The 72,089-nt window shown below is 45.9% G+C and overlaps 1 protein-coding gene across 1 annotated transcript; it reads right to left on the reverse strand.

Annotated features, from left to right (window-relative positions):
- Positions 1-21,051: 21,051 nt before the first annotated feature.
- On the reverse strand, positions 21,052-47,964 carry LOC130035040 (C-C motif chemokine 4 homolog). Its single transcript, XM_056126526.1, has 3 exons — positions 47,886-47,964; positions 44,951-45,059; positions 21,052-21,175 (listed from the first exon to the last, which is right to left on the reverse strand). The coding sequence occupies exons 1-3, from the start codon at positions 47,962-47,964 to the stop codon at positions 21,052-21,054; spliced, it is 312 nt and encodes a 103-aa protein (XP_055982501.1).
- Positions 47,965-72,089: the final 24,125 nt, after the last annotated feature.

Consider the following 72,089-nt stretch of genomic DNA (forward strand, 5'->3'; position numbering starts at 1 on the left):
TTCCTGCCTAATCGCTATTGCAAGTACTTCCAGTACTATATTGAACAGCAGTGGAGAGAGTGGGCATCCCTGTCTCGTCCCTGATCTTAGAGGGAAGGCTCTCAGTTTTTCCCCATTGAGGATGATGCTTGCTGTAGGCTTGTGGTAGATGGCTTTAATTATGTTGAGGAAGGTCCCCTCTATACCCATTTTGGCTAGGGTTTTCATCATAAAGGGGTGCTGGATCTTATCAAATGCTTTCTCTGCATCTATTGATATGATCATATGCTTTTTATCTTTTCTTTTGTTGATATGGTGGATTATGTTGATTGATTTCCGAATGTTGAACCATCCTTGCATCCCTGGGATGAATCCTACTTGGTCATGGTGTATAATCTTTTTGATGAGTAGTTGGATTCTATTTGCTAGTAGTTTGTTGAGGATCTTTGCATCTGTGTTCATCAGGGATATCGGCCTGTAATTCTCTTTCTTTGTGGTATCTCTGTCTGCTTTTGGTATCAGTGTGATATTTGCTTCGTGGAAACTGTTTGGAAGTGTTTTTGATATTTCAATTTCGTGGAAAAGCTTAAAGAGAAAGCTTAAAGAAAGCTTAAAGAGAAGCTTAAAGCTTCTCAAGCGTACATGGAACATTCTCCAAGATAGACCACATGCTGAGCCACAAAACATGCCTCCATAAAATTAAGAAGGTAGAGATTGTATCAACAATCTTCTCAGACCATAATGCGCTGAAATTAGAAGTAAATCACACACAAAAACAGAAAACTAAATCAAACACCTGGAAATTAAACAGTGCACTATTGAACAACAAGTGGATTAGACAGGAAATCAAAGAGGAAATCAAAAGATTCCTAGAAACGAATGAAAATGAGAACACGAGTTACCAAAACTTATGGGACACAGCAAAGGCTGTGTTAAGAGGAAAGTTTATAGCTCTACAAGCATTCCTCAGGAAGGAGGAGCGAGCACACATAAGTAACCTAACCTCACAGCTTAAGAGCTTGGAGAAGGACCAAAAAAAGGAGCACAACCCGAACAGGAGAAAGGAAATAATAAAACTCAGAGCAGAGATTAACGAGATGGAAACCCAAAAAACAATCCGAAAGATCAATGAAACCAAGAGCTGGTTCTTCGAGAAAATTAACAAGATCGATAAGCCTCTAGCAAAACTCACAAAGAAAGGGAGAGAGAAAACCCTAATAAACCGAATCAGAAATGAAAAGGGGGTCATTACAACAGAAACCACAGAAATTCAGAGGATCCTCAGGGAGTACTTTGAGAAGCTTTATGCCACGGAACATCAAAACCTCGAGGAAATGGATAAATTCCTAGACTCCTACAGACTCCCAAGGCTGAACCAAGAAGACCTGGAATACCTGAACAGACGTATCACCATCAAGGAAATTGAAATGGTAATAAAAAGTCTCCCCAAGCACAAAAGTCCTGGCCCGGATGGATTCACTAGTGAATTCTTCCAAATCTTTAAAGAGGACTTACTCCCAATACTCCTGTCCCTTCTTAGGTCAGCTTCACTCCTGGGTTCTTCTCTTCCCCAATCTCTCCTCCCTTGGGGCCTCTGGGATCCACCTTAAAGCCTGGAGAGATTCAGGGAATTTCCCTGACACTGTCCATCAGGTCTACTCTCCCAGCCCCCAGAGGACAAGGCCTGTGATTGAACACCTACACGATGTCCCGGTGGGGGCACTCACTGCTGGTTTTATAATAATCTTTCATTCTCGAGCAGATGAAGTTCTAGTGCTGTCTATAGCAGCAGTCGATGTCTCCGCTGAAGGCTGCAGAAGAGAAAAGGCCATTTCAGAAGAGAATCTGTACATAAACGGGTCAGGTCCTTCCCCTCATTCCTGCAAAGTTCTGGGGAGAACCAAGACTGAGGGACTCCAAGGAAATGTTTTCTTTATCTTCCTTCACAAATTGTCTGCATCTCCTTTCTCCCCTCAGCTGGGCTAGAGGCTAAGGTCTGTGTGTGTGTGTGTGTGTGTGTGTGTCTGTGCACGCGTGCACGCCATCTATGTCTGTGTGCATATTGTGTGTGTGCTGTGTGTTTTCTGTCTCTTTTTCTGTGTGTGCTGTGTGTGTATCTCTCTCTCTTTCTGTCTGTGTGTGTGTGTGAGTGTGTGTGTGTGTGTGTGTAGACCCACACAGGGCTAAAGCAGTGCCTGGGTCATCTCTCCCAGGAAAGGAAGGATGTAATCGTGATTAGACATCACCCTGTCCATGGGAACTTACCAGGGACGGCCAGGTGTGGAAGGTCATAGATGACGAGGGACCTGGGGCCCAAGAAGATCTTCCTTTGAGATAGTCACCACCCCCAGGATCCTCTCTTGCACCCACATCCCACCGATAAGATGGGCCACAACCATAGGCAGGTGAGTCTCAGGTTGGCCCCCTCTGCTCTAGACCACACCCCCCCCTTTACCATATATCTCAGTTTCAGCTTCAGGCGGAGACATGGTCCTGGGTGTCCCCCTGACTCACTGCCTTATGTCACTTACCCCAGAAACCTCAGTGATGTGGAGCATGTGAGCATTTTTTTCCTTTTGACAGCTGAGAAGCAGTTCACTGCGTGTCTACATACCACTTCAATACCAAACACACAATCACTTGTCCAAGACTGCTCTGGCTGCTCTCACCTTTTGACTGATGATTTTAATGCTCTTAGAAACATGGTGTGCCAGTGTCTCCTATCTGCTTCCAGTTCTAGGAGTTATAAGTTGGAATTGGAATTACTGGTTCATAGTGAAGATTCTTTTTAAAATTTGAAGAGTCAATATTCCTGTAATCACTAGTATCAAAATGGTGGATAAGGTATGTAGACCTGCATTGCACTAAGTCAATAACAAAACCTCTTTCTCATTTCCAGGTACCTATGGTATAGGTAGAACTTGTACAATTCAAATTTTAATGGTCTTAAAATCCTGTAACAACTTCCCAACTTGGTTATGTGCTAATTCTCCCACTAGATAGCTATGTGAGCTCAAAGAAGAAATCAATAAGACTGAAATGTCTGAATTTCATTGTTTGTAAAATGAGAATATTGAGGTGAACTATTATCTGAGAATAGTCTATCATTCAGGGTTACTAGGATGAACCAATATGTTTATCCAGAGGATGCAAGGAACAGTTTCTGCTTGAAGTAGTAAGTAAGGTATGTGTTTCTGGATGAGTAACTATATCAGGTAGGTGAACTTGGAGAAGTCACTTGCATGGCTGCTTGTATTTCCTTCACAAAAGTATCATTTTTCACTAGATGATGTAATTTCATTCCTATCACTGTGGAGTTCTCTGCTTCATTGCAAAAATTTCAAATAACTCTTGTTATTTTCATTTACCCTAATGGTCTTAGGTCAGCTAGGAGCAGCCATCAAATAATTCGGGTGATGCAAAGGGAGAGATTAACTTCTCTAAGATAAACTAGTCATCTGTGTATATGTTATATTTGGAGAGAGAGCGAGAGAGAGAGAGACAGAGAGAGAGGAGAGGGAGATAGGAAAGAAAGGGAAGGAGGAGAGAGGATATATTATATATATATATATATGCCCCTTCTACTACAGAAATTTTTGTTTATTTATTGTAATTATTTATTTCCCTCTCAGCAGGTACCCAAGACAGTGAGTGGTAGGACAGGATTGCAGAACATTAAAGATCAATCACAGGACCCCTGCTTGCACTGAGCACTTCCTATGCCTTTGAGCCATTTTCTGGGCCCCTTTGTTCCTGGGGATTCCCAAGACCAGAGCTGTCAAGTTTGCCTCAGTGTGTGCTAAAGAAAGAGAAATCTTTGGACTGATTTTCCAATTGTCTGCTGTAGGATCTCCCTGGTAGTTGTTAGGGGAGACCATTTCTCAGCACCCATCTTTCCCTCACACTCTTTTTACCCCTCACTTTAGCCTTGCACTGCTCTACACATTAAAGTAGCTTTTTCGGGATCTAAACTTCACCCAAGACCCGAAGAGCCAGGAAACCTAATGATCTATAAGAGAAAGAATGCCCAGAACAGAGTTATGGGTTAACTTATCTGAAACTTTTTCTTATCCCCTATCTAAAGAAATCAGAGCCCCTGAAATTATGGAGCATCTAGGAGAAACAGACAACGAATAGTGGCTCAGTTAGCATTTCATGAAAGGAAGCAGACTTCTTTACCTATAAAGCCCTAGACAAAAGGCTTCTAACAGCATTTCACTTGAAATACCCCTTTTGTTCTGAAACTTTCTTCCAATAAACACTTGCTACTTTTTTTTAAACCTTTTGTGCATCCAGTAGTATTCTTCCAGAACCAGGATAATTTTGTAAGACCAGAGACCCCACTCTGCTATGTTCCATTGTCACCACCAGACTTTGATTTCCCAATGGTGCTCTAGGCAGGTGAGGGCTGGCAACCACTGAGGCATCCCCCTGGGTCCTGCTGCTGCAAATCACATGTACATATTGAGTAGGGGCTATAACGGACCAGACCAGGAGTGACCACAGGCCTGACCATCCATGAAAAGGTCACTGGACTCACCTTGGGTGTCTGGGACCAGGATGCCAAGGGCAGCCACAGCCAGCAGGAGCATGAGAAGGGCAGCTGCAAAGCGTTTCATTATCTGGCTCCTGGGTAGTTCCCAGGCTCAAGCACGCAGTTCACAGATTCTCTTGGATCCAAGTTCTGCCTTGTTTTTATAAGAAGAGGCGGATCATGGGCAGATTTGGAATGTTGTTCTCTGCCTAGATCATCGACAACACAGTCTTTCAAAAAAGGGTGCAATTCGCCCTCTCCTCTCTGGAAAGAAAGATGGCGGCCACATGGGAGCCTTGTGGACAGCAGGTATGAGCCGGGAGTGTGGGGGCGACTAAAACCTCATGGGAAGGGGGGCGTTTCGCTCCGCCCTTCACGCCCTACCGAGGCCACCAGTTCCCCCCCACGAGCGGCTCTCCAGCACGGCCACGACTCCAGAACACAGAAACCAATTTCTTAACTATCTGATTTTCAGTAGAAATACTTCCAGGGTCAATAGGTAAAATAGCAGAAATTCAAAACCAACATTTAATTCTTGAACCCAGCTGTAGAAAGAAAATCACTTCACAATGCTTTTTCAGCATGTCTGATTTGGGGGGGCGGGGGTAAACTCTAAATAATAGTGGTGAATCTTTTATTGAAACAATGAATCCAATCAAAGCAGATAGAGTGTTAACTAGAATTCATCTGCCTCACAGGGACGGGGAGGGGTGGGGGGTGGGGTTTTATTGGGGTTCTTCATAGTAAAAAATAAGTATTGGTAAAGGGAAATGTGTTTGATATTTGCATGACTGAGACATAAACCTGAAAGCTTTGTAACCTTTCCCACAGTGATGCAATAAATAAATTAAAAAAAAAACAAAAAAGGGTGCAAAAGAGAGAGGGAAAACTCTATGAAGGAAACTTCCTCTAGTAGGTTCATTGAGTTCCCCACATCAGAGCTTTCCCGAGTTGATAACCATTGAGTGCATAAATACCATTTGTACAAGGAAGGAAACTATCAGAGCGGGTTCTTGACTTTGAAAATCCAGTCATCTAATTGCTCATGGAAAATGGAGAGGTCCCAATCTTTAGCTTATATCTCCCTTTGCTGAGTAATCAGTCTCTGCCATTCACTCAATCTCATTATGGTAGGGTAATTAATTTTGTGTAGGCATGTTTGATTCCCAAATCCCATAGGCTCACATCATTAACAGCCCACATCACTTAGTATAAAAAGAATCCCTTGGCCTGTGAATGTTGTGCAAATATCTTATTGTCTGAAGCCCAAATTCCATAAGACCTTAGAGTATAAGTTTGGCAAAGACACCAGTGATTGGGTGAAATGCCCCTATGTAGTGTTGATACTGTTGAGCTTGAAACTTTCCCATGAAATAGAAGCAGGCAGCCAGTATTAGTCTGTATTTTCTCGTGGAAAGCAGTTGCCTTGTTGAAACTTGGTGTCTACTTTGGTTTGACATCAATGGTGACGATGCTTACCATATCACTTTGACCTTGCCATCGCAACCTTGGCTCATTGCCTTAGCCCAAAGGAGACATACTCAGGATAAGTCGTTTTCCCCGTATGCTCATCAAATGCCTCCCTGCTCTGCTCTCCATTGGTTTCCATGCACACTTTTGTTCAGGGTCCAATTCTTGTCCAGTGGTTCTAGATGGCATAGCCTGAAGATTGCTCACGGTTCTGTATTTTGGATTTTTGGCCTAATCAGACTTGGAAGAACTGAATAATAACTCACAAAACTTTAGAAGTAGAATGGACTCATAATGGTGGACCCAGCTGAGCTCATGCTTTTTCAGACTGGGCCCAGAACCAAGGTCATAGCTCAGTGTTACAGAGTGTCTGTTGACGGAAGGGACAGCAGGTGAGAGAGTATAGAGCAGTAATTCTTAAGTATATTACTTGCACAGCAGAGCATCATTTCAAGGTCCTCGAACTCATTTTGCGGTCACAAGATGGGATTATATCAAGGCCATCCAGGGCACATCCAACAGTAGGAACCTGCTTCTGGAAGCCTTTTATGCCTTCAGCTGCTCTGCAAGTCGTGATGGAGACAGGGGGAACTGATGTCTATTCCCTCAATCCTTGGGTGGGGATGGGGGTAGGGATAGGAGTCTTTATTCCTCTGACCGATCAATGAACATCTCAGCAACAGAGAATTCCTTATGTGGAAGGTGCCACCAGTGTGAAGGCCCTGTGAGGGACTGGGACTTTGTGAGCCGGATAGTGTAGAATGTACTCTACCACCTCGCAGCTGCACCCACCATGCCAACCCTGTCCTGACACTGCAGTGGTGTCTAGAGCAAGAAACAGTGAGGCTGATTTGTGGTTTCTGAAAAGGACTGTATGCAGGTTGTTTCCCTAAAGGAGATGGAAGGAGTTGGTGTTTGCTAAATGTTCTGCTACTTCTGCACCCCTGCTTCAGAGAGTCACCATTCTGAGCAGCTGGGTGCTTCCTCGCTCTGTCACCACTTTCTCTTGCTGTGTCACTGACTATCACAGAGAACCTTCAAGACTCAGATGGGATAGATGAGTAGGATAGATGAGTAGTACTGAGAAGTACTGAGTAGTACTGAGTAGGGCCTTAGCACAGGGCAGGCTGTAATCCTCGATGTGGCTGCTCCAGTGTCAGTTTCCCCCAAACCATCCTGACAGCAGCCAGAACATCCTAAGCACTGACCATGCTGTAGGTAAGGAACTTTGGGCAGCGTGAATACTGTTCCCCACGTTGAGATGAGTTGCTTCTGCCCTGAGAGGCTTCTTAGAAGGCTTTCCAATCCGGCCTGGGCCCCTCTCTTACATAAACCCCAGCATCCTGCCCTCTCTGCCATGTGATGCTCTGACCACACCCTATGATACAGGCTGGCTCTGTGTGCTTCTTCTGTGCACGCTGAGCTCCCCCACACTACAGGGGTATGGGGGTTAGGATCAGCCCAGGGATGCTCCCCTGTTCTTCTCGCTACTAGATTCATTCCTGCTTTCTCAGATCTGCTCCTCCTCACTGGATGTTTTCTTCTGGTTCCTCAACTTCCCCTCTTAGCCTTTTCTTTTCCGTTTCTCTCTGTGCCCTGAATTATCAGAAAGTCTGTTTCATGCACTGTGCCTGGGAAGGGAGGGGAATCTTTCCTGCAGAGCAGAGAATGCGGTTCTACTTCACTTGGTGTTTGCTGTTTTGTTTTGACCAACTAGTAAATCTCATATCCCCTTTGTAGCAATTAGAGTTTATGACTCCAGTTAAAATGCTCTTCCACCTCTTTTGCCCATGTTCTATACCAGAGAACACCTTCATCCAAATACTGTGTGAGGGCCAGAGAGATGCCTCAGTCAGCAGAGCACATTCCTTGCTTAGAGGAGGCAAGAATTCTACTCCCAGAACCAGACGATCTCCCAGGTACAGGGTGTTACCCCAAGCTCAAACCTCAGAGAAGCCCCTAAGTGTGACCCACCAATAAACAAACAATAAAATAGAAGCAAAAGAAAATAAAACCAGTGTTGTGACAGTCAAAAGCATGGACTTCCTGAAATGCTTTCTGACAATCAAGGCAAATCCCAAGTTTTATTTCTCACCTGTGCTGCAAATCAGAGCAGGGCCGGGCCAGGGTTCATGGGGAGAAACCTTCTTTGAAGCCGCAAGTCAGGAGATAGCTGGTCTGTCAGAGGAGCTCAGAGAAGGGCCTGTGGTCAGTCCTTGAAGCCAGGCCAGAGAGGCAGGAGACAGGGGAGTGGGGAAAACAGGGTCCCCCTCACACAGGAGCCTGTGGTCCATCAGGAGGTCCCCAGGTGTGTGAGCCCCCTTCCCTCACTGGTATCTGAGTATGGTTCAGATCTAAGGACAGTGGCTGAACCATGGGGTGTGGCCTTGCCTCTGCCCCTGCAGGTTTTCCTTGGAAACAGGCACTACCCCAACATCCTCCCTCTCACCCTATCCCAAAGACAAGCTGGGCAGCAACCAGGGCAGGTTGCCTCAGGTTGGCACCCTCAGCTCTTGGCCACACTCCCCCTTTACCGTATATCTCAGGTTTAGGATCTGGCGTAGGAATCTTGGTGGGTTCTATGTGGGAGACAGACAAGGGGTGAGAGAGATGACAGAGAATGCCCAGTGTCTCCCAGCTCACTGATTTATGCATTTACCCCAACAATCATAGTGCTGTGACATGTGTCTATATGTCACTCTATTTAATTTTATTGTTATTTTGTTTTATTTTGTTTTGGGACACACCAGGTGGTGCTCAGAGCTTACTCTGACCTCTTAAGTGTCAGGTGTCACCCCTGGCAGGTTAGGGAACCATATGGGGGTGCTAGGGATTGAACCCTGGAAGTTGCTTGCTAGGTGAGTGCTCTGCCAGCTCTCTACTTCTGGTTCTCTTCTTTTTCTGGTCCTGTAACTTAATATTTAAGGTTTTATGGTTTTTGGGTCACATCCTGCTATGCTTAGGGGTTCCTCCTGGTACTACCCTCAGGCAATATACCTGGCAGTGCTTTGGACCGTATGTGATGCCAGGCATGGAACCCAAGCTGGCGCTATGTATGGCAAGGGCCCTACCTGCTGTCCTGTCTCTCCAGTCTCCCAGCCCCATTACTTTATTATTTTTTGTTTTTATTTGCTTGTCTTTTTGGGTCACACCTGATGATGCTCAGGGCTTCGTCCTGGCTCTGCACTCAGGAATTACTCCTGGCAGTTCCTGGGGGACCAGAGGGGATGCCGGGGATCAAACCCGGGTTGGCTATGTGCAAGACCTTCCTCTGTGGACTATTGCTCCGATCCAACCCCATTACTTTTTTTTTTTTGGCTTTTGGGGTCACACCTAGCGATGCACAGGCGTTACTCCTGGCTCTGCATTCAGAAAATACTCTTGGCGGTATCGTGCTCCGGGGACCATATGAAATGCTGGGAATCGAATCCTGTCAGCCACGTGTAAGGAAAACGCCCTACTCGCTGTGCTATCGCTCCATCCCCCCCCCCAACCCAACCCCATTACTTTAAAAGCAAACATTCATTCATTCGTTCAGAGGCGCTCAGCTCCAGGTCACAAATTTCGCCTTTACCTAAGTCTTTCATGGGTCGAGCCAAAACCATATACTTGCCCTTGAGTTCTATGTGGGAGACAGACAAAGAGGGGAGAGAGATGAGAGTTGCACAGAGTTTCAGCGTGTCCACCCAGCAACCCACTGGCTCACTGGCTTGTGTCACTTCCCCAACAGCCGCAGTGGTGTGCTGTGTGTTAGCAGTTCCTTCCTTTTTACAAAAAAGCTGGGAAAGTATATGTCCATATCTTCACTTAATTTAATTTACTTAATAATTTATTTTTGTGTTTTGGGCCACAGCCTGTGGTTATGACTGACTGCACTCAGGAATTATACTTGGCGGTGCTTGGGGGACCATATGGGATACTGGGAATTTAACTCAGATTAGCAGGGTGCAAGGCAAGCGCCCTACTCACTTTGCTATCTCTTCAGCACCCGCCCCCATTATTTTAAAAACAAGCATCTATTTGTTTGTACAGGTCAGTTTCTCCTTTACCATCTGTTCGTGGGTCCTAGTTGGGAGACAGACAAGAGGGTGAGAGAGATGACAGAGACACAGAGTCTCAGTGTCTCCACCCAGTGCCCCCTGGCTCACTGGCTTATGTCAGCAACCCTAAGAGCCTCAGTGCTCAGCATTTTGTTTTCTTTATAATTCTGAAACTGTGTATCTATACCTCCATTTTATTTTACTTTAAATTATTTATTATTATTTTAAACATTTATGTATTTTAAAAATTAAACCAACATGAGGTACAGAGTGATAAAACTATTTCTGGTCGGGCTTCAGTCATACAGTGCTCCAACACCTGTCGCTCCACCAGTGGACATTTCCCACAACCAATTACCCCAGTTTCCTTCCCAACACCCTCCCTCCAAGCCTATCTCTATAGCAGACACGTTTCTTCTCTCTCTCTCTCTCTCTCTCTCTCTCTCTCTCTCTCTCTCTCTCTCCCTCCCTCTCTCCATCTCTCCTTTTGGGCAATTTGTTTTGCAATACAGGTAGTGAGATGTTCTCATGTTTGTTGCTTTATCTATTTTCAGCATGCAGTTCTTATCCAGTGATCATTTCCAACTATCCTTGTCAAGGTGGTCCTTCTCTATCCAAACTCCCTTAAAAATGAAATTTTAAATCTTAAAGCTCTCTTATCCATTTCTTCCCTCATTTTTTACGTCCTTTTTTCAATCAGCCTGAGTTCCTTCCTGGAACTGCCCTTAGTTCAGATGAAAAGAGGTGAGAGTTGTCTCACCGATATTAAGATCTCCAAAGGGGGGGGGGGGGGACAAAACAATCAAGAAAACATGATCCTTGCTCATTTGAGAGTCCCTCTCAATGAGATCAAGGCAATTTGAATCTTCAAGGCAATCTCAACGGTTCAATTCAAGACAGTCTTCAATATTCATTCAATTTCAATACTCCAATTTCCAGCGAATACCAGAGAGTGCTCACTTGAAGTACGTGGTAACGGGGACCGAACCCGGGAACAGCCACTTGTAAGGCAAGCGCCTCCCCATCATTCTATCACTCCGGCCGGAAACTCAGCTGCTAGTTCGGTCTTTTGATCTGCATTCTCCACCCTGGGCAGAAGACGGAAGTGGGGGGGGGGGGCATTCATCATAGAAGCCGGTTGGTGACGCGATCCCTGGGAGAACTGACTCAGGGATGATTTTCCCGCCCAGCTGGGCAGCCCGGCATCCCCTGGAAGAATCGAGGCACGAATCTTATTTTATTGACTTTAGGTTTTTGAGCCACAGTCTGTGATGCTCAGGATTGACTCCTGGCTCTGCTCTCAGGGAGCACACCCATTCGTGGACAATATAAGATACTTGGGATCAATCCAGATGGGCTGCTTGCAAGGCAAGCACCCTCCCTAATCTACTATGGCTCTGACCTCACTAAGTTAAAAACCAGGGTTTTGGGTTGGAGCCATACATAGCGCAGCGGGTAGGGCATTTGCCTTGCACGTAGCCTACCCGGATTCAATTCCCAGCAAACTGTATGGTCCCCTGAGCACTACCAGTAGTAATTCCTGAGTGCATGGGCCAGGAGTAACCCCTGTGCATCGCCAGGTGTGACCCAATAAGCAAAAATAAATAAATAAATAAATAATTAAAAATTAAAAACCAGCGTCTATTGTCAGTTCAGAGCTGCTCAGATCCGGGTCACAGTTCCTTGTTGACCATAGATGTCGGTTTCAGTCTCAGGTTGAGTCATGGTTGTGATTCGCAGGTGCGTCAGAGACAAGGAGGGGAGAGAGATGTCAGAGAGGTAGAGTCCCAGTGTCACCACCTAGTGTCCCCGTGGCTCACTGGCTTCTGTCAGTCTCCTGTACACCTTCAAAGCTGCAGCGTGTGTCAGCATTTTATTACTCTTAAAGACTGAGAAATAGTCTTCTGTATCTGTCTACACCCATTTAAAAAACAAGCAGCACTTGTTTTGCTCAGAGGCTCTTTGACTTCTCTCACCTTTCGACTGTGATGACCAATGCTGCCATTACCATGCCTATCAATACCTGTGATCTGCTTTCTGTTCGCTTGGGTAGATATTTGCATGTGGAATCACTGTGTTCTATGGTATTCTCTTTTTAAAACATGAGAAAATCTGCATTCCAAAATGTATAGCTGGCACCAAAATGTTGGGTAAGACATTCAGGACCTGGGTTCTATCAATAAAGCAAATAACTCAACTTTCTATAAATTTCTTATGTAGTTTCATAAAGTATGGGTAGAATTTGCAAAATAAAAAGTTTAAGGACCTGTCTTTCCATAAGAGCACAGTGAAAATTATGGTAGAAAATGTGAAGCTGGGATGGCTGTGAATAATCCATCCAACAGGTTTAGCACAACCCAATGTGTTCATACCCACAGGATGCTTGAAACAGCATCTGCTTGTACCTAAGCTCTGTGAATATATTGTTAAATACATACTTGTTACTATCTATTGCACACACACCTGGAACATGGAGGTGGATTTGGGAGTCACTTTTCTGGCTTTTCCTATTTACCCTACCAAATGATCAATTTTCACTGGCTAGCATATGTTCTTTCTAACATTGTAGAATTCTCTGTCTTTCCCCAAAATTTCAATTTACTTTAATAAACAATTAAGTGACCTATAACTTAGTGATCGTACATCTGTTAAGAACAGCTACGAAATAATTTAGGCCATGAAAAGAAGCCAATAGTTTCCCAAAGTTGGAGGAGAGAGAGAGAGAGAGAGAGAGAGAGAGAGAGAGACAGAGACAGAGACAGAGACAGAGACAGAGACAGAGATAGGTGTATTTTCTTTTATGGCTATTTTTATTCATTCATTATATTAATTTGTCATTTGACCTAGGAACCCACATCGGGGTGTGTGTTTGTGCTGTGTTTGCTGTGTGTGTGTTTGTGGGGGGGGAGGGGTAAATCACCAAGTGACATAAAGGACATCAGGAACAAACTCAAGACCTCTTGCTTGCCCTGGACATTTTCTAAGTCTCTGCATCATCTCCCCAGCCCTCTTCTTCCTGGTCTTCTGACAGTAGAGCTGTTAGGATTATCTGAGTGAGAGCCATTAGGGTTTCAATTCAAACCTTGGCTTGCCAGGAGAGGCCTTGAACGCACTGAACCACCTCTGGGGCCCTGCTGATGCCCTTAGTCAAGTGCCAAATCACATCCACATCTAGAGCAGGGACAGTCGTGGAGAACCAAGGTCTCCTCCCAAGCAGGAGTGACCATAGACATGGCCATCCTTGAGAAGGTCACTGAACTCACCCTGGGTGATTGGGGCCAGGATCCCGAGATCAACCACAGCCAGCAAGAGGACAACGAAGGCGTCTGTAAAGCACTTCATCTTCCTAGCTCCAGTAGGTCCCAGGCTCCGGCACGCTGTTCTCTGATTCTCTTCGACCCCAACTGTCTTGTTTTTATGAGAAGACGAAGGTCAGAAAGTCACAGGCAGATTTAGAGTGTTATTATCTGCTTAGATCACAGACAACACAGGCTTCGAAATAAGTGCTCATAGAGATTGGGAAACCTTCTGTGAAGCAGCAATTCAGGAGACAGCTGGTCTGTGGGAGGAGCTCAGAGAAGGGCCTATGGTCAGTCCCTTAAGCTGGGCCAGAGGGGCAGGAGAGAGGAGTGGGGAAAATAGGGTCCCCCTCACACAGGAACCTGTGGCTCCAGCATGGGGTCCCCAGGTGTGTGAGGCCCTTCCCTCTCTGGTGCCTGAGGATGGTTCAGATCTAAGGATAATGGCTGAACCATGGGGCGCGGCATTGCCTCTGCCCACATGGACCAGGTCTCCTCTGCAAGCAGGAGGGCCAGGAGGGTGCTGGGAACCCCTCAGGGAAATAGGCAATGGGAGGGGTGTGGATGCTTCCAGAACTGCAGTGAATGGGCTCTCCTCAGTTGCTGCCCCACAATGGAATCCTCACTCCCTCAGTTACTGATCTTTAGTGAGTTCCTGGGGATATGCTCTGGATCACGTTACCTTCCAGTTTCTCTCAGTCTTATCTTTCATTAGGGTCTTGCTGTGGGTCCCTGGACTCCCATTATTAGAGCATTTCTTAAAAAAAAAAGACTAAAACCCAAATCCCGTTTTGCCCTTTGACGTATATAGTAATCTTTTCTGGACTCTTATCAGTTTTATGTTTCTTTCATGTCTTTCTCAAGACCACATGAGCCGTTCTTTGGAAATGTAATCTTCAGGGACTGAAATGATTCTACAGGATGTAGGGCATTTACCTTGCACGCAGCTGATTTGGGTCCAATCTTGCAATGCCACACACAGACCCCTGAATCTGCTGGAGTGATCACTGAGCTCAATGCCCTGTGCACAGCTGTCTTTGGCCTAAAAACAACAACAAAAATCTTGAAAGAAGGCAGCTTTTCTGTTTTCTGCCTTGGGACATTTTGGGAAGCTAATCATAATTACTTTTAAAATTTAAATGAATTCATTTTCAAAGTGGACTTCTCATTACTTTGCATCATTATAGACTTCCATGGTCTTAGATGACTCCTCTCTAAGGAGCGTTCTCGAGCCCCATCACAGGTGTTCCAGGGTCCTCGCAGAAATGGGAAAACCCCTCTTCCAGCCTCCCAGGTTCCCCTGTCCCTCTCTAGCCACAATAGTTTTCACCGAATCTGGGACTTAGTTTCCACCCTTCATCCCTCCGTTCCTTCCTCCCTGCCTCCCTCCCTCCCTCCCTCCCTCCCTCCCTCCCTCCCTCCCTCCCTCAGTCCCTCAGTCCCTCCCTTATTTCCTCCTTCCTTCCTTCCTTCCTTCCTTCCTTCCTTCCTTCTTTCCTTCCTTCCTTCCTTCCTTCTTCCAGATTCTTTGCATTAGTTATTCATTATTCATATTCCACACAGGAGTAAAAAGTCTTGAAATGGTTTTTTATTTTCTGATTTATTTTTCCCAGCATCATCACTTCCAGTAGAACCATCTTAGTAGGGCTCTGGTGACCATACGTGGTGCCAAGTTCAAGGCAAGTATCCTACTGGCTGTACTATAGCTTTAACCCGGCTTTAAAAAAATTTTAGGAACTCACTCAGGGTTCTGGAGAGACATCTGGTGCTGGGATTGAAGTTGGGGTCTTTCATCTTTTTAATGACCATGTAATATTCCATGAGTATGTGTGTACATCATAGCTTCTTTATCCAGGCATCCATACATGGAGAGTTAAGTTAATTCCATGTTCCTCCCTACCCTTTAAATTCAGTACCATGATTTATAATACTGTTAACAATAATTTCATGAATAAATTTTTCTAATTCCACACACGCCACCAGAGTTCTCACTTCTTTCCACCAATGTCCCAGAGACTTTTCCTACCTATTTGCTTTCCCCTGCCTCCTGAGGCCACCTCTTGTCCTCAGGTAAACTGAGGACCAACTGTGAACCAACTTTCCAGTTCCTTGTTTTGACTTTTGTGACTAACACTTTTATGAACATAGGAATGCAAATATCTTATGTAATTAGCATATTTCTGTCTTTTGGATAAATTCCTTTTAGAGACATGTAGAATAACATGGTATGACTATTTGTATTTTTACAAGAAGTCCATATTTTTCTCCATGGGATTTGTATGAGCTTACATTCCTGTTAACCAAATACCAGGGTGCTTTTCTCCATATCCTCTCCAATAGTAATTGTTTCTGATCATCCTGACATAGGGATTCTCACCAGCCTGGTATGCATCTCACTGTGGGTTTCAGGTACATTTCTGTAATAATGAGTGATAGCCAGCATTTTCCCTTATGTTTGTAAGTCATCTGTGAGTTTTTCTGGAAGTTTCTTTCCATGTGTTGCCCACTTTTGTTCATTTGTTTTGTTTTGGGGGCTCTACCTGGTAGTACTCAGAACTGGCTTGGTTCTGTTCTCTGGAATAATCTGGGCAGAGCTCAGCTGACTGTCTGTGGTACATAGACTTGAACCTGCGGTGGCCAAGTTCCAAGTAAGCACCCTAGCTGCTATACTATCACTCCAGCTCCAGCTTGAAAAACTTTTATTTTTAATTTAAAAGAGATTATACAGGGGCTAGAGCAATAGCACAGGGGGTAGGGTGCTTGCTTTGAATGCGGCCAACCCGGGTTTCATTCTTAGCATCCAATATGGTCCCCTGAGCACTGCCAGGGGTAATTCCTAGTGCAGAGCCAGGAGCAACCCCTGGGCATCACCAGGTGTGACCCCTAAAAAAGCAAAAAAATAAAGAGAGATTATACATGCCGTTTGTCGATCTGGGATTGAGGTTGGGCATGTACTAGGCCTGAGCTCTTCCACAGATTTCTAGTCCTTGTCCACAATTATTTTTCAAACAACTGTCCACAATTATTTTTCAAACAACTTTTGGTCCTTCAGATTCATGGTTTTATTTTGCATTTTATGAGTCCATGGATCCAGGTTTTGTAATAAAAAATATAGCATATATCTGTCCATCTCTTTCTGACTCGTGTCACTTAGCATGATACTCTCCATGTCTATCCATTTATAAGAAAAGTTCATGACTTCATCTCTCCTGACAGCTGCATAGTATTCCATTATGTAGATGTACCAAAGTTTCTTTAATCTGTCATCTGTTCTAGTGCACTTGGGTTGTTTGCAGATTTTGGCTATTGTAAACAGTGCTGCAAGGAACATATAGGTACAGATGTCATTTCTACTGTGCTTTTTTGCATTCTTGGGATATATTTCCAGAATTGGTATTGTGGGGTCATATGGGAGCTCAATTTCTAGTTTTAGAAGGATGCTCCCTATTGTTTTTCAGAAAGGATGTATTAGTCAACATTTCCACCAACAGTGAAAGAGTGTCTCTTTCCCCCCACGCCAGCACTAGTTGCTTTTATTCTTTTGAATGTGTGCCAGTCTCTGTGGTGTGAAATGATATCTCATTGTTGTTTTGATTTGCATCTCCCTAATGACTAGCAATCTGGAGCAATTTTTCATGTGCCCTTTGGCCATTTGTATTTCTTTTTTTGTGGAAACTTCTGTTCATTTCTTCTCCCTATTTTTTGATGGGGTTGGAGGTTTTTTTCTCGTACAATTCTACTAGTGCCTTGTATATCCTGGATATTAATCCCTTATCAGATGGGTATTGGGTGAATATTCTTTCCCAGACATAGAAGGACTGCACTCATTAGTGGAGTATAAAACAACATAACATGAGGCTGACACCTAAGGACATTAGATACACATGACAGATAGATTGCTCCATAGCTGGAAGCCTGCCTCATGAGCAAAGGGGAGAATGTAGCTGGAATAGAGAAGGGATCACAAAGAAAAAGATGGTTGGAGGAATCAGTCAGGATGGGAGATGTATGCAGAAAGTAGATAAAGAACCAAACATGATAACCTCTCAGGGTCTGTATTGCAAACCATAATGCCCAAAAGTAGAGAGAGATTATGGGGAATCATGTCTGCCATCGAGGCGGAGTTAGGGTGGGAAAGGGGGGGTATACTGGGGATATTGGTGGTGGGGAATGTGCACTGGTGGAGGAATGGGTGTTTGATCTTTGTGTGATGGTAACCCAAACATGAAAGCTTATACCTATATCATGGTGATTCAATAAAATTTAAAAAAGAAAAATAAAGCATATGATTTTATAGCTATAAATATAAAATTGCTATTAAGTTCAACTTTAACTTTTCTTTTTTTTTCATTCAGGAGTACTGCTATTTATTAAGCCACTTATTAAGCTGATTGAATTTTTCTAGAATTCCAAGTATTTTTTTTCAAAATGTTAATTTTATTTTATTATTATTATTTTTTATATCCCCGTGCGATAAAGTTATAAAGCTTCTCTGTTTGAGTTTCAACCATACAATGATCAATCACCAAACCCTCCACCAGGTCACATCTCCCACCACCAAGGTCTCCAGTACTTTCCATCCCACCTATCCCCCTGACTTTGTGGCAGACAATCTCCCCCAACTCTCTTTTGTGTTGCTTGATATGAATAGCATAAGATGTCATGACTGCGCTCTCCTGGCATTCTAAAATGTTAGATGGTTTGGGTCTGGAGAAATCTCTGCAAGAGTTGCTCAGTTTAGAGATTTTTTTGTGTGTGTATCTCTGGATCATGGCTGTTAAGGAGATTAAGTAGTAGCTGGAGGCAGTTTGTGGGCATGACCTCTAGGGACCCATGGAGACAGGGGGATGAGAAGGACCAGACCATCCCCTATCCCTTGAGGCCTGGAGTTTGCTGTCACTGAACACGCATACGTGCACTTCTCATTGGGTTCTGGAAATTGGCTGCTGCTGGAGTTCTTAAGGAGGCAGGTGGAGCAGTGACTGACGCCCATGCCTGTCTGAGGCACCTGACGAAGCTGGCCCAACCTAAAGTCCAGAGGCATCTCTGCAGAGAGCTTCCCAGTTTGGAGATTCCTCCATGTGTCTCTGGATCATGGCCCTTATTTCCATCTTTTCCAGAGATACAAACTATTGGCTTATGCCCTGCATGGCGTGCCTGCTTGCTACAGTGCTCTACGCAGTCAACCCTAACTGTGGCTTTTGAAATCTTTCGGCATGTATGGGTCGCTGAAATAAGGCCAATAAATGAGCTTGTATAGCTGAGCTGGAGGTGGTTTGTGGGTGTGTCTCCCGAATTAAACTTTTGGGCATTTAATTTCTTGATAAACTTGGACTCAAGTTACTGGGATCCAGTCAAAAGCACAGCAGCAATTTTGGGGTATCAGAAAGTCTGATGGCATCATCAGGTTGCTGATATACTCAGCCCACAGATACAGATTGTCCTGCTGGTTGTACCATATGCTCTTTAACTTTTCTATAATCCAAGGCCATGAATGACAATTACTGGCCTCTCCATGTCCTGTTGGAAGGTTAAGGGGCCACTGATGACTGAAGGGCTAAGGGGAAGTTCCAGCACAGGGCCCGAGAATCTGGTGTCCACACAAGTACCCCCGGGAAAAGGTGTCACCAGCACCACATGTCACCTCCTCACTACCCTTTGCCTCTGTACTCACACTCTCATGGCAACAGAGCCAGAACAATGATGGTACCCAGGACCTTCTACTTTGGCTACTGGAATATGGAGTTGCCATTTGTTGGCTGAGTGAGTCTCAGGTCGGGAGCCACATTCAGTGCTTTCATGGGCCTGTGTTCAGTAGCATTGAGCTATGAGGAACCCAAAGAGCTGTGGAGGGCCTGGACAGGACACAGATCAGCATCCTCTCTCAGTCAGGACTGTCCTGGGATCATAGGTATCCACCCCTCTAGAGCAGCTCCCAATTCAAGGAGATGCAACTGCAGATCTGCCCCTCCTCCTCTAGAGTGCACTGCAGGCACTCTTGGTGTCTTCACAGAAGGCTGAGGTCCTGGATGTTACAGAACTATGGTCATTCTCTGTGGTGTGGCCTCACTGGCAGCAGAAAGCAGTTTTGGCAGGAAGGCAGGACTCCTCCTCTGTCATCTCCCTTTGGCTTGTGGGTTCTGCACACTCAGCATCAGGGAGGTGAGGGACCACCCCCAGTCCTGACTCTTTCTAGAAGCTGTAATCCCTCCTTTCAGCTGACCATGCTCCTGAGATTCCTTGTCCTTCTCCGGGACCCAGATGCAGGTTCTGGGAGTTGTCTCCTTTACGGGACTCATCCCTCGTTTCCCTGTATGGCTGTTGGTGTGCTGTGTGGAGACGTTGGCGTCTACGGGGTTCAGTGGTCTTTAGTGCAGAACTCCTTCAGTCAGGTGGGAGGGAGGGCAGCTAGAGGAAACTGTGACATCCAGAACCCAACTGAGCAGGCAAACCTTTATTCCCTGGGTTTATTATGAAAAAACCACACATAAATCTGTTATTTTTTTTTTCATTTTATTAGTGAAACACCGTGAGGTACAGTTGTAGACTTAGAAATTTTTGTGCTTGGGTTTCAGTTATACAAGGACCGTGTACCCATCTCTCCACCAGTGCCCACTTTCCACCACCAATGATCCCAGCATCCCTCCTATGCCGCATCTCACCCTGCCTCTGTGGCAGGGCATTCCCTTTTGTTCTCTCTCTCTCTCTTTCTCTCTCTCTCTCTCTCTCTCTCTCTCTCTCTCTCTCCTTTTAGGTGCTGTAGTTTGTATTGAGTGGCAATCATGTTCAGACTATAGTCCACTTTCAGAATGCATCGCCCATCCTGGGAGGATCCTCCCAACACCCTTTATTTGGTGCTTCCTTCTCTGTCTGAGCTGCCTTTTCCCTTCATATGTTCAGCTGGCCTCCAAGCCATCTAGTAAACCTCCTGGTATATGTTTCAGCTGTTTTTGGGTGTTAGTCTCCTATTTTGTTACTTTATATTCCCCGGATGAATGCAATCTTTCAATGTCTGTCCCTCACTTTCTGACTCATTTCACTTAGCATGATACTTTCCATGTAGTACCACTTGTATGTAAATTTCATGACTTCATCTTCTCTAACAGCTACATAGTACTTCATTGTGTAGATGTATCAAAGTTTCTTTAACCAGTCATCTGTTCTCGGGCACTCAGGTTTTTTCCAGATGCTGGCTATTGTGAACAATGCTGCAATGAACAAACAAGTGCAGATGTCACTTCGACGATACTTTTTTGTCTCTCTGGGATATATTCCCAGGAGTGACAACACATAAATCTGATGTGATGTACACAATTTTCTTTGAGGGTGATGGTAGAGTATATTCTTGAAAACATGGTGACACTCCCCATTTATTTAGTATTTCTGTCGATGTTGCGATGAGTTAGAGCACACACCAGACAGCTAACATTCTTTGCTGTAGCTGTGAGGACTTGAGGGTGTACAGGGCCCATGTGGAGCTAGGATTTAAGTTGGGGACTTCATTCCTGACACTATACATAGCAGATTGCACCCCCAAAACTACTTAGGGTTCCTTGGGCATAGCCAGGAATGATATCTGAGATAAGGGACTGGAGGAAAAGCCTTGGCACCACTGGGTGAACCTACAAACCCCCAACCACACCAAATCAAACAAAAGCAAGTAGTCTATCCAGAGATAGTCGCAGGAACTGTGGAACACGTAAGAGAGAAGAAAATACAGAGCCCCTTATTAGGCACGAAATGCTTCCAACATCTGTGTCAATTTGTAACTTGGCACTAGGGACTCCATGCAGAACTGGACCTTTTTGTTTCGAGGGTCTGCACAGGTCTTCTTGTTTTCCTTAGTTATGAAGCTAGGAGGGAAGGAGAGGAAGATTGCACACTGGGAAATTCTATGGACTTTGGAGACCTCCCTTTCCTTCCCAGGGCTCCCCACCCAGTCCAGCTTCCTTTCTCTGTTCCTGGAGCCCAGAGCCTCTCTGGCATCTCCTCTCTTGTCCCTTCTTAGGTCAGCTTCACACCTGGGTTCTTCTCTTCCCCAATCTCTCCTCCCTTGGGGCCTCTGGGATCCACCTTAAAGCCTGGAGAGATTCAGGGAATTTCCCTGACACTGTCCATCAGGTCTACTCTCCCAGCCCCCAGAGTTCAAGGCCTGTGATTGAACACCTACACGATGTCCCGGTGGGGGCACTCACTGCTGGTTTTATAATAATCTTTCATTCTCGAGCAGATGAAGTTTCAGTGCTGTCTATAGCAGCAGTCGATGTCTCCGCTGAAGGCTGCAGAAGAGAAAAGGCCATTTCAGAAGAGAATCTGTACATAAAGGGGTCAGGTCCTTCGCCTCATTCCTGCAAAGTTCTGGGGAAAACCAAGACTGAGGGACTCCAAGGAAATGTTTTCTTTATCTTCCTTCACAAATTGTCTGCATCTCCTTTCTCCGCTCAGCTGGGATAGAGGCTAAGTTCTCTCTGTGTGTGTGTGTGTGTGTGTGTCTGTGCACGCGTGCACGCCATCTATGTCTGTGTGCATATTGTGTGTGTGCTGTGTGTTTTCTGTCTCTTTTTCTGTGTGTGCTGTGTGTGTATCTCTCTCTCTTTCTGTGTGTGTGTGTGTGTGTAGACCCACACAGGGCTAAAGCAGTGCTTGGGTCATCTCTCCCAGGAAAGGAAGGATGTAATCGTGATTAGACATCACCCTGTCCATGGGAACTTACCAGGGACGGCCAGGTGTAGAAGGTCATAGATGACGAGGGACCTGGGGCCCAAGAAGATCTTCCTTTGAGATAGTCACCACCCCCAGGATCCTCTCTTGCACCCACATCCCACCGATAAGATGGGCCACAACCATAGGCAGGTGAGTCTCAGGTTGGCCCCCTCTGCTCTAGACCACACCCCCCCCTTTACCATATATCTCAGTTTCAGCTTCAGGCGGAGACATGGTCCTGGGTGTCCCCCTGACTCACTGCCTTATGTCACTTACCCCAGAAACCTCAGTGATGTGGAGCATGTGAGCATTTTTTCCTTTTGACAGCTGAGAAGCAGTTCACTGCGTGTCTACATACCACTTCAATACCAAACACACAATCACTTGTCCAAGACTGCTCTGGCTGCTCTCACCTTTTGACTGATGATTTTAATGCTCTTAGAAACATGGTGTGCCAGTGTCTCCTATCTGCTTCCAGTTCTAGGAGGAATAAGTTGGAATTGGAATTACTGGTTCATAGTGAAGATTCTTTTTAAAATTTGAAGAGTCAATATTCCTGTAATCACTAGTATCAAAATGGTGGATAAGGTATGTAGACCTGCATTGCACTAAGTCAATAACAAAACCTCTTTCTCATTTCCAGTTACCTATGGTATAGGTAGAACTTGTACAATTAAAATTTTAATGGTCTTAAAATCCTGTAACAGCTTCGCAACTTGGTTATGTGCTAATTCTCCCACTAGATAGCTATGTGAGCTCAAAGAAGAAATCAATAAGACTGAAATGTCTGAATTTCATTGTTTGTAAAATGAGAATAATGAGGTGAACAGATGAAACTAGGTTATCTGAGAATAGTCTATCATTCAGGGTTACTAGGATGACCCAATATGTTTATCCAGAGGACTCAAGGAACAGTTTCTGCTTGAAGTAGTAAGTACTAGGTATGTGTTTCTGGATGAGTAGCTATATCAGGTAGGTGAACTTGGAGATGTCACTAGTATGGCTGCTTGTATTTCCTTCACAAAATGATCATTTTTCACTAGATGATGTAATTTCATTCCTATCACTGTGGAGTTCTCTTCTTCTTTGTCAAAAATTTCAAATAACTCTAGTTATTTTCATTTACCCTAATGGTCTTAGGTCAGCTAGGAGCAGCCATCAAATAATTCGGGTGTTGCAAAGGGAGAGATTAACTTCTCTAAGATCAACTAGTCATCTGTGTATATGTTATATTTGGAAAGAGAAAGAGAAAGAGAGAGAGAGAGAGAGAGAGAGAGAGAGAGAGAAGAGGGAGATAGGAAAGAAAGGGAAGGAGGGAGGGAGGATATATTATATATATATAAATATATATATATGGCCCTTCTACTACAGAAATTTTTGTTTATTTATTGTAATTATTTATTTCCCTCTCACCAGGTACCCTAGACAGTGAGGGGCAGGACAGGATTGCAGAACATAAAAGATCAATCACAGGACCTCTGCTTGCACTGAGCACTTCCTATGCCTTTGAGCCATTTTCTGGGCCCCTTTGTTCCTGGGGATACCCAAGACCAGAGCTGTCAAGTTTGCCTCAGTGTGTGCTCAAGAAAGAGAAATCTTTGGACTGATTTGCCAATTGTCTGCTGTAGGATCTTCCTGGTAGTTGTTAGGGGAGACCCTTTCTCAGCACCCATCTTTCCCTCACACTATTTTGACCCCTCACTTTAGCCTTGTACTGCTCTACACATTAAAGTAGCTTTTTCGGGATCTAAGCTTCACCCAAGACCCGAGGAGCCAGGAAACCTAATGATCTATACGAGAAAGAATGCCCAGAACAGAGTTATGGGTGAACTTATGTGAAACTTTTTCTTATCCCCTACCTAAAGAAATCAGAGCCCCTGAAATTATGGAGCATCTAGGAGAAACAGACAATGAATAGTGGCTCAGTTAGCATTACATGAAAGGAAGCAGACTTCTTTACCTATAAAGCCCTAGACAAAAGTCTTCTAAGAGCATTTCACTTGAAATACCCCTTTTGTTCTGAAACTTTCTTCCAATAAACACTTGCTACTTTTTTTTTAAACTTTTTGTGCATCCAGTAGTATTCTTCCAGAACCAGGATAATCTTGGAAGTCCAGAGACCCCACTCTGCTATGTTCCATGTCACCACCAGACTTTGATTTCCCAATGGTGCTCTAGGCAGGTGAGGGCTGGCAACCACTGAGGCATCCCCCTGGGTCCTGCTGCTGCAAATCACATCTACATATTGAGTAGGGGCTATCACGGACCAGACCAGGAGTGACCACAGGCCTGACCATCCATGAGAATGTCACTGGACTCACCTTGGGTGTCTGGGGCCAGGATGCCTAGGGCAGCCACAGCCAGCAGGAGCATGAGAAGGGCAGCTGCAAAGCGTTTCATTATCTGGCTGCTGGGTAGTTCCCAGGCTCAAGCACGCAGTTCGCAGATTCTCTTGGATCCAAGTTCTGCCTTGTTTTTATAAGAAGAGGCGGATCATGGGGAGATTTGGAATGTTGTTCTCTGCCTAGATCATGGACAACACAGTCTTTCAAAAAAGGGTGCAAAAGAGAGAGGGAAAACTCTATGAAGGAAACTTCCTCTAGTAGGTTCATTGAGTTCCCCACATCAGAGCTTTCCCGACTTGATAACCATTGAGTGCATAAATACCATTTGTACAAGGAAGGAAACGATCAGAGCGGGTTCTTGACTTTGAAAATCCAGTCATCTAATTGCTCATGGAAAATGGAGAGGTCCCAATCTTTAGCTTATATCTCCCTTTGCTGAGTAAACACTCTCTGCCATTCATTCAATCTCGTTATGGTAGGGTAATTAATTTTGTGTAGGCATGTTTGATTCCCAAATCCCATAGGCTCACATCATTAACAGCCCACATCACTTACTATAAAAAGAATCCCTTGGCCTGTGAATGTTGTGCAAATATCTTATTGTCTGAAGCCCAAATTCCATAAGACCTGAGAGTATAAGGTTGGCAAAGACACCAGTGATTGGGTGAAATGCCCCTATGTAGTGTTGATACTGTTGAGCTTGAAACTTTCCCATGAAATAGAAGCAGGCAGCCAGTATTAGTCTGTATTTTCTCGTGGAAAGCAGTTGCCTTGTTGAAACTTGGTGTCTACTTTGGTTTGACATCAATGGTGACAATGCTTAACATATCACTTTGACCTTGCCATCGCAACCATTGCTCATTGCCTTAGTCCAAAGGAGACATACTCAGGATAAATCGTTTTCCCCATATGCTCATCAAATGCCTCCTTGCTCTGTTCTCCATTGGTTTCCATGCACACTTTTGTTCAGGGTGCAATTCTTGTCCAACGGTTCTAGAGGGCACAGGCCTGAAGATTGCTCAACGTTTTACATTTTGGATTTTTGGCCTAATCAGATTTGGAAGAACTGAATAATCACTCACAAAACTTTAGAAGTAGAATTGACTCATAATGTTGGACCCAGCTGAGCTCATGCTTTTTCAGACTGGGCCCAGAACCAAGGTCATAGCTCAGTGTTACAGAGTGTCTGTTGGGGGAAGGGACAGCAGGTGAGAGAGTATAGAGCAGCAATTCTTAAGTATATTACTTGCACAGCAGAGCATGATTTCAAGGTCCTCGAGCTCATTCTGTGGTCACAAGATGGGATTATATCAAGGCCATCCAGGGCACATCCAACAGTAGGAGCCTGCTTCTGGAAGCCTTTTATGCTTTCAGCTGCTCTGCTATTCGTGATGGACACGGGGGAACAGATGGCTATTCCCTCAATCCTTGGGTGGGGATGGGGCTAGGGACAGGAGTCTTTATTCCTCTGACGGATCAACAAACATCTCAGCAGCAGAGAATTCCTTATGTGGAAGGAGCCACCAGTGTGAAGGGCCTGTGAGGCACTGCGACTTTGTGTGCCGGATAGTGTAGAATGTACTCTACCACCTCGCAGCTGCACCCACCCTGCCAACCCTCTCTTGACACTGCAGTGGTGGCCAGAGTAAGAAAGAGTGAGGCTGATTTGTGGTTTCTGAAAAGGACTGTATGCAGGTTGGTTCCCAAAAGGAGATGGAAGGAGTTGGTGTTTGCTAAATATTCTGCTACTTCTGTACCCCTGCTTCAGAGTCACCATTCCGAGCAGCTGGTTGCTTCCTTGCTCTGTCACCACTTTCTCTTGCTGTGTTACTGACTATCACAGAGAACCTTCAAGACTCAGATGAGATAGATGAGTAGGATAGATGAGTAGTACTGAGTAGTACTGAGTAGTACTGAGTAGGTCCTTAGCACAGGGCAGGCTGTAATCCTCGATGTGGCTGCTCCAGTGTCAGTTTCCCCCAAACCATCCTGACTGCAGCCAGAACATCCTAAGCACTGACCATGCTGTAGGTAAGGAACTTTGGGGCAGCGTGAACACTGTGTCCCACGTTGAGATGAGGTGCTTCTGCCCTGAGAGGCTTCCTAGAAGGCTTTCCAATCCGGCCTGGGCCCCTCTCATACAGAAACCCCAGCATCCTGCCCTCTGTGCCATGTGACTGCTCTGACCACACTCTATGATACAAGCTGGCACTGTGTGCTTCTCCTGTGCGCGCTGATCTCCCCCACACTACAGGGGTATGGGGGTTAGGATCAGCCCAGGGATGCTCCCATGTTCTCAGTTACTAGAGTCACTCCTGCTTTCTCAGATCTGCTCCTTCTCACTGGATGTTTTCTTCTGGTTCCTGAACTTCCCCTCTTAGGCTTTTCTTTTCCGTCTCTCTCTGTGCCCTGAATTATTGGAAAGTCTGTATCATGCACTGTGCCTGGGGAGGCAGGGGAATCTTTCCTGCAGAGAATGCTGTTCTACTTCACTTGGTGTTTGTTGTTTTATTTTGGCCAACTAGTAAATCTCATATCTCCTTTGTAACAACTAGAGTTTATGACTCCCGTTAAAATGCTCTTCCACCTCTTCTGCCCATGTTGTAAACCAGAGAACACCTTCGTTCAAATACTGTGTGAGGGCCAGAGAGATGCCTCAGTAAGCAGAGCACATGCTTTGCTTAGAGGAGGCAAGTATTCTACCCCCAGCACCAGACGATCTCCCAGGTACAGGGTATTTCCCCAAGCTCAAACCTCAGAGAAGCCGTAAGTGTGACCCACAAATAAACAAACAATAAAATAGAAGCAAAAGAAAACAAAACCAGTGTTGTGACAGTCAAAAGAAAGGACTTCCTGAAATGCTTTCTAACACTCAAGGCGAATCCCAAGTTTTATTTCTCACCTGTGCTGCAAATCAGAGCAGGGCCGGGCCAGGGTTCATGAGGAGAAACCTTCTTTGAAGCCGCAAGTCAGGAGATAGCTGGTCTGTCAGAGGAGCTCAGAGAAGGGCCTGTGGTCAGTTCCTAAAGCCAGGCCAGAGAGGCAGGAGAGAGGGGATTGGGGAAAAACAGGGTCCCCCTCACACAGGAGCCTGTGGCTCCATCAGGAGGTCCCCTGGTGTGTGAGCCCCCTTCCCTCACTGGTATCTGAGTATGGTTCACATCTAAGGACAGTGGCTGAACCATGGGGTGTGGCCTTGCCTCTGCCCTGCTGGTTTTTCTTGGAAACAGGCACCACCCCAACACCCTCCCTCTCGCCCTATCCCAAAGACAAGCTGGGCAGCAACCAGGGCAGGTTGCCTAGGTTGGCCCCCTCAGCTCTTGGCCACATGCCCCCTTTACCGTATATCTTAGCTTTAGGATCAGGCGTAGGAATCTTGGTGGGTTCTATGTGAAAGACAGACAAGTCGGTGAGAGAGATGACAGAGAATACCCAGTGTCTCCCAGCTCACTGACTTATGCATTTACCCCAACAGTCATAGTGCGGTGACATGTGTCTATATGTCACTTTATATAATTTTATTATTATTTTGTTTTATTTTGTTTTGGGACACACCAGGTGGTGCTCAGAGCTTCCTCTGACCTCTGAAGTGTCAGGTGTCACCCCTGGCAGGTTAGGGAACCATATGGGGGTGCTGGGGACTGAACCCTGGTAAGCTGCTTGCTAAGTGAGTGCTCTACCAGCTCTCTACTTCTGGTTCTCTTATCTTTCTGTTCCTTTAACTTAATATTTAAGGTTTTATGGTTTTTGGGTCACATCCTGATATGCTTAGGGTTTCCTCCTGGCACTGCACTCAGGCAATATACCTGGCAGTGTTTTGGACTGTATGTGATGCCAGGCATTAAACCCAAGCTGGCGGTATGTATAAGAGCCCTACCTGCTGTCCTGTCTCTCCAGTCTCCCAGCCCCATTACTTTACTATTTTTTGTTTTTATTTGCTTGTCTTTTTGGGTCACACCTTATGATGCTCAGGGCTTCGTCCTGGCTCTGCACTCAGGAATTACTCCTGGCAGTGCTCATGGGAGCATAGGGGATACCGGGGATCAAACCCGGGTTGGCTGTGTGCAAGACCTTCCTCTGTGGACTATTGCTCTGATCCAACTCCATTACATTTTTTTGGCTTTTGGGGTCACACTTGGCGATGCACAGGGGTTACTCCTGGCTCTGCACTCTGGAAATACTCTTGGTGGTAGCTCAGGGGACCATATGAAATGCTGGGAATCAAATCCGATCAGACACGTGCAAGGCAAACGCTCTACCGGCTGTGGTATCGCTCCATCCCCATCCCCACCCCCAACCCAACTCCACTGCTTTATTTATTTATTTATTTATTTATTGAATCACTTTGGGAAAGGTTACAAATCTTTCAGGTTTAGGTCTCAGTCATGGAAATATCAAACACATTTCCCTTTACCAATACTTATTTTTTACCATGAAGAACCCCAATAAAACCCCACCCCCCACCCCTCCCAGTCCCTGTGAAGCAGATGAATTCTAGTTAACACTCTATCTGCTTTGATTAGATTCATTGTTTCAATAAAATATTCACCACTATTATTTAGAGTTAACCCCCCCCCCCCCCATCAGATATGCTGAAAAAGCATTGTGAAGTGATTTGCTTTCTACAGCTGGGTTCAAGAATTAAATGTTGGTTTTGGATTTCTGCTATTTTACCTACTGACCCTGGAAGTATTTCTACTGAAAGTTAGATAGTTAAGAAATTGGTTTCTGTGTTCTGGAGTCGTGGCCGTGCTGGAGAGCCGCTCGTGGGGGGCAACTGGTGGCCTCGGTAGGGCGTGAAGGGCAGACCGAAACTCCCCCCTTCCCATGAGGTTTTAGTCGCCCCCACACACCCGGCTCATACCTGCTGTCCACAAGGCTCCCATCTGGCTGCCACCTTTCTTTCCAGAGAAGAGAGGGCGAATGGGGCAACACCCTTTCCTCTCCAGCAGACTTGATGGCCTGGATTAACTCATAGTTCATTCACTTTTCTGCTCCAAGCTGCTGGGTTCTGCATTAAGTCCTGGTGCTTCTGGGGCTGTGGCCGTGCTGGAGAGCCGCTCGTGGGGGGCAACTGGTGGCCTCGGTAGGGCGTGAAGGACGGACCAGAACGCCCCCCGCTTCCCATGAGGTTTTAGTCGCTCCCACAGCCCCGGCTCATACCTGCTATCCACAAGGCTCCCATGCGGCCGCCATCCTTCTTTCCAGAGAAGAGAGGGCGAATGGGGCAACACCCTTTCCCCTCCGACAGACTTGATGGCCTGGATTAATGCATAGTCCTTTCACTTTTCTGCTCCAAGCTGCTGGGTTCTGCATTAAGTCCTTGTTCTTCTGGGGCTGTGGCCGTGCTGGAGAGCCGCTCGTGGGGGGCAAATGGTGACCTCGGTAGGGCGTGAAGGACGAACCGGAACGCCCCCCATCCCATGAGGTTTTAGTTGCCCCCACACCCCCGGCTCATACTTGCTGTCCACAAGGCTCCCATGCAGCTGCCATCTTTCTTTCCAGAGAGGAGAGGGCGACCCCATTACTTTAAAAGCAAACATTCATTCATTTGTTCAGAGTCGTTCAGCTCTAGGTCACAAATTTCTCCTATACTTTCATGGGTCGAGCCAAAACCAGATAACTGCCCTTGAGTTCTATGTGGGAGAGAGACAAAGAGGGGAGAGAGATGAGAGAGGCACAGAGTTTCAGGGTGTCCACCCAGCATCCCCCTGGCTCACTGGCTTAGATCACTTACCCCAACAGCCTAAGTGCTGTGATCCGTGTCAGCATTTTTTTTTCCTTTTTAAGACTGAGAAGCTGTGGATCTACATTTTACTTTATTTTATTTATTTATTTATTTGTGGTGTTTGTGTCACACGCAGTGGTGCTCAGTGGTTACTCCTGGCAGGTTTGGGAACCCTATGCCATGCCAGGAACTGAACCCGGGTCAACTGTATGCAACGAACTGAACCTGGGTCAACCGTATGCAACGAACTGAACCTGGGTCAACCGTATGCAAGGGGAGCAACCTACTACTCCAGCCTCATTGCTTTACTTAAAAAAACTTTTTTTCCTTTTATTTTGGCCACACCCAGTGATACTTAGAGGATACTTCTGGCTCTGCACTCAGGAATTACACCTGGTGCTCAGAGGATCATATGTAATCCTGGGGATCCAACTAGGCTCGGGCCGTGTACAAGGCAAGTGCTCTATCTGTTATGCTTTCTGACCGACCCACAGCCCCGTTACTTCGAAAACAAGCATCATGCATTGTTCAGAGATGCTCAGCTCTGGGCCAAACTCCTTCTTTTCCGTATACTATGGGTCCAGCATGAGTCGTAGAGTTCTTCGTGGGTCCTATGGGTCCTATGTAGGTGACAGGTAAGGAGGGGAGAGAGATGACAGAGAGGCACAGTCTCCTTGTGTCCACGCAGCGTCCCCTTGACTCACTGGCTCATGTCACTTAACCAGCAACTTCAATGCTGTCATGTGTCCCAGCAATTTTTCCCTTTCTAAGGCTGATAACTGTGCAACTACATCTTATTTTATTTTATTACTATAGCCTTTGGGGCCAGAGCCTGGGATGTTCAGGGCTTATGCGTAGCTCTGGGCTCAGGGATCACTCCTGGCATGTTGGGGACCTTATGGGGTGCTAGGGATCGAACCCGGGTCAGCCACATGCAAGATGAGTGTTTTACCAAAATTCATTTTGCTCTAGTTTTATTACTTAATTTTTGGGAGCTGAGGTGACACCTGGCATGTTCAGGAGTTATTCCTGATTCTGCATGCAGAACTTATACCTGGTGTTGATTGGGGAACCAGATACGATGCTGGGAATCAAACTGCGTTTTCCATGTGCAAGTCAAGCGCCCTCCCACCTGTTGCACTATGTCTCCAGCCCTTGTCCTGTGACTTTAAACACAAGCGTCCGTTTATTTGTTAAGAGATGCTCCAATCTAGGCGTTGTTCTCCCTTTACCGACTATCAGGTGTTCAACTTCAGATACGGTGATATTTGTGGGTACTATGTGGGCGAGAGAAAGGAGGGGAGAGAGAGAGGGGTACGGAGTCTCAGTATGTCCACCCAGCATCCCCCTGAGTCACTGTGTCACTGTGTCACTTCTCCAACAGCCGCAGTGGTGTGCTGTGTGTTAGCAGTTCCTTCATTTTTAGAAAAAAGCTGGGAAAGTATATGTCCATATCTTCACTTCATGAAATTTACTTAATAATTTATTTTAGTGTTTTGGGCCACAGCCTGTGGCATTCAGGCTTACTCTTGGTCTGAACTTGGAGATCACTTCTGGCATGTTTGGGGGACCATATTGGATGCCAGGGATCGAACCAGAGTCAGTGGTATGCCAGATAATCATCCTCTGCGCTGCACTACTATTGCTCTGTCCCTATTACTTAATATTTTAATTTTAATTTTTTATTTTTTGGGCCACACTCAGTGAGACTCTGGGGTTACTCGTGGCTCTGCACTCAGGAATTACTCCTGGAATGCTTGGAGGATCAAGTGGGATGTTGGGGATTAATCGTGGGTCAGATGTGTGCAAGGCAAATAACCAGTCTGCTGTACTATCTTTCCAGCTCAGGCCCCATTACTTTAAAAACACACATCCTTTTATTAGTTCAAAGGTGGTTAGATCTAGGACACATTCCCCCTTTACCTTTTGTCTCGGGTCTGGCCTCAGTCGTAGTCTTTTCTGTGGGTCCTATTTGGGAGACAAGGAGTGGAGAGAGATGACAGAGAGGAGAAGTCAAGGGGTCTCCACCCAGCTTCCTCCTTACTCATTGATTAATGTCAGTTACCCCAACACCTTCAATGTTGTGGTGTGTCAGAGTTTTCTTCCTTTGTTAAGGATGAAAAACTTGTCTCCATCTCACTTTCTATTCTATTCTATTCTATTCTATTATATTGTATCATATTATTTATTTATTTTTTACACTTCCAGTGGTGTTCAGGGCTTTCTCTTGATCTGGGCGCAGGGATCATTCCTGGCAGATTTAGGGACCATATTGGATACTAGGGGTTCAACCTGGGCCAACCACATGTAAGGTGAGAACCTTACCCGCCCTACTATCATTTTGACCCCATTACTTAATTTTGAAATTTTTATACATTTTTGTGGTTTGGGACCACACCCAGCAAAGCTCAGGGGTTCCTCTTGGCCCTGCACTCAGAAATTACATGTGTCGGTGCTTAGGGGACCATTTGTGATACGGGAAATTGAACCCACATTGTCAGTAGACAAGGCAAGCACCCCACCCATTGTACTATCTCTCCAGCCTCCAGCCCCATTACTTTCGAAACAAGCATCCATTTATTTGTCCAGAAAGATTCAGTTTTACACCACAGTTTCTCCTTTACCATGGGTCAGAGGTTCAATCTGAGGCGCAGTCATGTTTGTGGGTCCTATGGGAGACAGAGAAGGAAGGAAGAGAGATGATCAAGAGGCAAAGCACTGGCTAAGGTCAGTTACGCCACCATCCTGAATGCTATTCTTCCTTTTTAAGACAGAAAAATGATGGGTCTATATCTTTTTTAATTGTATTTAATTTTAAAAAAGATTTTGGAGAGGGGACTTACCTGGTTGGTATTCAGTACTTATTCCTGTCTCTGTACTCAGGGATCAGTCCTGGCAAGTTTGGGGACCACATGGGGTGCTGGGGATTGAATTCAGATCAGCTGTGTCCCATGGTGAGTGCCCTACCTCAGTACTATTGCTCCTACCCCATTCCTTCATTTTTTCCTTTTTTTTTCTTTTGGCTTTGGGGCCACACCCAGTGATGCTCAATGTTTATGCTTGACTGTACTCAGGAATTATACTTGGCGGTGCTTGGGGGACCATATGGGATACTGGGAATTTAACTCAGATTAGCAGGGTGCAAGGCAAGCGCCCTACTCACTGTGCTATCTCTTCAACATCCGGCCCCATTATTTTAAAAACAAGCATCGATTAATTTGTTCATGTCAGTTTCTCCTTTACCATCTGATCGTGGGTCCTAGTTGGGAGACAGACAAGAGGGTGAGAGAGATGACAGAGACACAGAGTCTCAGTGTCTCCACCCAGTGCCCCCTGGCTCACTGGCTTCTGTCAGCAACCCCAATAGCCTCAGTGCTAAGCATTTTTTTCTTTATAAGTCTGAGAAACTGTGTATCTATACCTCCATTTTATTTTACTTTAAATTATTTATTATTATTTTAAACATTTATTTATTTTAAAAATTAAACCAACACGAGGTACAGAGTTCTAAAACTGTTTCTGGTTTGGCTTCAGTCATCCAGTGCTCCAACACCTGTCCCTCCACCAGTGGATATTTCCCACTATCAATGACCCCAGTTTCCTTCCCGTCACCCTCCCTCCAAGCCTATCTCTGTAGCAGACACTTTTCTTCTCTCTCTCTCTCTCTCTCTCTCTCTCTCTCTCTCTCTCTCTCTCTCTCTCTCTCTCCCCCTCTCTCCCTCTCTCCCTCTCTCCTTTTTGGCAATATGGTTTGCAATACATGTACTGAGATATTCTCATGTTTGTTGCTTTATCTATTTTCAGCATGCAGTTCTTATCCAGTGATCATTTCCAACTATCCTTGTCAAGGTGGTCCTTCTCTATCCCAAGTCCCTTAAATATGAAATTTTAAATCTTAAAGCTCTCTTAACCATTTCTTCCCCCCTTTTTTGCGTCCTGTTTTCAATCAGACTGAGTTCCTTCCTGGAACTGCCCTTAGTTCAGATGAAAAGAGGTGAGAGTTGTCTCACCGATATTAAGATCTCCAAAGGGGGTGGGGAACAAAACAATCAAGAAAACATGATCCTTGCTCATTTGAGAGTCCCTCTCAATGAGATCAAGGCAATTTGAATCTTCAAGGCAATCTCAACGGTTCAACTCAAGACAGTCTTCAATATTCATTCAATTTCAATGCTCCAATTTCCAGTGAATACCAGAGAGTGCTCACTTGAAGTACGTGGTAGCCGGGACCGAACCCAGGAACAGCCACTTGCAAGGCAAGCGCCTCCCCGCCATTCTATCACTCCAGCCGGAAACTCCGCTGCTAATTCGGTCTTTTGACCTACATTCTACACCCTGGGCGGAAGACGGAAGTAGGAGGGGGGATTCGTCATAGAAGCCGGTTGGTGATGTGATCCCTGGGAGAACTGACTCAGGGATGATTTTCCTGCCCAGCTGGGCAGCCCGGCATCACCTGGCAGAATCTAGGCATGAATCTTATTTTATTGACTTTAGTTTTTTCAGCCACAGTCTGTGATCTCAGGATTGACTCCTGGCTCTGCTCTCAGGGAGCACTCTCATTCGTGGACAATATAGAATGCTTGGGATCAGTCCACATGGGCTGCTTGCAAGGCAAGCACCCTCCCTAATCTACTATGGCTCTGGCCTCGCTAAGTTAAAGACCAGGGTCTTGGGCTGGAGCCATACATAGCACAGCGGGTAGGGCATTTGCCTTGCACTAGCCTACCCGGATTCAATTCCCAGCAAACTGTATGGTCCCCTGAGCACTACCAGGAGTAATTCCTGAGTGCATGAGCTAGGAGTAACCCCTGTGCATCGCCAGGTGTGACCGAAAAAGCAAAAATAAATAAATAAGTAAATCATTAAAAATTAAAAACCAGCGTCTATTGGTCCCTGCAGAGCTGCTCAGATCCATGTCACAGTTCCTTGTTGACCATAGATCTCGGGTTGAACCTCAGGTTGAGTCATGGTTGTGGGTCTCAGGTGCGACAGAGATAAGGAGGGTAGCGAGATGTCAGAGAGGCAGAGTCCCAGTGTCCCCACCCAGTGTCCCCCTGGCTCACTGGCTTCTGTCAGTCTCCTGTACACCTTCAAAGCTGCAGCGTGTGTCAGCATTTTATTACTCTTAAAGACTGAGAAACAGTCTTCTGTATCTGTCTACACCCATTTGAAAAACAAACATCACTTGTTTTGCTCAGAGCCTCTTCGACTTCTCTCACCTTTTGACTGTGATGACCAATTCTGCAATTACCACGCCTATCAATACCTGTGATCTGCTTTCTGTTCGCTTGGGTAGATATTTGGAAGTGGAATCACTGTGTTCTATAGTATTCTCTTTTTAAAACATGAGAAAATCTGCATTCCAAAATGTATCTGGCACCAAAACCTTGGTTTAGAAATTTAGGACCTGGGTTATATCAATAAAGCAAAAAACTTTCTATTCATTTCTTATGTAGTTTCATGTAGTATGGGTAGAATTTGCAAAATAAAAAGTTTAAGGACATGCCTTTCCATAAGAGCACACTGAAAATTATGGTAGAAAAAGTGAAGCTGGGATGGCTGTGAATAATGCATCCAACAGATTTAGCACAACCCAATGTGTTCATGCACACAGGATGCTTGAAACAGCATCTGCTTGTACCTAAACTCTGCGAGTATATTTTTAAATACATACTTGTTAATATCTATTGAACACACACCTGGAACATGTAGGTGGTTTGGGGAGTCACTTTTCTGGCTTGTCCTATTTCCCCTACGAAATGATCATTTTTCACTAGCTAGCATATGTTCTTTCTAACACTGTAGAATTCTCTGTCCTTCTCCAAAATTTCAATTTACTTTAATAAACAATTAAGTGACGTATCACTTAGTGATACTACATCTGTTAAGAAAAGCTACTAAATAATTTAGGCCATGAAAAGAAGCCAATAGTTTCCCTATGTTGGAGGAGAGAGAGAGAGAGAGAGAGAGAGAGAGAGAGAGAGAGAGAGAGAGAGAGAGAGAGAGAGATAAAGAGAGATACAGATACAGAAACAGGTCTATTCTCTTTTATGGCTATTTTTATTCATTCTTTATATTAATTTGTTATTTGACCTAGGACCCCACATCGGGATGTGTGTTTGTGTGTGTGTGTGTGTGTGTGTGTGTGTGTGTGTGTGTGTAAATCACCAAGTGACATACAGAACATCAGGAACAAACTCAAGACCTCTTGCTTGCCCTGGACATTTTCTAAGTCTCTGCATCATCTCCCCAGCCCCCTTCTTCCTGGGCTCCCGACAGAAGAGCTGTTACGATCACCCAAGTGTGTGCTATTAGGGTTTCAATTCAAACCTTGGCTGGCCAGGAGAGGCCTTGAAGGCACTGAACCACCTCTGGGGCCCTGCTGATGCCCTTAATCAAGTGCCAAATCACATCCACATCTAGAGCAGGGACAGTCGTGGAGGACCAAGGTGTCCCTCTTTGTCTCCTCCCAAGCAGGAGTGACCATAGACATGGCCATCCTTGAGAAGGTCACTGAACTCACCCTGGGTGATTGGGGCCAGGATCCTGAGATCAACCACAGCCAGCAAGAGGACAAGGAAGGCGTCTGTAAAGCACTTCATCTTCCTAGCTCCAGTAGGTCCCAGGCTCCGGCACGCTGTTCTCTGATTCTCTTCGACCCCAACTGTCTTGTTTTTATGAGAAGACGAAGGTCAGAAAGTCACAGGCAGATTTGGAGTGTTATTATCTGCTTAGATCACAGACAACACAGGCTTCCAAAAAAGGTCTCAAAAGATTGGGAAAGGTACAGGAAGTAGAGTTTAAAAATGACTGGAATCTGTCCCAACGGCCCAAAGGATAGTGAAATAAAGGTCAAAATTCTTTGAAGGAACTTTCCTCAAAAGACTCATTGAATTCCTTAAGGCAGAGCTTTCCCCCAGGCGTTGGTGGCTTTCATGTGCACAAAAAACACGTTCTCAAGGTAACCCTTCAAGCAGCTACCTGGCGTGCAAAGTCCCTAACACGTAAAAAGTTGTGTGATTCCTCATGGAATAGGAAGATGTGTCAACCTTGAACTTGTGGTTTCCCCTTTGCTGAATTGTAAAAAACTTGGCCAATTTTCTCAGTCAAGGTGCTTCTGGATAATTTAGTCAATGGTGACATTTCCATCCCTCACCACCTTAGGGGTTAGGGTCAGCACAGGGATGCTCTGATGTTCTCCTCAGTTACTGAAGTCACTCCTGCTTTCTCAGATCTGCTCCTCCTCATTGGATATTTTCTTCTGGTTCTTTTAACATCCCCCTCTTTTTTTTTTTTTTTTAGTTTTTGGGTCACACCCGGCGGTGCACAGGGGTTACTCCGGGCTCTGCACTAGGAGTTACTCCTGGTGGTTCTCAGGGGACCACATGGGATGCTGGGAATCAAACCCAGGTCGACTGCATGCAAGGCAAATGCCCTACCGGCTGTGCTATCACTCCAGCCCCTCAACTTCCCCTCTTAGCCCTTTCCTTTTGCTGTGTCTGTGCCCTGAATTATTAGAAAATCTGTTCCATGCATGGTGCCTATCGGTGAAAAGGGGTCTTTTATTTATTTATTTATTTTTTTTGCAGAGATGGTGATTCTTAAAGATTCCAAGGGAAACCATGGCAGTGCCTCATGGGAGAGATACCTTGGAACAAGAAGGTTCCAGGCCTAGGCTGGTGTTCAAAGAACGGGTACATGTTTCCTCACATCAGTTGCTTCTCCTGCTGGGAAGAGACAGGCTGGTAAATGCTGTTCTTGAACCCCTGGTAGCCCTGACAGCTAAACGTGGATGGGGGCTGACGTGCTTCCTGACTGGAGCTGAGTGCTGGCAGCCAGGCATCCTCAGTGCGTGCTCCTTGTCCAGTCCAGGAGTGTTTAGCACGATTCCCACCATCCTCACTCTTCTGCTTGTTCCTGTAGGAGAACATGGTCCTTTCTGGCAGTGTGAGCAGGAGGGTGCCGAGATCACCTTCTGGGATGAAAGATGGTGGCATTCCAGGATGCAACGCACTGAATGTGGGTTGGTTCAGAGAGGGAGATGATGGCATTGAGCATCTTGCCCTATTGACCCTGACCTTGCTCTGTATTTTCTCTCAGGGAGTAAAGGCTTATTCTATCCAGTGCCTGTGCAGGTTGGACCATTCTCAGCAACCCTGATACCTATAAAACATATATTAGGTTGACATCCTGGGACTGCTGCCTTGCAAAGTAGAGCATGCGCATGCACCTGAATATCCAACTTTCAAAGAACCAGAACAGGAAACACCAGAATACCCCCAGGAGACGCTTTGCTGACCCCATGTCTTGGTAGGACCCTTCATCACAAACAAACAGGTCCTCTCTCTCCTGCATTGTGGTTCATCATTTTGTTAAAAGAGAAACTGGGGGTTAGAAAGATGGTGCAATGGGTAAGGTGCCTGTTTTGCTCATGCCAGACCTGGGGTTGATTGCCGGTACCTCATATGATTTGTTGAGCACTGCTTGTAGTAATTTCTGAGAACAGAGCCAGGAGTAGTCCCTGAGCACTGCCTGGTATGCCCCAAAAATCAATTAAAAAAAGATAAACGGGGTCACTGTACTGATTTTAAGGGTTTATTTGGGTAAACTCTGTACAAGTCAGATAGTACCAACTCTAGCAGAGAGAAAGAAGTCTGGGTTGTATGAAATGAATTTAATAGCCAGAAGGGATATGAGACCAGGCCATGTGTGAAGCAGGAAACAGGTTTGATTATGAGGTTCCTTTCTTTATGGGATGTCTGGAGCTTTGGAAAGATTAGCTTACTCTGCTGATGGGAAGCTCCTGAGGAACTGACTTGAGGTCCATTTCTGCGAAGGCCAATGTGTATGGAAATCAAATTTGGTTTGATGAGCTGGGTCTTGGCATAAGAGACTTCATTTTGTTCTAATTCTTGTTTTATCACTAAATCACATTTGATCACTTGACTTCCCATTACTCATCGATTTGCTCGAGCGGGCGCCAGTAACATCTCCATTTGTCCCTGTCGCGTGCTAGTGTAACCCAATGGTGTCTGTTCGTTCTAGGAACATGACGAGCCTCAAATCGGTTGTTCAGGGTCTTGACGAAAAAGTCTGACCATCTTCTAGGTGGGCGGCCATGTGGCCTTTTGACATCCCATGGAATCCAGTCAGTAATGGCTCTAGTCCAGCGGTCATCTTCAAATCTCATTATGTGTCCAGCCCATCTGATTTTTGACACCTTGGCAAACGAGACAGTGTCCATGATTCTTGACCATCGATGGAGGTCAGAACTCCGGATTCTTTTCTTATTTGAGTGAAGCGTGATACTCCAAGCATAGCTCTGTAGATTCCTCTTTGGGAGACTCAAATAGTATTCTCATACTGTCTCACAGTTGTCTTTGGCCTAAAAACAACAACAAAAATCTTGAAAGAAGGCAGCTTTTCTATTTTCTGCCTTGGGACTTTTGGGACACTAATCATAATTACTTTTAATATTTAAATTAATTCATTTTCAAAGTGGAATTGTCATTAGTTTGCATCATTATAGACTTCCGGGGTCTTAGATGATACCTTTCTAAGGAGCATTCTCCAACCCCATCACAGGTGTTCCAGGGTCCGCGCAGCAATGGGAAGACCCCTCTTCCAGCCTCCCAGGCTCCCTTGTCCCTCTCTAGCCACAATAGTTTTCACCGAATCTGGGACTTGGTTTCCTCCCTCCCTCCCTCCCTCCCTTGCTCCCTCCCTCCCTCCCTCCCTATCTCCCTCCCACTTCTTCACACTGAAGAGCTGAGCCAGTGTATTGATGAGTACTGACGGCAGGTTCTTCAGGTGTTCAGGTCTGACCTTGTCTAGGCCGGGTGCTGTTCGTTTCTTTACTGACGAAATGGCGTGTCGGATTTTGGAAGGGAGAACGTTGGAAGGACATATCCATCCTGTGGAATTTGGTATGTCGGCAAGTGGACATGGCTATCGAAGAGATTTGAGTAGAAGGCATGGATAATCTTCTCCACTGCCGTTCTGGAGGATGTGATGGATCCATCAGGACGTCGGAGGGCAGTCATCTTGGTCTTAGAGTTGGCGAAGGACAGGCGGGCGTTACGAATACTTTTCCCGGCTTCTGCCGCATCTACCAGTACTTCTGCTCTTCTCTCTTTGAGGTCTTCCTTGATCGCATCTCTGCACTGCTTTGCGAGCACGGACGTTAGCTTGCGGTTGCCTGAGGCATGCGCCAAACCACGCTGGCGAATTAGCTCAAGAGTTTTCGAAGATAGGCGACTTTTTGTGGCTATCTCTCTCTTGGCGTTCCTCGCACATTCATGGAGGTGCTGAACCAGTCGATCGTATTCCTCATCAATGTTGTCAACAATGGCATCTTCCCATGTTGCCGCAATAGTACCAAAGAGTTCCCAGTTGTTGGTCATTCTGGGAGTTCTCTTTTTGAACTTTGCAGCCCTTTCTCCCCGCTCTGTGAAGTAGAATTTTGCACGAAGGAGACAGTGGTCCGATCCCGTTCGAAATTTTGGGACAACAGCGACATCAGTCAGGCAAAACCGTCGATTGAATATGATGTGCTCTATTTCGTTGTGGAATCATCCACCGGGAGACTCCCATGTCCATCGTTTAGATTCTGCCTTCTGGAACTGTGAGTTACCATGAATGGTCTTGGTCGACATGATGAACTCAGACAGTCTCTCACCCTGTTCGTTCGATTCTAGGCCATGGGTCCCGATGTGAAGTTCTTCAGCTGATCTTCTCGGTCCTATCTTGGCATTAAAATCACCCACAATGATCTTGTAGAAGGTGTGGTCTTCTTTATAGAACTTCTCTAGCTCCATGTAGAACTTCTCGATTTCTCTTTCATCATAATGAGATGTTGGTGCGTAGACAACGAAGATAGAAACTGCAGGCAGTGAGCCACATCTATTCAAATGTAAACGCCTGATTCGGGTTGTTAGGCATTCGAATGAATCAATGCTCTTGGCCAAGTTTGTGTTGACAAGGACACCGACGCCTCCAGCACCTCTTTTATCGCATGTTCCAAGGAACAATTCTTCTCCAGTGTCGAAAACGGCATGGTGAGATTCGTGCCAGCTCCGGCCGAGACCCACCCACGACTGAAGACCCACAGAACAAGATAAGCGGAACTCTCTGAGACCTTGGACTCCAGGCTCGGCGGACCCAGGGACAGAGCTTCTCTGCTTGCTCCCACCACCACAGGTGACAAAGGGATTCTAATCAGGACCCCCACCCTACCTTGCCCTGTCTGCTTCCATCAACCACCTAGGGATCGAATTGCGCACAGGAGACCCATCCTACCCAGATAAATACCCCACTGGCAGACTTCCACTCTCGACACTACTTCCACTACCCAGCCGTCGCCACACTCCAGGACGCTTTCCGGACACATCATAAGACACTAAATACCCATCTTCCGGAATTGTCGTACCATATTTGATAGGGTTCAAATATGGTAACACCTACAAGGGTGATTAGAGGTCGCCCCAAAAGCCTCCATCCCTCTCGGAAAGACTGGCAAGATACCGAGAGTATTCCGCCTGCACAGAAGAGCCTGGCAAGCTATCCGTTGTGTATTCGATATGCCAAAACCAGTAACTACAGCTGGTCTCATTCACCTGACCCTGAAGGCTTCACCAACATGGCAGCACTGAGAAGGATGAGAAAGGAGAGGCCGACAAAATCTCAAGGCCGACGTAGGCTGTCACAACGAAGGAAGACAAAAATGATCTTCTATACTTTCAATGCACGTACACTAGCATCAGATGCATCCATCGAGGACCTGATGGTACAAGTGCGAATGATCAAGTACGACATCATTGGTCTGACTGAGACAAGAAGGCACGAAGACAATGTTTATGAGAAACTGCCTTATTCCTGATGCCCCATTCGCTCTCAACGGAACGACCATCTCCGAATGCAACAGCTATGTGTACCTAGGTCGAGAAGTCAACATGACAAATGACCTGGCACCCGAGATGGGCAGGAGGAAGAGAGCGGCTTGGAACGCCTTCAAGAACGTTGAAGAAATAGCTAAGAGGACGAAGAAACTCCGGATCCGGCTCCGGGCACATCTCTTTGATTCCACTGTTCTTCCTGCATTAACATATGCCTCAGAGACCTGGGCCCTACGCAAACAGGATGAGAACGCTATTCAGGTCTCCTAAAGAGGAATTGAAAGAGCTATGCTTGGAATATCACGTTTCACTCAAATGAGAGAACGAATCCGGAGTTCCAACATCCGTCGACGATCAAGATTCAGGGATGCTGTCTCATTTGCCAAGGTGTCAAAGATCAGATGGGTGGTCACGTAAGAGATTTAAAGACGACCGCTGGACTAGAGCTGTTACCGACTGGATTCCACGGGATGTCAAAAGACCACCTGGTCGCCCACCTACCAGAGGATCAGACTTCTTCATCAAGATCATGAACGATTGGTTTGAGGCTCTTCGTCTTCCCAGAGGGAACAGATGACATTGGGCTACACTAGAACGCGACAGGGACAAATGGAGACATCAACCGTACCCGCTGGAGCAAATCGACGACTAACTGAGCTACAAGGGACCCAAAGAGCTGTAAAGGGCCTGGACAGGACACAGATCAGCATCCTCTTTCAGTCAGGCCTGTCCTGGGATCAGAGGGATCCACCCCTCTAGGGCAGCTCCCAATTCAAGGAGATGCAGCTGCATATCTGCCCTTCGTCCTCCAGAGTGCACTGCAGGCCCTCTTGGTGTCTTCACAGAAGGCTGAGGTCCTGGATGTCACAGAACTATGGTCATTCTCAGTGGTGTGGCCTCATTGGCAGCAGGAAGCAGTTCTGGCAGGAAGGCAGGACTCCTCCTCTGTCATATCCCTTTGGCTCGAGGGTTCTGCACACTCAGCATCAGAGATGAGGGACCACCCCCACACCTGACTCTTCCCAAAAGTTGAAATCCCTCCTTTCAGCTGACCATGCTCCTGAGATGCCTTGTCCTCCTCTGGGACCCAGATGCATGTTCTGGATGTCGTCTCCTTCACGGGACTCATCCCTGGTTTCCCTGCATGGCTGTTGGTGTGCTGTGTGGAGAGGGTGGCGTCTACGGGGTTCCGTGGTATTTAGGGCAGAGCTCCTTCAGTCAGAAGGGAGGAAGGGCAGCTAGAGGAAACTGTGACATCCAGAACCCAACTGAGCAGGACAAACGTATAGTTCCTGGGTTTATTATGAAAAAAAAACACATAAATCTGTCATTTTAAAAAAATTTATTAGTGAAACACCATGAGGTACAGTTGTAGACTTACAAATTTTTGTGCTTGGGTTTCTGTTATACAATGATTGAGTACCCATCTCTCCACCAGTGCCCACTCTCCACCACCAATGATCCCAGCATCCCTCCTACCCCCCATCTCACCCTGCCTTTGTGGCAGGGCATTCCCTTTTGTTCTCCCTCTCTCCCTTTAGGTGCTGTAGTTTACAATGAGTGGCAATCATGTTCGGTCTATAGTTCACTTTCAGAATGCATCGCCCATCCTGTGAGGATCCTCCCAACACCCTTTATTTGGCGCTTCCTTCTCTATCTGAGCTTCTTTTTCCCTTCATATGTGCGGCTGGCCTCCAAGCCATGGAGTAAACCTCCTGGTATATGTCTCGGCTATTCTTGGGTGTTAGTCTCATTTTTTGTTACTTTATATTCCCCGGATGAATGCAGTCTTTCAATGTCTGTCCCTCTCTTTCTGACTAATTTCACTTAGCATGATACTTTCCCTGTAGTACCACTTGTATGTAAATTTCATGACTTCATCTTCTCTAACAGCTACATAGTACTTCAATGTGTTGATGTACCAAAGTTTCTTTAGCCAGTCATCTTTTCTCGGGGACTCAGGTTTTTTTCCAGATGCTGACTATTGTAAACAGTGCTGCAATGAACAAACAAGTGCAGATGTCATTTTGACTATACTTTTTTTGCCTCTCTGTGATATGTTCCCAGAAGTGACAACAGAGAAATATGAAGTGATATACACAATTTTCTTTGATGGTGATGGTAGAGTATATTCTTGAAGAAATGGTGATACTCCCCATTTATTTAGTATTTCTGTCGATGTTGCGATTAGTTAGAGCACACACCAGACATCTAACATTCTTTGCTATAGCTGTGAGGACTTGAGGGTGTGAAGGGCCCATATGGAGCTAGGATTTAAGTTGGGGACTTCATTCCTGACACTAAACATAGCAGATTGTACCCCCACAACTACATAGGGTTCCTTGGGCGTAGCCAGGAATGATTTCTGAGATAACGGCCTGGAGGAAAACCCTTGGCACCCCTGTGTGAACCCACAAACCCCCAACTACACCAAATCAAACAAAAGCAAGTAGTGTATCCAGAGATAGTTGCAGGAACCGTGGAGCAGGTAAGAGAGAAGAAAATACAGAGCCCCTTATTAGGCACGAAATGCTTCCAGCATCTGCGTTAACTTGTAATTTGGCACTAGGGACTCCATGCAGAACTGAACCTTTTTGTTCGGAGGGTCTGCACAGGTCTTCTTGACTTCCTTAGTTATGAAGTTAGGAGGGAAGGAGAGGAAGATCACACACTGGGAAATTCTATGGACTTGGGAGACCCCCCTTCCTGCCCAGGGCTCCCCACCCAGTCAAGCTTTCATTCTCTCTTCCTGGAGCTCAGAGACTCTCTGGCATCTCCTCTCCTGTCCCTTCTGAGGTCAGCTTATCTCCTGGGCTCTTCTCTTCCCCAGTCTCTCCTCCCTTGGGGCCTCTGGGATCCACCTTAGAGCCTGGAGAGATTCAGGGAATTTCCCTGACACCGTCCATTAGATCTCCTCTCCCAGCCCCCAGAGCACAAGGCCTGTGATTGAACACCTACATGATGCCCCGGTGGGGATACTCACTGCTGGTTTTATAATAATCTTTCATTCTCGAACAGTTGAAGTTCTGGTACTTGCTATAGCTGCAGTCGATGTCTCCGCTGAAGGCTGCAGAAGAGAAAAGGCCATTTTAGAAGAGAATATGTACATAAAGGGGTCAGGTCCTTCCCCTCATAGCTGCAAAATTCTGGAGAGAACCAAGACTGAGTGACTCCAAGGACATGTTTTTTTTTTCTCTTCCTTCACAAACTGCCTGCATCTCCTTTCTCCGCCCGGTGCGGCTGGAGGCTAAGTTCTGTGTGTCTGTGTGTGTGTGTGTGTGTGTGTGTCTGTGTGCATATTGTGTGTGTGCTGTCTGTGTGTGTGCTGTCTCTCTCTCTTTTTCTGTGTGTGTTGTGTGTGTATCTCTCTCTCTTTCTCTCTGTGTGTGTATGTTTGTGTGAGTGTGTGTGTGTGTGTGTGTGTGTGTGTGTAGTGACCCGCACAGGTCTAAAGCAGTGCCAGGATCATCTCTCCCAGGAAAGGAAGGATGTACTCGTGATCAGACATCACCCTGTCCATGGGAACTCACCAGGGACGGACAGGTGGTAGAAGGTCATAGATGACGAGGGACCTGGGGCCCGAGTAGATCTTCATTAGAGATAGTCACCACCCCCAGGACCCTCCCTTGCACCCACATCCCACCCATAAGATGGGCCGCAACCATAGGCAGGTGAGTCTCAGGTTGGCCCCCTCTGCTCTCGACCACACCCCACCTTTACCATATATCTCAGGTTCAGCTTCAGGCGGAGACATGGTCCTGGGCCCTCTGTGGGAGACAGACATGGGGGTGAGAGAGAGGACAGAGAGGACAGAGAGGCAGGAGTCTCATTGTGTCCACCTGGTGTCCCCCTGACTCACTGCCTTTTGTCACTTATCCCAGCAGCCTCAGTGATGTAGAGTATGTGATCATTTTCTTCCTTTTTACAGCTGAGAAGCAGTTCACTGCGTGTCTACATACCACTTTAATACCAAAAACACAATCATTTGTCCAAGATTGCTCTGACTGCTCTCACCTTTTGACTGATGATTCTAATGCTCTCAGAACCATGGTGTGCCTGTGTCTTCTATCTGCTTCCAGTTCTTTGAGGAATAAGTTGGAATTGGAATTACTGGTTCATAGTGAAGATTTTTTCTAAAATTTGAAGAGTCAATATTCCTGTAATCACTAGTATCAAAATGGTGGATAAGCTTTGTAGACCTGAATTGCACTAAGTGAAGAACAAAACCTCTTTTTCATTTCCAGTTACCAATTGTCTAGGTAGAATTTGTACAATTCAAATTTTAATGGTCTTATAGTCCTGTAACAGCTTCCCAACTTGGTTATGTGCTAATTCTCCCACTAAATACCTATGTGAGCTCACAGAAGAAATCAATAAGACTGAAATGTCTGAATTTCATTGTTTGTAAAATGAGAATAATGAGGTGAACAGATGAAACTAGGTTATCTGAGAATAGTCTATCATTCAGGGTTACTAGGATGATCCAATATGTTTACCCGGAGGATGCAAAGAACAGATTCTGCTTGAAGTGGTAAGTACTAGGTATGTGTTTTTGGATGAGTAGCTATATCAGGTAGGTGAACTTGGGGAAGTCACTTGCATGGATGCTTGTATTTCCTTGACAAAATGATCATTTTTCACTAGATGATGTAACTTCATCACTAATACTGTAGAATTCTCTGTTTCTTTCTCCAAATTTTCAAATAACTCTTGTTCCTTTCATTTACCCTAATGGTCTTAGGTCAGCTAGGAGCAGCTATCAAATAATTCGCGTCATGCAAAGGGAGAGATTAACTTCTCTAAGATCAGCTATTCATCTGAGTATAGGTTATCTTTGGAGAGAGAGAGAGAGACAGAGAGAGAGAGGATAAGAAGATAGGAAGAGAAAGGAAAGGAGGGAGGGAGGATATATTATATATATATCTCCTCCATACTACTACAGAAATTTTTGTTTATTTATTGTAATTATTTATTTCCCTCTCACCAGGTACCCCAGACAGTGAGGAGCAGTACTGGATTGCAGAACATCAAAGATCAATCTCAGGACCCCGGCTTGCACTGAACATTTCCTAAGCCTTTGAGCCATTATCTGGGCCCCTTTGTTCCTGGGGATCCCCAAGACCAGAGCTGTCAATCTTGCCTCAGTGTGTGCTAAAGAAAGAGAAATCTTTGGGCTGATTTGCCAATTGTCTGCTGTAGGATCTTTCTAGTAGTTTTTAGGGGAGACCCTTTCTCAGCACCCATCTTTCCCTCACGCTATTTTGACCCCTCACTTTAGCCTTGCACTGCTCTACACATTAAAGTAGTTTTTTCAGGATCTAAGCTTCACCCAAGACCTGAGGAGCCAGGAAACCTAACAATCTATAAGACAAAGAATGCCCAGAACAGAGCTATGGGCTAACTTATGTGAAACTTTTTCTTATCCCCTAGCTAAAGAAATCAGAGCACCCGAACTTATGGAGCATCTAGGAAAAATAGACAACGCAGAGTGGTCCAGTTAGTATTACATGAAAGGAAGCAGACTTCTTTACCTATAAAGCCCTAGAGAAAAGGGTTCTAACAGCATTTCACTTGAAATACCCCTTTTGTTCTGAAACTTTCTTACAATAAACACTTGCTACTTCTTTTTTAAATCTTTGTGTGCATCCAGTCGTATTCGTCCAGAACCAGGACAATCTGGGAAGACCAGAGATCCCACTATGCTATGTTCCCATTTCACCCCCAGACTTTGATTTCCCAATGGTGCTCTAGCCAGGTGAGGGCTGGCAAGACTGAGGCAGCCCGCTGGGTCCTGCTGCTGCAAATCACATTTAAATATTGAGTAGGGGCTATCACGGACCAGAACAGGGGTGACCACAGACCTGACCATCCATGAGAAGGTCACTGGACTCACCTTGGGTGACTGGGGCCGGGATGCCAAGGGCAGCCACAGCCAGCAGGAGCATGAGAAGGGCAGCTGCAAAGCGTTTCATTATCTGGCTGCTGGGTAGTTCCCAGGCTCAAGCATGCAGTTCGCAGATTCTCTTGGATCCAAGCTCTGCCTTGTTTTTATAAGAAGAGGAGTATCATGGGCAGATTGGGAATGTTGTTCTCTGCCTAGATCATGGACAACACAGTCTTTCAAAAAAGGGTGCAAGGATTGGGAAAGCCACAGGAAACAGAAAATAAAAATCACTGGATTCTGTGCCAACTGCCACATGGATAGTGAAAAGAGACAGGGAATTGTCTCTGAAGGAAACTTCCTCTAGTAGATTCATTGAGTTCCCCACATCAGAGCTTTCCCGACTTGATAAACATTGAGTGCATAAATAGCATTTGTACAAGGAAGGAAACTATCAGAGTGGGTTCTTGACTTTGAAATTCCAGTCATCTAATTCCTCATGGAAAATGGAGAGGTCCCAATCTTTAGCTTATATCTCCCTTTGCTGAGTAAACAGTCTCTGCCATTCACTAAGTCTCGTTATGGTAGGGTAATTACTTTTGTGTAGACACATGTGATTCCCAAATCCCATAGGCTCACATCATTAACTGCCCACAACACTTACTATAAAAAGAATCCCTTGGCCTGTGGATTTTGTGCAAATATCTTATTGTCTGAAGCCCAAATTCCATAAGACCTGAGAGTATAAGGTTGGCAAAGACACCAGTGATTGGGTGAAATGCCCCTATGTAGTGCTGATACTGTTGAGCTTGAAACTTTCCCATGACATAGAAGCAGGCAGCCAGTATAAGTCTGTATTTTCTCGTGGAAAGCAGGTGCCTTGTTGAAACTTGGTGTCTAGTTTGGTTTCACATCAATGGTGACAATGCTTAACATATCACTTTGACCTTGCCATCGCAACCTTGGCTCATTGCCTTAGCCCAAAGGAGACAAACTCAGGATAAGTCGTTTAACCCGTATGCTCATCAAATGTCTCCCTGCTCTGCTCTCCATTGGTTTCCATGCACACTTTTGTTTAGGGTCCAATTATTGTCCAACGGTTCTAGATGGCACCAGCCTGAAGATTGCTCAAGGTTCTGTATTTTGGATTTTTGGCCTAATCAGACTTGGAAGAACTGAATAATCACTCACAAAACTTTAGAAGTAGAATGGACTCATAATGGTGGACCCAGCTGAGCTCATGCTTTTTCAGACTGGGCCCAGAACCAAGATCATAGCTCAGTGTTACAGAGTGTCTGTTGGGGGAAGGGATAGCAGGTGAGAGAGTATAGAGCAGTAGTTCTTAAGTATATTACTTGCACAGTAGAGCATCATTTCAAGGTCCTGGAGCTCGTTCTGCGGTCACAAGATGGGATTATATCAAGGCCGTCCAGGGCACATCGAAAAGTAGCATCCTGCTTCCCGAATCCTTTTATACCTCCAGCTGCTCTGCTATACGTGATGGAGAGAGGGGAATCAGATGTCTATTCCCTCAATCCTTGGGTGGGGATGGGGGTAGGGACAGGAGTCTTTATTCCTCTGACGGATTAATAAACATGTAAGCAGCAGAGAATTCCTTATATGGAAGGAGCCACCAGTGTGAAGGCCCTGTGAGGTACTGGGACTTTGGGAGCCGGATAGTGTCGAATATACTCTACCACCTTGCAGCTGCACCCACCCTGCCAAGCCTCTCTTGACACTGCATTGGTGGCCATAGTAAGAAACACTAAGGCTGATTTGTGGTTTCTGAAAAGGACTTTATGCAGGTTGGTTCCCTAAAGGAGATGGAAGGAGTTGGTGTCTGTTAAATATTCTGCTACTTCTGCACCCCTGCTTCAGAGAGTCACCATTCCGAGCAGCTGGGTGCTTCCTCGCTCTGTCACCACTTTCTCTTGCTGTGTCACTGACTGTCAAAGAGAACCTTCAAGACTCAGATGGGATAGATGAGTAGGATAGATGAGTAGTACTGAGTAGTACTGAGTAGTACTGAGTAGGTCCTTAGCACAGGGAATGCTGTAATTCTCGATGTGGCTGCTCCAGTGTCAGTTTCCCCAAAACCATCCTGACAGCAGCCAGAACATCCTAAGCACTGACCATGCTGTAGGTAAGGAGCTTTGGGCAGCGTGAACACTGTCCCCCACGTTGAGATGAGGTGCTTCTGCCCTGAGAGTCTTCCTAGAAGGCTTTCCAATCCGGCCTGGGCCCCTCTCGTACAGAAACCCCAGCATCCTGCCCTCTGTGCCATGTGACTGCTCTGACTACACCCTATGATACAGGCTGCCACTGTGTGCTTCTCCTGTGCACGCTGATCTCCCCCACACTACAGGGGTATGGGGGTTAAGATCAGCCCAGGGATGCTCCCATGTTCTTCTCGCTACTAGATTCACTCCTGCTTTCTCAGATCTGCTCCTCCTCACTGGATGTTTTCTTCTGGTTCCTCAACTTCCCCTCTTAGCCTTTTCTTTTACGTCTCTCTCTGTGCCCTGAATTATCAGAAATTCTGTTTCATGCACTGTGCCTGGGGAGGGAATGGAATCTTTCCTGCAGAGAATGCTGTTCTACTTCACTTGGTGTTTGCTGTTTTATTTTGGCCAACTAGTAAATCTCATATCCCCTTTATAACAACTAGAGTTTATGACTCCAGTTAAAATGCTCTTCCACCTCTTCTGCTCATGTTCTAAACCAGAGAACACCTTCGTCCAAATACTGTGTGAGGGCCAGAGAGATGCCTCAGTCAGCAGAGCACATTCCTTGCTTAGAGGAGGCAAGAATTTTATCCCCAGAACCAGAGGATCTCCCAGGTACAGGGTGTTACCCCAAGCTCAAACCTCAGAGAAGCCCCTAAGTGTGACCCACCAATAAACAAACAATAAAATAGAAGCAAAAGAAAACAAAACCAGTGTTGTGACAGTCAAAAGCACGGACTTCCTGAAATGCTTTCTGACACTCAAGGCGAATCCCGAGTTTTATTTCTCACCTGTGCTGCAAATCAGAGCAGGGCCGGGCCAGGGTTCATAGGGCGAAACCTTCTTTGAAGCCGCAAGTCAGGAGATAGCTGGTCTGTGAGAGGAGCTCAGAGAAGGGCCTGTGGTCAGTTCCTAAAGCCAGGCCACAGAGGCAGGAGACAGGGGATTGGGGGAAAACAGGGTCCTCTTTACACAGGAGCCTGTGGCTCCATCAGGAGGTGCCGTGGTGTGTGAGCCCCTTCCCTCACTGGTATCTGAGTATGGTTTAGATGTAAGGACAGTGGCTGAAACATGTGGTGTGCCCTTGCCTCTGCGCCTGCAGATGTTTCTTGGAAACAGGCACTACCCCAACATCCTCCCTCTCACCCTATCTTACAAACAAGCTGGGCAGCAACCAGGGCAGGTTGCCTCAGGTTGGCACCCTCAGCTCTTGGCCACACTCCCCCTTTACCGTATATCTCAGGTTTAGGATCTGGCGTAGGAATCTTGGTGGGTTCTATGTGGGAGACAGACAAGGGGTGAGAGAGATGACGGAGAATGCCCAGTGTCTCCCAGCTCACTGATTTATGCATTTACCCCAACAATCATAGTGCTGTGACATGTGTCTATATGTCACTCTATTTAATTTTATTGTTATTTTGTTTTATTTTGTTTTGGGACACACCAGGTGGTGCTCAGAGCTTACTCTGACCTCTTAAGTGTCAGGTGTCACCCCTGGCAGGTTAGGGAACCATATGGGGGTGCTAGGGATTGAACCCTGGAAGTTGCTTGCTAGGTGAGTGCTCTGCCAGCTCTCTACTTCTGGTTCTCTCCTTTTTCTGGTCCTGTAACTTAATATTTAAGGTTTTATGGTTTTTGGGTCACATCCTGCTATGCTTAGGGGTTCCTCCTGGCACTACCCTCAGGCAATATACCTGGCAGTGCTTTGGACCGTATGTGATGCCAGGCATGGAACCCAAGCTGGCGGTATGTATGGCAAGAGCCCTACCTGCTGTCCTGTCTCTCCAGTCTCCCAGCCCCATTACTTTATTATTTTTTGTTTTTATTTGCTTGTCTTTTTGGGTCACACCTGATGATGCTCAGGGCTTCGTCCTGGCTCTGCACTCAGGAATTACTCCTGGCAGTTCCTAGGGGACCATAGGGGATGCCGGGGATCAAGCCCGGGTTGGCTATGTGCAAGACCTTCCTCTGTGGACTATTGCTCCGATCCAACCCCATTACTTTTTTTTTGGCTTTTGGGGTCACACCTAGCGATGCACAGGCGTTACTCCTGGCTCTGCATTCAGAAAATACTCTTGGCGGTATCGTGCTCCGGGGACCATATGAAATGCTGGGAATCGAATCCTGTCAGCCACGTGTAAGGAAAACGCCCTACTCGCTGTGCTATCGCTCCATCCCCCCCCCCAACCCAACCCCATTACTTTAAAAGCAAACATTCATTCATTCGTTCAGAGGCGCTCAGCTCCAGGTCACAAATTTCTCCTTTACCTAAGTCTTTCATGGGTCGAGCCAAAACCATATACTTGCCCTTGAGTTCTATGTGGGAGACAGACAAAGAGGGGAGAGAGATGAGAGTTGCACAGAGTTTCAGCGTGTCCACCCAGCAACCCACTGGCTCACTGGCTTGTGTCACTTCCCCAACAGCCGCAGTGGTGTGCTGTGTGTTAGCAGTTCCTTCCTTTTTACAAAAAAGCTGGGAAAGTATATGTCCATATCTTCACTTAATTTAATTTACTTAATAATTTATTTTTGTGTTTTGGGCCACAGCCTGTGGTTATGACTGACTGCACTCAGGAATTATACTTGGCGGTGCTTGGGGGACCATATGGGATACTGGGAATTTAACTCAGATTAGCAGGGTGCAAGGCAAGCGCCCTACTCACTGTGCTATCTCTTCAGCACCCGCCCCCATTATTTTAAAAACAAGCATCTATTTGTTTGTACAGGTCAGTTTCTCCTTTACCATCTGTTCGTGGGTCCTAGTTGGGAGACAGACAAGAGGGTGAGAGAGATGACAGAGACACAGAGTCTCAGTGCCTCCACCCAGTGCCCCCTGGCTCACTGGCTTATGTCAGCAACCCTAAGAGCCTCAGTGCTCAGCATTTTGTTTTCTTTATAATTCTGAGAAACTGTGTATCTATACCTCCATTTTATTTTACTTTAAATTACTTATTATTATTTTAAACATTTATGTATTTTAAAAATTAAACCAACATGAGGTACAGAGTGATAAAACTATTTCTGGTCGGGCTTCAGTCATACAGTGCTCCAACACCTGTCGCTCCACCAGTGGACATTTCCCACAACCAATTACCCCAGTTTCCTTCCAACACCCTCCCTCCAAGCCTATCTCTATAGCAGACACGTTTCTTCTCTCTCTCTCTCTCTCTCTCTCTCTCTCTCTCTCTCTCCCTCCCTCTCTCCATCTCTCCTTTTGGGCAATTTGTTTCGCAATACAGGTAGTGAGATGTTCTCATGTTTGTTGCTTTATCTATTTTCAGCATGCAGTTCTTATCCAGTGATCATTTCCAACTATCCTTGTCAAGGTGGTCCTTCTCTATCCAAACTCCCTTAAAAATGAAATTTTAAATCTTAAAGCTCTCTTATCCATTTCTTCCCTCATTTTTTACGTCCTTTTTTCAATCAGCCTGAGTTCCTTCCTGGAACTGCCCTTAGTTCAGATGAAAAGAGGTGAGAGTTGTCTCACCGATATTAAGATCTCCAAAGGGGGGGGGGGGGACAAAACAATCAAGAAAACATGATCCTTGCTCATTTGAGAGTCCCTCTCAATGAGATCAAGGCAATTTGAATCTTCAAGGCAATCTCAACGGTTCAATTCAAGACAGTCTTCAATATTCATTCAATTTCAGTACTCCAATTTCCAGCGAATACCAGAGAGTGCTCACTTGAAGTACGTGGTAGCGGGGACCGAACCCGGGAACAGCCACTTGTAAGGCAAGCGCCTCCCCATCATTCTGTCACTCCGGCCGGAAACTCAGCTGCTAGTTCGGTCTTTTAACCTGCATTCTCCACCCTGGGCGGAAGACGGAAGTGGGGGGGGGGGCATTCGTCATAGAAGCCGGTTGGTGACGCGATCCCTGGGAGAACTGACTCAGGGATGATTTTCCCGCCCAGCTGGGCAGCCCGGCATCCCCTGGAAGAATCGAGGCACGAATCTTATTTTATTGACTTTAGGTTTTTGAGCCACAGTCTGTGATGCTCAGGATTGACTCCTGGCTCTGCTCTCAGGGAGCACACCCATTCGTGGACAATATAAGATACTTGGGATCAATCCAGATGGGCTGCTTGCAAGGCAAGCACCCTCCCTAATCTACTATGGCTCTGACCTCACTAAGTTAAAAACCAGGGTTTTGGGTTGGAGCCATACATAGCGCAGTGGGTAGGGCATTTGCCTTGCACGAAGCCTACCCAGATTCAATTCCCAGCAAACTGTATGGTCCCCTGAGCACTACCAGTAGTAATTCCTGAGTGCATGGGCCAGGAGTAACCCCTGTGCATCGCCAGGTGTGACCCAATAAGCAAAAATAAATAAAAAAATAAATAAATAAAAATTAAAAACCAGCGTCTATTGTCAGTTCAGAGCTGCTCAGATCCGGGTCACAGTTCCTTGTTGACCATAGATGTCGGTTTCAGTCTCAGGTTGAGTCATGGTTGTGATTCGCAGGTGCGTCAGAGACAAGGAGGGGAGAGAGATGTCAGAGAGGTAGAGTCCCAGTGTCCCCACCTAGTGTCCCCGTGGCTCACTGGCTTCTGTCAGTCTCCTGTACACCTTCAAAGCTGCAGCGTGTGTCAGCATTTTATTACTCTTAAAGACTGAGAAATAGTCTTCTGTATCTGTCTACACCCATTTAAAAAACAAGCAGCACTTGTTTTGCTCAGAGGCTCTTTGACTTCTCTCACCTTTCGACTGTGATGACCAATGCTGCCATTACCACGCCTATCAATACCTGTGATCTGCTTTCTGTTCGCTTGGGTAGATATTTGCATGTGGAATCACTGTGTTCTATGGTTTTCTCTTTTTAAAACATGAGAAAATCTGCATTCCAAAATGTATAGCTGGCACCAAAATGTTGGATAAGACATTCAGGACCTGGGTTCTATCAATAAAGCAAATAACTCAACTTTCTATAAATTTCTTATGTAGTTTCATAAAGTATGGGTAGAATTTGCAAAATAAAAAGTTTAAGGACCTGTCTTTCCATAAGAGCACAGTGAAAATTATGGTAGAAAATGTGAAGCTGGGATGGCTGTGAATAATCCATCCAACAGGTTTAGCACAACCCAATGTGTTCATACCCACAGGATGCTTGAAACAGCATCTGCTTGTACCTAAGCTCTGCGAGTATATTGTTAAATACATACTTGTTACTATCTATTGCACACACACCTGGAGCATGGAGGTGGATTTGGGAGTCACTTTTCTGGCTTTTCCTATTTACCCTACCAAATGATCAATTTTCACTGGCTAGCATATGTTCTTTCTAACATTGTAGAATTCTCTGTCTTTCCCCAAAATTTCAATTTATTTTAATAAACAATTAAGTGACCTATAACTTAGTGATCGTACATCTGTTAAGAACAGCTACGAAATAATTTAGGCCATGAAAAGAAGCCAATAGTTTCCCAAAGTTGGAGGAGAGAGAGAGAGAGAGAGAGAGAGAGAGAGAGAGAGAGAGAGAGAGAGAGAGATACAGAGACAGAGATAGGTGTATTTTCTTTTATGGCTATTTTTATTCATTCATTATATTAATTTGTCATTTGACCTAGGAACCCACATCGGGGTGTGTGTTTGTGCTGTGTTTGCTGTGTGTGTGTTTGTGGGGGGGGGGTAAATCACCAAGTGACATAAAGGACATCAGGAACAAACTCAAGACCTCTTGCTTGCCCTGGACATTTTCTAAGTCTCTGCATCATCTCCCCAGCCCTCTTCTTCCTGGTCTTCTGACAGAAGAGCTGTTAGGATCATCTGAGTGATTGCCATTAGGGTTTCAATTCAAACCTTGGCTTGCCAGGAGAGGCCTTGAACGCACTGAACCACCTCTGGGGCCCTGCTGATGCCCTTAGTCAAGTGCCAAATCACATCCACATCTAGAGCAGGGACAGTCGTGGAGGACCAAGGTCTCCTCCCAAGCAGGAGTGACCATAGACATGGCCATCCTTGAGAAGGTCACTGAACTCACCCTGGGTGATTGGGGCCAGGATCCTGAGATCAACCACAGCCAGCAAGAGGACAACGAAGGCGTCTGTAAAGCACTTCATCTTCCTAGCTCCAGTAGGTCCCAGGCTCCGGCACGCTGTTCTCTGATTCTCTTCGACCCCAACTGTCTTGTTTTTATGAGAAGACGAAGGTCAGAAAGTCACAGGCAGATTTAGAGTGTTATTATCTGCTTAGATCACAGACAACACAGTCTTCGAAATAAGTGCTCATAGAGATTGGGAAACCTTCTGTGAAGCAGCAATTCAGGAGACAGCTGGTCTGTGAGAGGAGCTCAGAGAAGGGCCTATGGTCAGTCCCTTAAGCTGGGCCAGAGGGGCAGGAGAGAGGAGTGGGGAAAATAGGGTCCCCCTCACACAGGAACCTGTGGCTCCAGCATGGGGTCCCCAGGTGTGTGAGGCCCTTCCCTCTCTGGTGCCTGAGGATGGTTCAGATCTAAGGATAATGGCTGAACCATGGGGCGCGGCATTGCCTCTGCCCACATGGACCAGGTCTCCTCTGCAAGCAGGAGGGCCAGGAGGGTGCTGGGAACCCCTCAGGGAAATAGGCAATGGGAGGGGTGTGGATGTTTCCAGAACTCCAGTGAATGGGCTCTCCTCAGTTGCTGCCCCACGATGGAATCCTCACTCCCTCAGTTACTGATCTTTAGTGAGTTCCTGGGGATATGCTCTGGATCACGTTACCTTCCGGTTTCTCTCAGTCTTATCTTTCATTAGGGTCTTGCTGTGGGTCCCTGGACTCCCTTTATTAGAGCATTTCTTAAAAAAAAAAAGACTAAAACCCAAATCCCGTCTTGCCCTTTGACGTATATAGAAATCTTTTCTGGACTCTTATCAGTTTTATGTTTCTTTCATGTCTTTCTCAAGACCACATGAGCCGTTCTTTGGAAATGTAATCTTCAGGGACTGAAATGATTCTACAGGATGTAGGGCATTTACCTTGCACGCAGCTGATTTGGGTCCAATCTTGCAATGCCACACACAGACCCCTGAATCTGCTGGAGTGATCACTGAGCTCAATGCCCTGTGCACAGCTGTCTTTGGCCTAAAAACAACAACAAAAATCTTGAAAGAAGGCAGCTTTTCTGTTTTCTGCCTTGGGACATTTTGGGAAGCTAATCATAATTACATTTAAAATTTAAATGAATTCATTTTCAAAGTGGACTTCTCATTACTTTGCATCATTATAGACTTCCATGGTCTTAGATGACTCCTCTCTAAGGAGCTTTCTCGAGCCCCATCACAGGTGTTCCAGGGTCCTCGGAGAAATGGGAAAACCCCTCTTCCAGCCTCCCAGGTTCCCCTGTCCCTCTCTAGCCACAATAGTTTTCACCGAATCTGGGACTTAGTTTCCACCCTTCCTCCCTCCGTTCCTTCCTCCCTGCCTCCCTCCCTGCCTCCCTCCCTCCCTCCTTCACTCACTCCCTCCCTCCCTCCCTCTGTCCCTCCGTCCCTCCCTTATTTCCTCCTTCCTTCCTTCCTTCCTTCCTTCCTTCCTTCCTTCCTTCCTTCCTTCCTTCCTTCTTCCAGATTCTTTGCATTAGTTATTCATTATTCATATTCCACACAGGAGTAAAAAGTCTTGAAATGGTTTTTTATTTTCTGATTTATTTTTCCCAGCATCATCACTTCCAGTAGAACCATCTTAGTAGGGCTCTGGTGACCATACATGGTGCCAAGTTCAAGGCAAGAATCCTACTGGCTGTACTATAGCTTTAACCAGGCTTTAAAAAAATTTTAGGAACTCACTCAGGGTTCTGGAGAGACATCTGGTGCTGGGATTGAAGTTGGGGTCTTTCATCTTTTTAATGACCATGTAATATTCCATGAGTATGTGTGTACATCATAGCTTCTTTATCCAGGCATCCATACATGGAGAGTTAAGTTAATTCCATGTTCCTCCCTACCCTTTAAATTCAGTACCATGATTTATAATACTGTTAAAAATAATTTCATGAATAAATTTTTCTAATTCCACACACGCCACCAGAGTTCTCACTTCTTTCCACCAATGTCCCAGAGACTTTTCCTACCTATTTGCTTTCCCCTGCCTCCTGAGGCCACCTCTTGTCCTCAGGTAAACTGAGGACCAACTGTGAACCAACTTTCCAGTTCCTTGTTTTGACTTTTGTGACTAACACTTTTATGAACATAGGAATGCAAATATCTTATGTAATTAGCATATTTCTGTCTTTTGGATAAATTCCTTTTAGAGACATGTAGAATAACATGGTATGACTATTTGTATTTTTACAAGAAGTCCATATTTTTCTCCATGAGATTTGTATGAGCTTACATTCCTGTTAACCAAATACCAGGGTGCTTTTCTCCATATCCTCTCCAATAGTAATTGTTTCTGATCATCCTGACATAGGGATTCTCACCAGCCTGGTATGCATCTCACTGTGGGTTTCAGGTACATTTCTGTAATAATGAGTGATAGCCAGCATTTTCCTTTATGTTTGTAAGTCATCTGTGAGTTTTTCTGGAAGTTTCTTTCCATGTGTTGCCCACTTTTGTTCATTTGTTTTGTTTTGGGGGCTCTACCTGGTAGTACTCAGAACTGGCTTGGTTCTGTTCTCTGGAATAATCTGGGCAGAGCTCAGCTGACTGTCTGTGGTACATAGACTTGAACCTGTGGTGGCCAAGTTCCAAGTAAGCACCCTAGCTGCTATACTATCACTCCAGCTCCAGCTTGAAAAACTTTTATTTTTAATTTAAAAGAGATTATACAGGGGCTAGAGCAATAGCACAGGGGGTAGGGTGCTTGCTTTGAATGCGGCCAACCCGGGTTTCATTCTTAGCATCCAATATGGTCCCCTGAGCACTGCCAGGGGTAATTCCTAGTGCAGAGCCAGGAGCAACCCCTGGGCATCACCAGGTGTGACCCCTATAAAAGCAAAAAAATAAAGAGAGATTATACATGCCGTTTGTCGATCTGGGATTGAGGTTGGGCATGTACTAGGCCTGAGCTCTTCCACAGATTTCTAGTCCTTGTCCACAATTATTTTTCAAACAACTGTCCACAATTATTTTTCAAACAACTTTTGGTCCTTCAGATTCATGGTTTTATTTTGCATTTTATGAGTCCCTGGATCCAGGTTTTGTAATAAAAAATATAGCATATATCTGTCCATCTCTTTCTGACTCGTGTCACTTAGCATGATACTCTCCATGTCTATCCATTTATAAGAAAAGTTCATGACTTCATCTCTCCTGACAGCTGCATAGTATTCCATTAGGTAGATGTATCAAAGTTTCTTTAATCTGTCATCTGTTCTAGTGCACTTGGGTTGTTTGCAGATTTTGGCTATTGTGAACAGTGCTGCAATGAACATATAGGTACAGATGTCATTTCTACTGTGCTTTTTTGCATTCTTGGGATATATTTCCAGAATTGGTATTGTGGGGTCATATGGGAGCTCAATTTCTAGTTTTAGAAGGATGCTCCCTATTGTTTTTCAGAAAGGATGTATTAGTCAACATTTCCACCAACAGTGAAAGAGTGTCTCTTTCCCCCCACGCCAGCACTGGTTGCTTTTATTCTTTTGAATGTGTGCCAGTCTCTGTGGTGTGAAATGATATCTCATTGTTGTTTTGATTTGCATCTCCCTAATGACTAGCAATCTGGAGCAATTTTTCATGTGCCCTTTGGCCATTTGTATTTCTTTTTTTGTGGAAACTTCTGTTCATTTCTTCTCCCTATTTTTTGATGGGGTTGGAGGTTTTTTTCTCGTACAATTCTACTAGTGCCTTGTATATCCTGGATATTAATCCCTTATCAGATGGGTATTGGGTAAATATTCTTTCCCAGACATAGAAGGACTGCACTCATTTGTGGAGTATAAAACAACATAACATGAGGCTGACACCTAAGGACATTAGATACACATGACAGATAGATTGCTCCATAGCTGGAAGCCTGCTTCATGAGCAAAGGGGAGAATGTAGCTGGAATAGAGAAGGGATCACTAAGAAAAAGATGGTTGGAGGAATCAGTCAGGATGGGAGATGTATGCAGAAAGTAGATAAAGAACCAAACATGATAACCTCTCAGGGTCTGTATTGCAAACCATAATGCCCAAAAGTAGAGAGAGATTATGGGGAATCATGTCTGCCATGGAGGCAGAGGGAGAGTGGGAAAGGGGGGGTATACTGGGGATATTGGTGGTGGGGAATGTGCACTGGTGGAGGAATGGGTGTTTGATCTTTGTGTGATGGTAACCCAAACATGAAAGCGTATACCTATATCACGGTGATTCAATAAAATTTAAAAAAGAAAAATAAAGCATATGATTTTATAGCTATAAATATAAAATTGCTATTAAGTTCAACTTTAACTTTTCTTTCTTTTTTTTCATTCAGGAGTACTGCTATTTATTAAGCCACTTATTAATCTGATTGAGTTTTTCTAGAATTCCAAGTATTTTTTTTCAAAATGTTAATTTTATTTTATTATTATTATTTTTTATATCCCCGTGCGATAAAGTTATAAAGCTTCTCTGTTTGAGTTTCAACCATACAATGATCAATCACCAAACCCTCCACCAGGTCACATCTCCCACCACCAAGGTCTCCAGTACTTTCCATCCCACCTATCCCCCTGACTTTGTGGCAGACAATCTCCCCCAACTCTCTTTTGTGTTGCTTGATATGAATAGCATAAGATGTCATGACTGCGCTCTCCTGGCATTCTAAAATGTTAGATGGTTTGGGTCTGGAGAAATCTCTGCAAGAGTTGCTCAGTTTAGAGATTTTTTTTGTGTGTGTGTATCTCTGGATCATGGCTGTTAAGGAGATTAAGTAGTAGCTGGAGGCAGTTTGTGGGCATGACCTCTAGGGACCCATGGAGACAGGGGGATGAGAAGGACCAGACCATCCCCTATCCCTTGAGGCCTGGAGTTTGCTGTCACTGAACACGCATACGTGCACTTCTCATTGGGTTCTGGAAATTGGCTGCTGCTGGAGTTCTTAAGGAGGCAGGTGGAGCAGTGACTGACGCCCATGCCTGTCTGAGGCACCTGACGAAGCTGGCCAAACCTAAAGTCCAGAGGCATCTCTGCAGAGAGCTTCCCAGTTTGGAGATTCCTCCATGTGTCTCTGGATCATGGCCCTTATTTCCATCTTTTCCAGAGATACAAACTATTGGCTTATGCCCTGCATGGCGTGCCTGCTTGCTACAGTGCTCTACGCAGTCAACCGTAACTGTGGCTTTTGAAATCTTTCGGCATGTATGGGTCGCTGAAATAAGGCCAATAAATGAGCTTGTATAGCTGAGCTGGAGGTGGTTTGTGGGTGTGTCTCCCGAATTAAACTTTTGGGCATTTAATTTCTTGATAAACTTGGACTCAAGTTACTGGGATCCAGTCAAAAGCACAGCAGCAATTTTGGGGTATCAGAAAGTCTGATGGCATCATCAGGTTGCTGATATACTCGGCCCACAGATACAGATTGTCCTGCTGGTTGTACCATATGCTCTTTAACTTTTCTATAATCCAAGGCCATGAATGACAATTACTGGCCTCTCCATGTCCTGTTGGAAGGTTAAGGGGCCACTGATGACTGAAGGGCTAAGGGGAAGTTCCAGCACAGGGCCCGAGAATCTGGTGTCCACACAAGTACCCCCGGGAAAAGGTGTCACCAGCACCACATGTCACCTCCTCACTACCCTTTGCCTCTGGACTCACACTCTCATGGCAACAGAGCCAGAACAATGATGGTACCCAGGACCTTCTACTTTGGCTACTGGAATATGGAGTTGCCATTTGTTGGCTGAGTGAGTCTCAGGTCGGGAGCCACATTCAGTGCTTTCATGGGTCTGTGTTCAGTAGCATTGAGCTATGAGGAACCCAAAGAGCTGTGGAGGGCCTGGACAGGACACAGATCAGCATCATCTCTCAGTCAGGCCTGTCCTGGGATCATAGGTATCCACCCCTCTAGAGCAGCTCCCAATTCAAGGAGATGCAACTGCAGATCTGCCCCTCCTCCTCTAGAGTGCACTGCAGGCACTCTTGGTGTCTTCACAGAAGGCTGAGTTCCTGGATGTTACAGAACTATGGTCATTCTCTGTGGTGTGGCCTCACTGGCAGCAGAAAGCAGTTTTGGCAGGAAGGCAGGACTCCTCCTCTGTCATCTCCCTTTGGCTTGTGGGTTCTGCACACTCAGCATCAGGGAGGTGAGGGACCACCCCCAGTCCTGACTCTTTCTAGAAGCTGTAATCCCTCCTTTCAGCTGACCATGCTCCTGAGATTCCTTGTCCTTCTCCGGGACCCAGATGCAGGTTCTGGGAGTTGTCTCCTTTACGGGACTCATCCCTCGTTTCCCTGTATGGCTGTTGGTGTGCTGTGTGGAGAGGCTGGCGTCTACGGGGTTCAGTGGTCTTTAGGGCAGAACTCCTTCAGTCAGGTGGGAGGGAGGGCAGCTAGAGGAAACTGTGACATCCAGAACCCAACTGAGCAGGCAAACCTTTATTCCCTGGGTTTATTATGAAAAAACCACACATAAATCTGTTATTTTTTTTCATTTTATTAGTGAAACACCGTGAGGTACAGTTGTAGACTTAGAAATTTTTGTGCTTGGGTTTCAGTTATACAAGGATCGAGTACCCATCTCTCCACCAGTGCCCACTTTCCACCACCAATGATCCCAGCATCCGTCCTATGCCGCATCTCACCCTGCCTCTGTGGCAGGGCATTCCCTTTTTCTCTCTCTCTCTCTCTCTCTCTCTCTCTCTCTCTCTCTCTCTCTCTCTCTCTCTCTCTCTCCTTTTAGGTGCTGTAGTTTGTATTGAGTGGCAATCATGTTCAGACTATAGTCCACTTTCAGAATGCATCGCCCATCCTGGGAGGATCCTCCCAACACCCTTTATTTGGTGCTTCCTTCTCTATCTGAGCTGCGTTTTCCCTTCATATGTTCAGCTGGCCTCCAAGCCATCTAGTAAACCTCCTGATATATGTTTCAGCTGTTTTTGGGTGTTAGTCTCCTATTTTGTTACTTTATATTCCCCGGATGAATGCAATCTTTCAATGTCTGTCCCTCACTTTCTGACTCATTTCACTTAGCATGATACTTTCCATGTAGTACCACTTGTATGTAAATTTCATGACTTCATCTTCTCTAACAGCTACATAGTACTTCATTGTGTAGATGTATCAAAGTTTCTTTAACCAGTCATCTGTTCTCGGGCACTCAGGTTTTTTCCAGATGCTGGCTATTGTGAACAATGCTGCAATGAACAAACAAGTGCAGATGTCACTTCGACGATACTTTTTTGTCTCTCTGGGATATATTCCCAGGAGTGACAACACATAAATCTGAAGTGATGTACACAATTTTCTTTGAGGGTGATGGTAGAGTATATTCTTGAAAACATGGTGACACTCCCCATTTATTTAGTATTTCTGTCGATGTTGCGATGAGTTAGAGCACACACCAGACAGCTAACATTCTTTGCTGTAGCTGTGAGGACTTGAGGGTGTACAGGGCCCATGTGGAGCTAGGATTTAAGTTGGGGACTTCATTCCTGACACTAAACATAGCAGATTGCACCCCAACAACTACTTAGGGTTCCTTGGGCATAGCCAGGAATGATATCTGAGATAAGGGACTGGAGGAAAAGCCTTGGCACCACTGGGTGAACCTACAAACCCCCAACCACACGAAATCAAACAAAAGCAAGTAGTGTATCCAGAGATAGTCGCAGGAACCGTGGAACAGGCAAGAGAGAAGAAAATACAGAGCCCCTTATTAGGCACGAAATGCTTCCAGCATCTGTGTCAATTTGTAACTTGGCACTAGGGACTCCATGCAGAACTGGACCTTTTTGTTTCGAGGGTCTGCACAGGTCTTCTTGTTTTCCTTAGTTATGAAGCTTGGAGGGAAGGAGAGGAAGGTTGCACACTGGGAAATTCTATGGACTTGGGAGACCTCCCTTTCCTTCCCAGGGCTCCCCACCCAGTCCAGCTTCCTTTCTCTGTTCCTGGAGCCCAGAGCCTCTCTGGCATCTCGTCTCCTGTCCCTTCTTAGGTCAGCTTCACTCCTGGGTTCTTCTCTTCCCCAATCTCTCCTCCCTTGGGGCCTCTGGGATCCACCTTAAAGCCTGGAGAGATTCAGGGAATTTCCCTGACACTGTCCATCAGGTCTACTCTCCCAGCCCCCAGAGGACAAGGCCTGTGATTGAACACCTACACGATGTCCCGGTGGGGGCACTCACTGCTGGTTTTATAATAATCTTTCATTCTCGAGCAGATGAAGTTCTAGTGCTGTCTATAGCAGCAGTCGATGTCTCCGCTGAAGGCTGCAGAAGAGAAAAGGCCATATCAGAAGAGAATCTGTACATAAAGGGGTCAGGTCCTTCCCCTCATTCCTGCAAAGTTCTGGGGAGAACCAAGACTGAGGGACTCCAAGGAAATGTTTTCTTTATCTTCCTTCACAAATAGTCTGCATCTCCATTCTCCCCTCAGCTGGGCTAGAGGCTAAGGTCTGTGTGTGTGTGTGTGTGTGTGTGTGTCTGTGCACGCGTGCACGCCATCTATGTCTGTGTGCATATTGTGTGTGTGGTGTGTGTTTTCTGTCTCTTTTTCTGTGTGTGCTGTGTGTGTATCTCTCTCTCTTTCTGTGTGTGTGTGTGTGTGTGTGTGTGTGTGTAGACCCACACAGGGCTAAAGCAGTGCCTGGGTCATCTCTCCCAGGAAAGGAAGGATGTAATCGTGATTAGACATCACCCTGTCCATGGGAACTTACCAGGGATGGCCAGGTGGTAGAAGGTCATAGATGACGAGGGACCTGGGGCCCAAGAAGATCTTCCTTTGAGATAGTCACCACCCCCAGGATCCTCTCTTGCACCCACATCCCACCGATAAGATGGGCCACAACCATAGGCAGGTGAGTCTCAGGTTGGCCCCCTCTGCTCTAGACCAAGTTCTAGGTGAACTTGGAGAAGTCACTTGTATGGCTGCTTGTATTTCCTTCACAAAATGATCATTTTTCACTAGATGATGTAATTTCATTCCTATCACTGTGGAGTTCTCTGCTTCTTTGTCAAAAATTTCAAATAACTCTTGTTATTTTCATTTACCCTAATGTTCTTAGGTCAGCTAGGAGCAGCCATCAAATAATTCGGGTCTTGCAAAGGGAGAGATTATCTTCTCTAAGATCAACTAGTCATCTGTGTATATGTTATATTTGGAGAGAGAGAGAGAGAGAGAGGAGAGGGAGATAGGAAAGAAAGGGATGGAGGGAGGGAGGATATATTATATATATATAAATATATATATGCCCCTTCTCCTACAGAAATTTTTGTTTATTTATTGTAATTATTTATTTCCCTCTCACCACGTACCCTAGACAGTGAGGGGCAGGACAGGATTGCAGAACATAAATGATCAATCACAGGACCCCTTCTTGCACTGAGCACTTCCTATGCCTTTGAGCCATTTTCTGGGCCCCTTTGTTCCTGAGGATACCCAAGACCAGAGCTGTCAAGTTTGCCTCAGTGTGTGCTAAAGAAAGAGAAATCTTTGGACTGATTTGCCAATTGTCTGCTGTAGGATCTTCCTGGTAGTTGTTAGGGGAGACCCTTTCTCAGCACCCATCTTTCCCTCACACTATTTTGACCTCTCACTTTAGCCTTGTACTGCTCTACACATTAAAGTAGCTTTTTCGGGATCTAAGCTTCACCCAAGCCCCGAGGAGCCAGGAAACCTAATGATCTATAAGAGAAAGAATGCCCAGAACAGAGTTATGGGCTAACTTATGTGAAACGTTTTCTTATCCCCTATCCAAAGAAATCAGAGCCCCTGAAATTATGGAGCATCTAGGAGAAACAGACAACGAATAGTGGCTCAGTTAGCATTACATGAAAGGAAGCAGACTTCTTTACCTATAAAGCCCTAGACAAAAGGCTTCTAACAGCATTTCACTTGAAATACCCCTTTTGTTCTGAAACTTTCTTCCAATAAACACTTGCTACCTTTTTTAAAACTTTTTGTGCATCCAGGAGTATTCTTCCAGAACCAGGATAATCTTGGAAGTCCAGAGACCCCACTCTGCTATGTTCCATTGTCACCACCAGACTTTGATTTCCCAATGGTGCTCTAGGCAGGTGAGGGCTGGCAACCACTGAGGCATCCCCCTGGGTCCTGCTGCTGCAAATCACATGTACATATTGAGTAGGGGCTATAACGGACCAGACCAGGAGTGACCACAGGCCTGACCATCCATGAGAAGGTCACTGGACTCACCTTGGGTGTCTGGGGCCAGGATGCCAAGGGCAGCCACAGCCAGCAGGAGCATGAGAAGGGCAGCTGCAAAGCGTTTCATTATCTGGCTCCTGGGTAGTTCCCAGGCTCAAGCACGCAGTTCGCAGATTCTCTTGGATCCAAGTTCTGCCTTGTTTTTATAAGAAGAGGCGGATCATGGGCAGATTTGGAATGTTGTTCTCTGCCTAGATCATCGACAACACAGTCTTTCAAAAAAGGGTGCAAAAGAGAGAGGGAAAACTCTATGAAGGAAACTTCCTCTAGTAGGTTCATTGAGTTCCCCACATCAGAGCTTTCCCGACTTGATAAACATTGAGTGCATAAATACCATTTGTACAAGGAAGGAAACTATCAGAGCGGGTTCTTGACTTTGAAAATCTAGTCATCTAATTGCTCATGGAAAATGGAGAGGTCCCAATCTTTAGCTTATATCTCCCTTTGCTGAGTAAACACTCTCTGCCATTCATTCAATCTCGTTATGGTAGGGTAATTAATTTTGTGTAGGCATGTTTGATTCCCAAATCCCATAGGCCCACATCATTAACAGCCGACATCACTTAGTATAAAAAGAATCCCTTGGCCTGTGAATGTTGTGCAAATATCTTATTGTCTGAAGCCCAAATTCCATAAGACCTGAGAGTATAATGTTGGCAAAGACACCAGTGATTGGGTGAAATGCCCCTATGTAGTGTTGATACTGTTGAGCTTGAAACTTTCCCATGAAATACAAGCAGGCAGCCAGTATCAGTCTGTATTTTCTCGTGGAAAGCAGTTGCCTTGTTGAAACTTGGTGTCTACTTTGGTTTGACATCAATGGTGACAATGCTTAACATATCACTTTGACCTTGCCATCGCAACCTTGGCTCATTGCCTTAATCCAAAGGGGACATACTCAGGATAAATCGTTTTCCCCGTATGCTCATCAAATGCCTCCCTGCTCTGCTCTCCATTGGTTTCCATGCACACTTTTGTTCAGGGTCCAATTCTTGTCCAACGGTTCTAGATGGCACAGACCTGAAGATTGCTCAAGGTTCTATATTTTGGATTTTTGGCCTAATCAGATTTGGAGGAACTGAATAATCACTCACAAAACTTTAGAAGTAGAATGGACTCATAATGTTGGACCCAGCTGATCTCATGCTTTTTCAGACTGGGCCCAGAACCAAGGTCATAGCTCAGTGTTACATAGTGTCTGTTGGGGGAAGGGACAGCAGGTGAGAGAGTATAGAGCAGTAATTCTTAAGTATATTACTTGCACAGCAGAGCATGATTTCAAGGTCCTCGAGCTCATTCTGCGGTCACAAGATGGGATTATATCAAGGCCATCCAGGGCACATCCAACAGTAGGAGCCTGCTTCTGGAAGCCTTTTATGCCTTCAGCTGCTCTGCTATTCGTGATGGAGACGGAGGAACAGATGGCTATTCCCTCAATCCTTGGGTGGGGATGGGGCTAGGGACAGGAGTCTTTATTCCTCTGACGGATCAACAAACATCTCAGCAGCAGAGAATTCCTTATGTGGAAGGAGCCACCAGTGTGAAGGGCCTGTGAGGTACTGCGACTTTGTGAGCCGGATAGTGTAGAATGTACTCTACCACCTCGCAGCTGCACCCACCCTGCCAACCCTCTCTTGACACTGCAGTGGTGGCCAGAGTAAGAAACACTAAGGCTGATTTGTGGTTTCTGAAAAGGACTGTATGCAGGTTGGTTCCCAAAAGGAGATGGAAGGAGTTGGTGTTTGCTAAATATTCTGCTACTTCTTTACCCCTGCTTCAGAGTCACCATTCCGAGCAGCTGGTTGCTTCCTCGCTCTGTCACCACTTTCTCTTGCTGTGTTACTGACTATCACAGAGAAACTTCAAGACTCAGATGAGATAGATGAGTAGGATAGATGAGTAGTTCTGAGTAGTACTGAGTAGTACTGAGTAGGTCCTTAGCACAGGGCAGGCTGTAATCCTCGATGTGGCTGCTCCAGTGTCAGTTTCCCCCAAACGATACTGACAGCAGCCAGAACATCCTAAGCACTGACCATGCTGTAGGTAAGGAGCTTTGGGCAGCGTGAACACTGTTCCCCACGTTGAGATGAGGTGCTTCTGCCCTGAGAGGCTTCCTAGAAGGCTTTCCAATCCGGCCTGGGCCCCTCTCTTACAGAAACCCCAGCATCCTGCCCTCTGTGCCATGTGACTGCTCTGACCACACCCTATGATACAGGCTGCCACTGTGTGCTTCTCCTCTGCACGGTGATCTCCCCCACACTAAAGGGGTATGGGGGTTAGGATCAGCCCAGGGATGCTCCCATGTTCTCCGTTACTAGAGTCACTCCTGCTTTCTCAGATCTGCTCCTTCTCACTGGATATTTTCTTCTGGTTCCTGAACTTCCCCTCTTAGCCTTTTCTTTTCCATCTCTGTCTGTGCCCTGAATTATCGGAAAGTCTGTATTATGCACTGTGCCTGGGGAGGCAGGGGAATCTTTCCTGCAGAGATTGCTGTTCTACTTCACTTGGTGTTTGTTGTTTTATTTTGGCCAACTAGTAAATCTCATATCTCCTTTGTAACAACTAGAGTTTATGACTCCCGTTAAAATGCTCTTCCACCTCTTCTGCCCATGTTCTAAACCAGAGAACACCTTCGTTCAAATACTGTGTGAGGGCCAGAGAGATGCCCCAGTAAGCAGAGCACATGCTTTGCTTAGAGGAGGCAAGAATTCTACCCCCAGCACCAGACGATCTCCCAGGTACACGGTGTTACCCCAAGCTCAAACCTCAGAGAAGCCCCTAAGTGTGACCCACCAATAAACAAACAATAAAATAGAAGCAAAAGAAAACAAAACCAGTGTTGTGACAGTCAAAAGAAAGGACTTCCTGAAATGCTTTCTAATACTCAAGGCGAATCCCAAGTTTTATTTCTCACCTGTGCTGCAAATCAGAGCAGGGCCGGGCCAGGGTTCATGGGGCGAAACCTTCTTTGAAGCCACAAGTCAGGAGATAGCTGGTCTGTCAGAGGAGCTCAGAGTAGGGCCTGTGGTCAGTTCCTAAAGCCAGGCCAGAGAGGCAGGAGACAGGGGAGTGGGGGAAAACAGGGTCCCCCTCACACAGGAGCCTGTGGCTCCATCAGGAGGTCCCCTGGTGTGTGAGCCCCCTTCCCTCACTGGTATCTGAGTATGGTTCACATCTAAGGACAGTGGCTGAACCATGGGGTGTGGCCTTGCCTCTGCCCTGCTGGTTTTTCTTGGAAACAGGCACTACCCCAACACCCTCCCTCTCACCCTATCCCACAGACAAGCTGGGCAGCAACCAGGGCAGGTTGCCTCAGGTTGGCCCCCTCAGCTCTCGGGCACACGCCCCCTTTACCGTATATCTTAGGTTTGGGATCAGGCATAGGAATCTTGGTGGGTTCTATGTGAAAGACAGACAAGTCGGTGAGAGAGATGACAGAGAATACCCAGTGTCTCCCAGCTCACTGACTTATGCATTTACCCCAACAGTCATAGTGCGGTGACATGCGTCTATATGTCACTTTATTTAATTTTATTATTATTTTGTTTTATTTTGTTTTGGGACACACCAGGTGGTGCTCAGAGCTTACTCTGACCTCTGAAGTGTCAGGTGTCACCCCTGCAGGTTAGGGAACCATATGGGGGTGCTAGGGACTGAACCCTGGTAAGCTGCTTGCTAAGTGAGTGCTCTACCAGTTCTCTACTTCTGGTTCTCTTATCTTTCTGTTCCTTTAACTTAATATTTAAGGTTTTATGGTTTTTGGTTCACATCCTGATATGCTTACAGGTTCCTCCTGGCACTGCACTCAGGCAATATACCCAAGCTGGCGGTATGTATAAGAGCCCTACCTGCTGTCCTGTCTCTCCAGTCTCCCAGCCCCATTACTTTATTATTTTTTGTTTTTATTTGCTTGTCTTTTTGGGTCACACCTGATGATGCTCAGGGCTTCGTCCTGGCTCTGCACTCAGGAATTACTCCTGGCAGTGCTCATGGGAGCATAGGGGATGCCGGGGATCAAACCCGGGTTGGCTGTGTGCAAGACCTTCCTCTGTGGACTATTGCTCTGATCCAACTCCATTACTTTTTTTTGGCTTTTGGGGTCACACTTGGCGATGCACAGGGGTTACTCCTGGCTCTGCACTCTGGAAATACTCTTGGTGGTAGCTCAGGGGACCATATGAAATGCTGGGAATCAAATCCGGTCAGACACGTGCAAGGCAAACGCTCTACCAGCTGTGGTATCACTCCTTCCCCACCCCCACCCCCAACCCAACTCCACTGCTTTATTTATTTATTTATTTATTGAATCACTGTGGGAAAGGTTACAAATCTTTCAGGTTTAGGTCTCAGTCATGGAAATATCAAACACATTTCCCTTTACCAATACTTATTTTTTACCATGACGAACCCCAATAAAATCCCACCCCCCACCCCTCCCAGTCCCTGTGAAGCAGATGAATTCTAGTTAACACTCTATCTGCTTTGATTAGATTCATTGTTTCAATAAAATATTCACCACTATTATTTAGAGTTAACCCCCCCCCCAATCAGATATGCTGAAAAAGCATTGTGAAGTGATTTGCTTTCTACAGCTGGGTTCAAGAATTAAATGTTGGTTTTGGATTTCTGCTATTTTACTTACTGACCCTGGAAGTATTTCTACTGAAAGTCAGATAGTTAAGAAATTGGTTTCTGTGTTCTGGAGTTGTGGCCGTGCTGGAGAGCCACTCGTGGGGGCAACTGGTGGCCTCGGTAGGGCGTGAAGGGCAGACCGAAACGCCCCCCTTCCCATGAGGTTTTAGTCGCCCCCACACACCCGGCTCATACCTGCTGTCCACAAGGCTCCCATGCGGCCGCCACCTTTCTTTCCAGAGAAGAGATGGCGAATGGGGCTACACCCTTTCCCCTCCGGCAGACTTGATGGCCTGGATTAACTCATAGTCCGTTCACTTTTCTGCTCCAAGCTGCTGGGTTCTGCATTAAGTCCTTGTGCTTCTGGGGCTGTGGCCGTGCTGGAGAGCCGCTCGTGGGGGGCAGCTGGTGGCCTCGGTGGGGCGTGAAGGACGGACCGGAACGCCCCCCCCTTCCCATGAGGTTTTAGTCGCCCCCACACCCCCAGGTCATACCTGCTGTCCACAAGGCTCCCATGTGGCCGCCATCTTTCTTTCCAGAGGGAGGAGGGCGGAAGGGAGCAACACCCTTTCCCCTCCAGGCAGACATGATGGCCTGGATTAACGCATAGTCCTTTCACTTTTCTGCTCCAAGCTGCTGGGTTCTGCATTAAGTCCTTGTGCTTCTGGGACTGTGGCCGTGCTGGAGAGCCGCTCGTGGGGGGCAAATGGTGACCTCGGTAGGGCGTGAAGGACGGACAGGAACGCCCCCCATCCCATGAGGTTTTAGTTGCCCCCACACCCCCGGCTCATACTTGCTGTCCACAAGGCTCCCATGCAGCTGCCATCTTTCTTTCCAGAGAGGAGAGGGCGATCCCATTACTTTAAAAGCAAACATTCATTCATTCGTTCAGAGTTGTTCAGCTCTAGGTCACAAATTTCTCCTATACTTTCATGGGTCGAGCCAAAACCAGATAACTGCCCTTGAGTTCTACGTGGGAGAGAGACAAAGAGGGGAGAGAGATGAGAGAGGCACAGAGTTTCAGGGTGTCCACCCAGCATCCCCCTGTCTCACTGGCTTAGGTCACTTACCCCAACAGCCTAAGTGCTGTG

Source organism: Sorex fumeus, unplaced genomic scaffold, assembly GCF_029834395.1.
Source record: "Sorex fumeus unplaced genomic scaffold, SorFum_2.1 ptg000063l, whole genome shotgun sequence".
In the NCBI taxonomy this organism is placed as follows: domain Eukaryota; kingdom Metazoa; phylum Chordata; class Mammalia; order Eulipotyphla; family Soricidae; genus Sorex; species Sorex fumeus.

Coding starts and splice junctions, on each gene's coding strand:
- LOC130035040 (XM_056126526.1), bottom strand. CDS start 47,964: ATGAAACGCTTTGCAGCTGCCCTTCTCATGCTCCTGCTGGCTGTGGCT. Junction 45,060..47,885: donor CCCGGCCCCAGTCACCCAAG/GTGAGTCCAGTG, acceptor TCTCTTCTGCAG/CCTTCAGCGGAGACATCGAC. Junction 21,176..44,950: donor TATCCCCACCGGGGCATCAT/GTAGGTGTTCAA, acceptor CTTCCCTCCTAG/CTTCATAACTAAGGAAAACA.